The sequence below is a fragment of the Astyanax mexicanus genome, chromosome 4 (genome assembly GCF_023375975.1).
Source record: "Astyanax mexicanus isolate ESR-SI-001 chromosome 4, AstMex3_surface, whole genome shotgun sequence".
Taxonomy (NCBI): Eukaryota; Metazoa; Chordata; class Actinopteri; order Characiformes; family Acestrorhamphidae; genus Astyanax; species Astyanax mexicanus.
Window position 1 is genome coordinate 2,946,083 of NC_064411.1, and position 72,089 is coordinate 3,018,171.

The following is a 72,089-nucleotide window of genomic DNA, read 5'->3' on the forward strand; positions in this document are numbered from 1 at the left end:
GTCTTCTGTTTTATCCTAATTTTATTTTGCTTCTGCTATGTCTTAATAAATTCTATAATCCGGAACTCTTTCTGATTTCTTACGATTACTGTGATGTCGTCATCAGCAAAGTCTGTAAGTTTAAAAGATTCTTTACCTAAGATATCAATTTTGGTATAATTTTTAATTTTATTTAGAAGAGGACTAACTGCTAACACACACATAAGACTGCACTTAAAGGGCAGCCTTGTTTGACTCCTCTATGTGTCTTAAATTCTGTTAAAATACCCTTTAACATTAATTTGAGCTACTGATTTTTCATATAATAACTTGATCTTATAAATTAAATTTGGTGGAAAACCGTAGTGCTGCAAATCATTCCATAAATATTCCCTGAACACATAGTCAAAAGCCTTTTCCTGGTCTAAAGTATTTATATAAAATTCCTTATCATTATTTAAATTTATTCAAGGAGGAGCACTTTTGGACGGGTAGCAGAACTCGGCAGAACACCGGTCTGAAACTTCAGGCTCATGAATATTCAAACATTCCATTCAGCCCTGTGATATGATTGACTGACAAAAGCGAAAAACTAACAGTAGCTACGCCCACTCAGCGCCTATTCGCTGTGAGAGAGTGATGGGGCGGGGGTCAGAGGGAGAAAGGTGTGACGCAGTGAATGAGAGAGTGAAAGCAAGTTCAGTCTGCTCCATTAGAAGAGGATAGAAGTCCGGATTCACTCGGTAAGTTCAGAACTGAAGAGAATGTAGAACAGAACCGTGTAGCTTAAAGTCAGAACCGGTTCTAAAGGTTCCTCAGATCCAGAACCGGTTCTTTAAGCTCAGCTCAGTGTCCGATTCCACTGGAAGAACCAGGATCAGCATGGAGATCTGAACCGGGCCTGGATCAGACCTGGACCTGGTCTAGATCAGACCGGCTGGAGAACAATCAGCTGTAACAGATCAATAATGCTGTAAACTGAAGAGAAATGCGCAGATATAGATTGATATTTATTGATCACAGTGTAGTTTATGCTGTTTAAAGCGCATTACTGCTTAATGTGGACTTTGATCTGTTGGGGAGATAAAAACCCGGAACTGCTATAAAGGCGTGTTTATATGCAGTAGCGCTGTTCAACCAGCAGGGGGAGCAACGGAGCTCAAGATCACGTGGTGTGTTAGTGTTTTTAATCCTGCTGTTTTATATTATACTTAAATCATCTCTCTATTCTGATTCAGTAACATAATAATTTATTATTAAAAATAGTAGAACAGTGTGTATATTTATAATGTTGCGTAATGCAGTAATATTACTACTAATAATTAAATTATAATCGTTATAATAACAGTAAATGTCTATTAAATCTGTAGAATAATGTGTAATGAGGGTAAATCACACTGTTATGTATCGTTCTCTGTTTGGTTTGTTTTGTTAGTTTATCAGGTTTTGTTTAATGCAGTTCTGATGATAATGTCATTATTGTAAGAATAAAGGTTTTATTGTAACGGCTGATCTGTTCTCAGGGGTCGGTGTCGGCAGTGTTCAGCTGTGTGTGAATGAAGAAGAGTAAATGATGGATCTTCAGAACTCCAGCAGTGGAGGAGGACCTCCTGTCCTAAAGTGAGTAAATTAAGTGATGGGTTTAATATGTAAAGTAGTTTTGTATTGTAATGGTTTCAGCTCTAATCCTGGAGCTGTGATCTGCATATTTTACAGTTTTAAAATATTGAGAACAGAGTTTCTCCTGGACCAGAGTCAGAACCCTGTGCTGCATTTAAACACAGAGAAACGATTAACAAACCAGCCAGTTATTCTTATAGTAGAATGTGTTTCTAATCTGTATTTAAAGTACATATCTGCCTTTAATATCTATTAGTTAATATTAATAATATGTTTCTTCTGGCACAGGAACAGTATTAGGTGGTTGCTGTAGTGATATTATGCTGTTGCTAGGTGGTTGCTATGGTATGGGGTGATTGCACATTTATGTTAAAAATATGGTTCAAATTTTTGAACATAATTGTGATGATTTGCTCAAAATCCGGATCGGATTAGTCTGTAGTGAAAGTGAACTCTGAACCAGATCCATTGTGAGGATCCGTCTCGGATTTTACCTCACGCTGTCTGGGTTTACATTAGCATTAGAAATGAGGAAATCCTGATGTGCTGCATTTATATAGATCAGATGGAAGTGATTGGGTTTGTTATTAAAGCTGTGGAATGAAGCTTCTCACAGAAAGACTTGTTCTATTCTGTTCTGATCTGTATCTCTGTTAGAGTTCAGTATAAAAAATATACCTTTTAGTTTATAATACAGTATAATTGTGTAATTGTGTAGCTCTTACCAATACATGTTATTAACTAGATACCGATCTCTAAAATACATATAGTAAATATGATCTAATCAGGTGATGACATTGTGACATCATAACAAACACACAAATATATTCAACAGTATTGTTAAAGAAATTAAGATATGTATATTTATTAGACGAGCGTTTTTCAGTTTGGGGCAGCTGACAGAAAGCTTCGGGACGCTTCTGGGACGGTTATGAAGAAGTTAGTCTGGAACCTGTGAATAAGTTTTAGTAAAGGAACACATTACTCCACACTTTACTCTCATCATGGATCATCATGAAGATCTGTTTACAGGGAGAAGAGAGCAGCATCTCCAGCCCCCAGTGGAGTGTCTATGAAGAGTGATTGGTCCATGAAGGAACCTCTAAACTTCAGCAGTGGAGGAGGAAGCTCTGGGTCTCGGTACATCACTGCACTAAACTACTGTTCTGTTCTGAGAGTGAAGCTCTTCAGTTCCTGATCTTTATTAAAGATGTGCTGTGTGTTGGAGTTTCACTGTGTAAATGCTGGAGTTTCACTGTGTTTAATGTTAACAGAACTGAAACCCAGAGAGGAGCTTCTCCAGAACCCAGCTGTGTTTCTATGAAGAGTGACCGGTCTATCAATCATCCTCCTGATTTCAGCAGTGAAGATATGACCTCTGACCCACAGTGAGTGAAACATCACTTACATCATTTACTGATTTTTACTATAATTTACCTTTTTAAAGCATATAACACACACACACACACACACACACAAGTTTTTCTGTATGTAATGATCAGTGTACACAGCTGGGTGTGATGGGGAGGCGGGGTTTAGATTAGACTGACTGACCTGAACAATGAGAGTAAATTACAATATCATCATATATCTATATTAGGGGTGTGTGATGCTGATAAAATGAATATCTAAAAATTTTTCATAATTTTGTCAGATTAAAAAAACAGTATTTTACATTATTCAAAAACATGTTTAGAAAAGTATAGATTATGGTAATAAACTGCAATTCTTAAATGATCGTAAGATTTGCTTACTAAAAGTATTAATGAAAACAAACAATATATTTAATATTTAAACATTAAACTCACACCTTCAAATATTGAACAGTGCACCATGTGACCTACCAGATATCCTTGAATAAAAGCATCAGTGTTAGATTGGCAAAACTAAATTATATTTATACAAGTTATATCAATCAAATAAAAACATTAATTGTATTAATCACAACAATATTCTGTGAAGGGACAACAATCATTGTGCAGTGTGTTGTGTCTGGCAGACCTAGATTATTATTGCTGTATTTCTAATGTCAGTATAAATGAGAATAATTTAATGTGCTGAGTAACTGATTTTAACTGAGAGCTTTAATGGAGGAAATAAACTCTAGAGTAGCTCCATATTCCACCTTTAACAGCCTGGAAAGAGGAAACATGTCTTCAGCTGTGAGTGTGTGTGTGTGTGTGAGAGCGTATTCAGAATTAATTATAATACACATTAAAACATATTATGTTTATTAAAATTCTGGAAAACCTTTTAGCTGTTTTCTTTCTAATTACATTTACATTGCTGCTGAGCTGCTGAGCTACAGCTACTGATTGCTCACCTGAATGTTTGAGTATAAATACCCCTCATTTTCAGCTATTAGTTGCTGAGTATTGAATCTAGGTTCCCTAGCTCTTCTACAACACATATCTCTTTGTTATTCTGCCTTATCGTTTATTGACCCGTTTCCGTTTTACTCTTTACCCTTATTGCCTTGCTCAGTTTATTGTTTGTTGCTTTCTGTTGCTTGTTATTAGACCACCCTTCTGCTTATTCCACTTCTGTCTATTTCTCTGTGTACCGACCCTGCTTTCTCCTCTCTACTGGTATGTTGTTTGTTTATGCTGGCTTTATGTTACTGACCCTGCCTGCTTTAGACTATCCTTATCTGCTTGTCCCTTTTGTTAATAAACTGTTTAAACTGTTTGACTCATATCAGCGTGTGTCTCTCTTGGTTCTGGTATTCCTGATACATTTATTTACATTTTATTTTAATTACAGATTAATCTTTTCTTTGTATCTGTTATTTGCTGCTATTCTTTATTGTATTAATGATCTCACCATATTTTATTGAAACACGTTTTTTAAATCATCTGATTTAATAATGTGGATTACAGTGTGGCTTTTCTGTTCATCCACAGTGAGAAGAAAAAAAACTTTTCCAGAAAAAAACTGGACCACATATTCAAGGTTAGTACTGAACCATATATATGATGTGAATCTCCCTGATTTATTTTACATATAAATGTAACTTTACTTTAAAGTTTTGATACTAATCATAATTTATTCACCTTCAGTTTAATACAGTATTATAACTGTATTATATATTAAATAATGTTGTTATTAATGCAATAAGATGCTGCTCAGCAACATGATGTTTAAATCATTTTACAGACCAGAGCATCTATAACTCATTTTCTCATCAGATCAGTGTCATCATCTCTCTCTGTACTGTATCAGCTTTAGTGATTCTCTGATGTTTGTTCTTAATCAGAAGCTGCAGGAGACATTTTTCTCTCTAGTAAAGAACGAGCTGAACACATTCAAGAATCTCCTGAGTCCAGATTACCCAGCATGCTCTGAGGGAGAGGTGGAGGATGATCAGAAGGAGGGGGTGCTGAAGGTCACACTGCACATCCTGAGGAACATGAAGCAGACAGACCTCGCCAACACACTAGAGAGCAGTAAGAGTTCTGGGTCATGAGAATGGGGAACAACTAGTGCTAATTTATTTCCTCAGAGGAGTTCTGCTTTTCAAACTAGAATAATAGACAATAGTTAACTGGATTTTGTAATTACAATATATTGTGTCACAGCATCAAATGTATCCTTAAACCTTAAAATTATCTACTGTATCAAAGTTGTTCTACACAGGGGTCTTTCATGAAGATCACAGCTAATTACATTTTCCTTATTTTCTTCCTCTGTTATCAGAATTGGCCCCAGCATGCCAACGAAAGCTCAAATCCAAGCTGAGAGATAAATATCAGAGAATTAATGAAGGAATCTCAGGCCATGTAAAGTCAGCACTTCTGAATGAGATCTACACAGAGCTCTACATCACAGAGGGAGATGGAGGAGATGTCAATCAGGAACATGAGGTGAAACAGATTGAAGCTGCATCCAGGAAAAAAACAACACAGGAAAAACCAATCAAATGCAACGACATCTTTAAACCATTACCAGAACAGAAACGACCCATCAGAACTGTACTGACTAAAGGAGTTGCTGGAATAGGAAAAACAGTCTCTGTGCAGAAGTTCATTCTGGACTGGTCTGAAGGAGAAGTAAATCAGGACATTCTCTTCATATTTCCACTTCCTTTTAGAGAGCTGAATCTGATGAAGGAGAAGAAGCTCAGTCTTGTGAATCTTCTTCAGAGCTTTTTTCCAGAAACTCAAGATTTAAAACCAAGACATTATAAGGGCTACAAGATCATGTTCATTTTTGATGGTCTGGATGAGTGTCGACTGCCTCTGAATTTCCAGAACAATGAGAACTTGGTGAATATAGAAGAGCAAACCTCAGTGGATGTTCTGGTGACGAACCTCATCAAGGGGAATCTGCTTCCCTCTGCTCTCCTCTGGATCACCTCTCGACCAGCAGCGGCCAATCAGATCCCTCCTGAGTGTGTTGATCAGGTAACAGAAGTGCGGGGTTTCAGTGACCCTCAGAAACAGGAGTACTTCAATAAGAGGATCAGAGATCAGGACCTGGCCAATAAAGTCTTCACACACATCAGGTCTTCAAGAAGCCTCTACATCATGTGCCACATACCGGTCTTCTGCTGGATTACAGCCACTGTTCTAGAGAGAATGCTGAGTGAAGCTGAGAGTGGAGAAATTCCCAAAACCCTGACGCAGATGTTCACACACTTCCTGATCTTTCAGATCAAACTCAAGAACCAGAAGTACAGTGGGAAAAGTGACACTGATCCTCAGCAGACTAGAACAAGTATCCTGGCTCTGGGGAAACTGGCGTTCCAGCAGCTGGAGAAAGGAAACCTGATCTTCTATGAGGAAGATCTAAGAGAGAGTGGCATCGATTTTAGAGAAGTGTCAGTGTACTCAGGAGTGTGTACCCAGATCTTCAGGGAGGAACATGAGCTGCACCTGGGGAAGGTCTTCAGTTTTGTACATCTGAGCGTTCAGGAGTTTCTTGCTGCTTTATATGCATTTCTCTGCTTCATTGACAGAAGCATTCTGAATCAGCAAACCACTAAAAACCAAAACACTGAACTATCTGAACTCTTCAGCAGGTCATCGATGACTGAATTCCTCAGCAGTGCCATAGACAGAGCCTTACAGAGTGAGAGTGGACACCTGGACCTGTTCCTTCGTTTCCTCCTGGGTCTCTCACTGAAGTCTAATCAGAATCTGTTACGAGTCGTACTCACACAAACAGAGAGGATCTCTCACAGCAATAAGCAAACCATCAAATACATCAAGAAGAAGATTGAGGAGAACTCATCTCCAGAGAAATCCATCAATCTGTTCCACTGTCTGAATGAGCTGAATGATCATTCTCTGGTGCAGGAAGTTCAGAAATACCTGAGTGGAGGTGGAGAGCGTCGTCTTCAACAGGCCAGGCTCTCTCCTGCTCAGTGGTCAGCTCTGGCGTTTGTGTTGGTGAACTCAGAAAAAGAGCTGGAGGAGTTTAACCTCAGTAAATATGATCCATCAGAGGAGTGTCTTCTGAGGCTGCTGCCAGTAGTTAAAATATCCAGAAGAGCTGTGTGAGTATTTTTATTCAGGCCTTCACACAGTTTTTAATCAACTGCTGATGTGTAGAATCAGTTTCCATTGTCACATATAGGCATGCATTATCCTTTGTGTGTAATAATAATTAAACCATCATTTTAATGTAAACAGTACATGAAGTTCCTGTCGTAGACTGATTAAATACAATCTTAAAAAAAGGTTTTGGGCAAGTTATATGTTTTTGTAAAAAAAATGCACATCTAGATAGATAGATAGATAGATAGATAGATTGATTGATTGATTGATTGATTGATACATACATACATACATACATACATACATACATACATATATACTTTATTTATCCCGAAGGAAATTTAGGGTAGATGCAAGTTTAGATCCACTCTAAATTAGCACTTGGTGATTTGACTGAAAAATCATATCTCAATATGCTTTGGAGAAATGATGTTTAGCAATACAACATAACAATTTTATATAGAACATGCATTTTAAGTGTTTGTATTTATTTCTAACATATATATGTGGGAAAAGGTGTAATGTTTCTCCAGAGTTTAACTGGGAAAATAGAATAAATTCACATACTCCAAAAAGCCTGGCTCGTTCTCTGTTTTGTTAAACATTTTCTTTTCTTTTTTTAACTCATTATAATCTGTCCCAGAGCTTTTGGTGAACTGTATGCCCATGCTGATCACAAATAAAGTGGAGATTTCTGCATGTTAACTATTTCAGTATAAAGAAACACTAGCTCTTTAGATAGACAATACATTTCACAGTTTAATTCTGTTTTCTATTCTTTGTCAATCCATTCAAATATTCTTCTTTGGGTTGATTGTCAAATCATTTGTTTATTCTTGTTTTTCAGACTAGCTTCATGTAATCTTGAAGTAAAGACGTGTGAAAATCTGGAATCAGTTTTAAACCTGGAAAACTCCTCCCTGAAAGAGCTGGACCTCAGTAACAACAACCTGCAGGATTCAGGAGTGGAGCTGTTCTCTGCTGGACTGAAGAGTTCACACTGTAAACTTCAGATTCTCAGGTCAGTGTTTCAGGTTATCACAGACCAAAATAACAAACAAGACAACAAATAAAAACACAATTAAGTAAAGCAACTAAATTACACAGAGGGATGTGCAAGGTTAGTCTGAGCAGGATGTTCTTTCCAGGGTGGCAAAGGGGAGGAGCCTAAAACATCTCTCCCTGCTCAGACTCCCTGCCCCATGCCTTTTAATTTCTCATGGTACTGCATCTACAGACTAATTACAAAAAAAGTAATTGTACTCTTTTATGCTCATTTCCTTTTTTCTTTTTTCTCGTATGTATAATAGGAAATGTAAAATGTCCGCATCAAAAAAGACATACAACATAGTTCATATATGAGCTAAAAGCACCACATATATGTTGTTACTTACAGAAAAAAAAATGAATAAAAGAAAGAAGCTAGTCCAGCATTCTCTGTGGTGAAGCACAGCACACACTCAGGTTTACTACACTCTCAGCATAGCTATACATGTAAAAGGGTTGTGCACCTAGTGTAACAAGCTCTTAAAGGGACAGTGTACATATTACTGAATACTGGCGGTTACATATTTCCACCAGGCCATTTAAATCTTAATAAGGTCTTTTCCCTATTGTAAGCATGTGTGCAATAACAAACACTACCTGAGTCCAATCCTATTCACCATGCATTCTTTATTCCAGCGCCCCATATTAGCTTTATCTCCCCTCAAACATACATAAGTATATAATAGTATTTTAAATGACACCATTAATAATTGCATTTTACATTTCTTACATTCATTCTTTTATTTACATTTAAATTTCCACAATAAAACCTATGTAATTGCAGTTAATCACAAATATTTTCATGATTAACCTGATTAGATTTCTTAATCAATTAAAAAATATTAAAAGTGGCATGTACAAAAGTAACAGCATAATACATGTTAAATTTAGAAAATCACTAAAATGTGCTATTTAAACATTAAAGTAATTGTAAAATAATTTGTGCTTGTGTTTATTTTTACATTTTCAGATTAGCTTTGTGTAATATAGGAGTAAAGACGTGTGAAAATCTGGAATCAGTTTTAAACCTGGAAAACTCCTCCCTGAAAGAGCTGGACCTCAGTAACAACGACCTGCAGGATTCAGGAGTGGAGCTGCTCTCTGCTGGACTGAAGAGTTCACAATGTAAACTGCAGATTCTCAGGTCAGTGTTTCTGTGATTTTTCATTTGAAATTAATAGGGCTATCAGTGTTAAATCATTAACATGTTAGCTGTTAGGTTGGAATCAGTAACGCGTTACTATTTTTTAACCCAAGTTTTATTTCGGCACCAAGTTTGACCCCAACTTCTGCCGTAATCTGCCCCGCCTCCCCGCAACATGCAGATTTCTTTTCTGGTTAAACGACTGAAACGCTTTAATGCGGTCTCCAGCTGTAACAATCCGGTTCAGACTTCCAGCTCAGACCTGGATAGAGAGCTTTGTCTCTCTCTCTCTCCGTTTGTGCCAAAAGTTTTACACAAAAACATAAAATCTGCCAAAACTCAGAAGCAAAAAACTAAAGCAAAAGCAAAGGAGAGATTGCAGAGGCAAAAGTCTTAAACAGAAAAATCCCAAAAAATCTACAGAAAATTCACAAAAACACAAAAATAAAAGCAAAGACTGGCAAAATCCAAACTGAAATAATTTTCAAATAACTGTAAAGGATAATAAAGTAACCAAGTATATTTAAACATATATATTTGCTATATAGTTTTTCTCTTTTTAATTTGTAACATACAATTTTTGATTTTGATTCCAAACATTTTTTTGCCCGCCACCACCCCCCCTCTTCGGAGGACCATTAAGACTTTATTCGTATTAATACAAAGGTCACTGAGCAGAGGGAGGACATAATGATGTGTATATATACAAATTAAACCAAATAGAAAACAATATATAGGAGAAGAGAGGATAGAGAGAGAGAAAAAAACGCAAAAGAAGAAGTTGTGCCCTTGAAAGAAAAAGAAAAAAAGTTATTATATTATATATAAAATATATAAAAATTATTATAGTATGGCTTCCTATATTTTTCCATTTATCCATCCCTAACATAATAACACACAGAACAACAAAAAAAATAAAATAAAAATAGCTAAATGCCTTAAGTGTTGAATGTGTTATGTGACTGTGTGCATGTGTAGGAACATTCATGTAGTGTTGATCTGTAGGTGATGTGGTAATAGATACAGGGGTGATAGCGCTCCGGCGTCGCACCGGAAATCCGGCGTAGCGTGGCTCTGGGGAGAAAAAATAAAAAAATAAAAAATTCCGCACGACAATAAGTGAGCTTCGCGATACAGTTAAAAAGATCCGCATGTTACAAGATTGGGGTTCAGGTGCCTTTAAGAAATGTATGTGCGCACTATATTTTATTTAGATCAGTTTGGCGGAGGCAGCGGCAGTGTGTGATTAGGAGCAAATTAGGGTTAGGTGGCTGCTGCTTCGTCTCTCTCCGCCTCGTGTTAGGCTAGTTAACATCCACGGCTCTACCCCCTGTTCTCTGAATGCTAGCTACGTTTATGTTTGAGTGCTTAGAACTGCTAATAAATGAAAGAAGTGCTTGGGAACTCACCCTGGACTCCTGTGACTCGCTTTGAAAGAAAACCAAGTGAAGTAAAAGTGGGTATCACCCTAGAGCAGTTATCTCTAGCCCAAAGAACTACAAGTTCCACTGGTTCCCGTCCACGGCCGGGAGAAACAACTGCCAGGAGAAAAAAGGTGACACGCGCGACAGTAGGTGAGTTCCGCGGTACAGTCAAAAAGCTCTGCGCGACAGTAGGTGAACTCCACAGTACAGTTAAAAAGCTCTGCGCGACAGTAGGTGAACTCCGCGGTACAGTTAAAAAGCTCCGAGCGACAGTAGTTGAACTCCGCGGTACAGTTAAAAAGTTCCTCGGTACAGTTAAAAACCTTGTGGCTCAGGAGGTCGCAGGTTCGAACCCCCACTCTTGCAGCTTTGCCATCAAGCTGTCGATGCTCAGAAGGCGCAAAATTGGCTCTGCTCCCTCTGGGTGGGTAGATGGTGCTCTCTCCCCACATCACTCCAAGGGTGATGTCTGTAGCACAGGGCATCTGTGAGCTGATGTACCGGAGCCGAGCCGCTGCGCTTTCCTTCAAGCGCACTGTGATGCTGCTTGGCAATGCTGCATCAGCAGCAGCTCGAAAAGAAGCGGTGGCTGACTTCACATGTATCGGAGGAAGCATGTGCTAGTCTTCACCCTCCTGGTGTGTTGGGGCATCACTAGTGATAGGGGGAGTCCTAATGAGTGGGTTGGGTAATTGGCCGTGTAAATTGGGGAGAAAATGGGAAAAAAAAACCTTGTGGCTGTGTTACATTGATGAGTGTTTTCCAGTTTTAAGAAATGAATTCAGGATTAGTTAACCATGCTAGAAATTCGCCATTCATTATTGTGGCACTGTCACTATGTTGCAAAAAGATTTAATACAGTAAGGAACCTAAGTTTATTGTTTTAAACAAATTTTCTATTTGTTTAAATTGTCCTTTCACTAATAGTTACTGTGCACATTTTAATATTTTATTTTATAGTTACGGCTGGTACACAGAGGCGTCTCCGTTTTCCGACGCCGGTCAGCAGGCAGCAGGCTTTCTATTCGCGATGTCTTCAGGATTTGCAAAAATAAAAATAAATTATTCTCAGAGCTTCATTCAAGCTTACACAGCAGTAGAGTTTAGATTATCAGCCCGAGTCTAACCCGATTCCCGACCTGTACTCACACATGCGCTCCTCCACTTCGCATTACGCACTTGTCTTATTACAGAGCTGTAAGGGCTGGTGCCCGGCCTCAGTGTCCTCCAGGGCATCGGAGGGCGCGCCAGGCCAGCGCCGAGGGCTAATTGGCTAATTATCAACACCTGCTTTCAACAGCTTTTAAGCAACGCCAACTAGCCACTCGGCGCTGGATCTTTGAAGCTCGTGAGAGCGAATCTATGCCGGTTTTCCGAGCGAGCCCCGGCTCTTTATATTTATCTCTTTCCCTTTCGAGTTTGGTGGAGCTGTGTAGAGCAGTGAGCTCCACGGCCGCCATCTACCTCTCTAGTCTGGTGGAGCAGAGCAGTGTGCTCTCCTCCGCCGTCACTCTCTCTTTGTGTCTCTGTGTGTGTGTGGGTGTAGCAGAGGCGAGGCACGCGGTATGCTCACCCTCTCTCTTTCCCTCGCTGTTTCTCCCTTCTCTGGTGAAACAGCATTTAATCCACAATCACCTTAGTTCAGTTTTGCTTTCTTTGAAAGTCCTTTTATTTTAGTTAATCCTTCACCTCGCGCCATAAGAGGTAGCCGCTTCCAGGCGATCCTTAGGTACGTATTCTCCCCCTCTCTCTCACTCTCGCTAAGCTTGACTTTTGTTTTCCAACCGTTTTCCTCCTCCGCCCGTTTTCGTTGCTCCGCCCCTTTCGGCGGAGGTCCTTAAGAGTGATTAAAGCGGCCGCGTCCCAATCCGCTAGCTGGTTCAGCTGTTAGAGCATTGGGCCGCGACCGCGACAGCGTGAGTTCGATCCCCGCGTGGAGCGGGGTTTAATAATAATAATAATTATATATATATATATATATATATATATAATATTATTATATAATATTATTATATATCCTATTAATATATATATTAACGATTATATATTAATTATTATTATTATTATTATTATTTTTATTATCCTTTTTTTTCTTGGGTTTACCTGCTTCGCGATCTACTGCTCTGCACTTGGATTCTACAACCTTCTGGGCTGGAGAGCTACCGCTCCCCAACCCCCTTACAAGAGCTTTGTGTAGCTAAATAGCCAACAAAATGGAGTAATGAAAAGTAAAAGTAAAAGAAAGTAATTTATATTCCTAAACCATGTTAAATGATATTAGATTAGAGGAAGGTCATTCAGATATCATTTTTGTGGATCATTTCGCATTGTTGGTGTTGTAATCTTTTGGAAATCTGTTCTTAATACAGTTTATTTTTTTAAATAATAGGTCTTCTTCAACATCATTCTGAACAGATTTTGCTCATTTAAACAGCCCCCCCCCCCCAAAAAAAAAATAAAATAAAATAAAAAACTCAGCTTTAACGCTCTACTTAATAAATTAAAAAAAGTCGGGTTTTAATTGGGTCGTCGGGTCGGGCTCGTGCATATTCATTCCTCATGTTTACAAAAAAAACACTGCATTTTAAAATTATTTTTATGGTGTTCCAGTTCTTGTATTCTTTCTCTTAGTGCTTCCTTCTCATTTGCATTTCTAACTGCATACGCTGGTATTCGTTTTTACAGCTAGAATCGCACATGGCCAGTTTCCATACCAAGATGGAAATGATCTGTGTTATCGTGAATAATACTATACACATAAGGCAAAAATGAAAACATTATCTAAAATATGACAATAAGGTCATACACAGACTATAAAAATGTTTGAATAATGTGTCAACATTATACCCCCCCCCCCCCTTGGAACAGGAAAAAAAAGTTCAGGCTCAGGATTTTTTTTCACTATCACCCCTGTAGATATATAATGGATGTGTGTAGGTTATCTGTTAAAGACTGATGGAGTCACTGATGTAGGAGGTTGTTTAATGCTGACCAGGTTTTTATGTGTTCATGAGTTCTGTTTTTGAGAGATGCACATATTTTTTCCATTGTTTTTTTGGCGATGGTAAGCACCACCAAAAGTGCTCTGCTTTCCTCCTGGTTTAGGTTTGTGGTTCATGTGTCACCAAGCAGGCAGAGTGATGGGGATGGAGAGATTGGCTGTTTAAATAGTGGAGTTAGCCGAGTTATAACAAGCTGCCAGAAGTGTTTGATTGGTGGGCAGTAGAGCATGAATGTAATTGTCTGGAGTGTTTAGTGAGCAGTGTATGCAGATTTCTGAATCTACCAGTCCCATTTTATGTAACTTTTGCTTAGTGTAGTGAACCCTGTGAATTACTTTATATTGTATAAGGTGAAGGTTAGTGTTGTTAGTCATGGTGAATGTGTTTTCCATAATGTTTCTCCAGAAATCAGCATTGGGGGTAATTAAGATATCTTCTTCCCATTTTTTTATTGGGATAGCGACTGTTTGGTCTAATTTGAATAAAAGCATATATATTTTTGATAGAATTTTGTCTGAAGAAGAGATATTAAAGAATTCTGAAATTGGTGGGCTGAGTTCTAGTATTGCATAATCTTTTATTTTTGAGTTTAACATAGATCCAAGTTGGAGATATTCCAAAAACTGGTTCCTCTCAATGCTATATTTCTGGGTTAGATGTGAGAAAGTAGCTGAGTTATTGTTGTGTAGAACGTGGTGTAAATGTGTAATACCTTTTTCTTTCCATTTTTGTAGTTTTGGTTTTTTTTGGTTGTGGGGAAGTCGGGGTTGCGCTATATGGGTGAGTAATTAGTGGGTGCACGTCTAGTGTTTGTGTTCTTGTGAATTTTCCACCAAGCTGTCAGAGTTGATGATATCATTGGATTTTTGAAACAAGGGTGGCGATTGATTGTTGTGCTAATAAATGGTAAATCTGAGATTTGTATTTCATTAATTGATGTTTGTTCTACTTCTCTCCATATTTCATCAGTTTGATTTGGTTTTATCCATTTAATAATGTACTTTAATTGGTTTGCAGAGAGGTATTGTTGGAAATTTGGAGCTTCTAGCCTCCCTGAGTTCTTTGTTTTTGTAATGTGGTTAATTTGATTCTGGGTGGTTTATTTTTCCAGTAGAATTTAGAGATGATTGCGTCTAAGGTTTTAAACCAGGTAGGTGGAGGTTGGATGGGAATCATTGAGAAGAGGTAGTTTAATTTAGGTAATATTGTCATTTTGATTGTGGATATTGGTAGGATAGTGGTAGGTTCATCCAGCGTTGGATATCATTGTTGATGGTTGTGAGTAGTGGTCTAAAATTAAGTGTGTGCAGATCAGACAGCTGGGTGGAAACTTTAATGCCCAGGTATGTAATGTGTTCAGTGCACATAGGGATAGGGAGTGACTGAACTGCTGTGTCTGATAAGTTCATGTTAAATGGTAGAACGGTGGATTTAGACCAGTTAATGGAATAATCTGAGATTTTAGAGAATGTTTTAATTATTTGTGTAGTCTGAGGAATTGAGGAGAGTGGGTTTTGTAGAAATAGTAGAATATCATCTGCATAAAGACTGATTTTGTGTTCGGTAGTGTGGGTATGGATACCTTTGATATTTGGGCATTGTCGTATAGCTGCTGCTAATGGTTCTATGAAAATAGAGAATAGCAGAGGAGAGAGTGGGCATCCTTGCCTAGTTCCTCTGTGCAGTGTGAAATTCTGTGATATTAATCCGTTAGTATTGACTGTGGCTTTGGGTGAAGTGTAGAGAGTTTTAATCCATTCTATAAATGATTCTCCAAAACCTAGTTAATGTAGTGTAGTGAAAAGGAATTTCCAATTAACCTTATCGAAAGCCTTCTCTGCATCTAAAGTGACTATTGCAGTTTTTGACTGTTGTGTGATGTATCAGATTGAATAGTCTGCGCATGTTGGTAACTGATTGTCTGCCGTTGATGAAGCCGGTCTAATCAGGATGTATGAGGGGTGGGATAACCGTTTCCAGTCTGGTAGCTAATGTCTTACTTATTAGCTTTGTGTCTGTGTTAATTAGTGACAGTGGACGGTAGCTGGATGGTAAGGTAGGATCTTTGTAGGTTTAAGATGGAGTGATATTTTAGCTGTTACTCTACTGAACATTGAGCCAAATATTGACCAGAAGTGCTTGTAGAATTCTGCGGGAAAGCCATCTGATCCTGGTGCTTTGTTATTAGGCATCTTACGGAGGGCTTTATGGAGTTCTTCTGATGTTATTGGCTTTTCTAATATGCTTTTTTGTTCTTCAGTTAGTTTGGGTAGGTGTATATTATTGAGGAAAGTGTGAATATCTATTTGGTCTGGATCGTGTTCTGGTGAGTATAGATTTTTATAGAATTTCCCAAATACTTGATTAATTTTATTTCATGTTTGGCTGATTAGTCCGTTCTCATATTTGATTGATGGGATTGTTGTTTTTTTCTTTATGTTTTACTTGGTTAGCTAAGAATTTACCAGATTTGTTGTTGTGATTAAATTGTTTATATCTTAGTCGTTGTATTAAAACTTGAGTCCTCTTTTCTTATAAGTTCATTATACTGTGATTCGCATTCTTTTTTTTTATCATTTCATTTGACAATTCCCTGATGTTGTAGATTAAACATATTTTCCGTATCTTTCTTCTTCTTACAGGAAGAGTAGGAGATGATTTTGCCTCTTAGTACTGCTTTCCCAGTTTCCCATAGTATTGTTGGTGTGGTTTCTGGAGAATCATTTATTTCTAGGAAAGATGTCCATTCTTTTTAATGTAGCTGTCAAATTCTGGGTCTGTAAGTAACGAGGTATGTATTGTGTGCCATAGTTAATCTGTCTATACATGGGTCAATGATTGAATTAAAGTCACCTCCAATTATAATTGTGGAATCTGATATATTGTTTATATGGTTGAAAAACCCATGAAAGAAGGATGGGTTATAAATGTTGGGGCCATACAAACTTGCTATTGTTAAGGGTGTGTTGCTGATGTTGATGTTAATTATGATGTATCTACCTGTGTCTGATATAGTGGTGTTATGTGTGAAGGGGATTTTTTGGTTTATTAGTATTGATACTCCTCTTTGTTTGGAGTTATAGTAGGCTGAGAATATATGGGTGAATTGTGGTGATCTGAGCTTATGATGATTTGTTTCTGATAGATGTGTTTCTTGTAGTAAACAAATGTCTGCTTTTAGTGAAGTGAGATGGTTTAGTACCTTGGCTTGCTTAATCTGTGTCCCGATACCACGAATGTTCTAGTTTATGAATTTAAGTGCAGACATGTTGTGATGTACGGATTAATAATGATTATCAGTGATATGATATGAGTGTGCAGATGTTTGAGGATATTTTCTGGTGTGTGTGGGATGGAGTATAAACAAAAATGCATTTTTCGGATCTGGGATATATAGTAGTAATAAAATAGAGGTTGGTGCAAAGAGATTCAGAAAGGAGTGATTAAATGCAAACAAAGTAGAAGAGACATAACATAAGATAAAAAGTGTTAGATTTGGTGTGACATACATGTTATGACATTGAGACGTTGCATGCATCAAGTTATTGCTAAGTGGTTCCTTGTGATTTTTATGGGATTTTGTGAACGGATTAATGTGCGTGCATTAGTATATTTGCGGGTGCGTGTGTATTTGCGCATAATGGATGGATGGATGAGGTGGCATGAGGAGTTTTAATAAACAAGTAAATATTAACAAAATAAAAAATATAGAATCATAAACAACGTCCTTTGGTCTATCTTGCTTGTTTAAAAATTAACATTATAAATATCATTTTTGTAATTTTTTACATTTTAGAGTAAAATTCTCATTTCCACAACATGTCCGTATCAGAATTTCAGTACATTGTTTGAAAATTTTAATATTTAAACATTTAAAAAAAATACTTAAATGCATTTCATACTATAAAGACTTTTAGTAAATAAACATAAACGATTTTACATTGATAAGTAAAAACAATAAAATTAATAAAGAAAAGGAATGTGTCCAACACTAATTTTCTCATCCTCCGCAACAATTTTCAATCATTGTTTAAATCCACAAATAACTTAAATTTTCAAGGCATTTTCAACATTAGGGAAGACATTGGCCATGACACTCAGGATGGCTACTATGTAAGCAGTTCTTCTCATATGTTTCTGGATAAAAGTTAAAAGATTGCTCATCAACTTGTTCAACTTTTTCATTGTCATTACCGATATATCGATATAGGTTTTGAGCCTACAGTTTGAAGTTACAGTCTGTATTTTTGATTATAATATAGTATATTAAGGTCTAAATGGACACTGTATGTGAAAATTTATCTAGCCCTCATGGTGCCTTTACAGTTAGCATAAAAGTTTAAAGTCACTCATCCTCCAACCGAATTCTCACTTACCGCTACATTTCAATACCTGTTGCAGTGATGAGATGCACTGTTTTGGTAATGAGAATTTGATTAGGAAGCATAATACAGATACCTTTTTACTTCCTGATTGTCATAACATGAGCGTTACCCTGAACATTTTCTCCAGTAGACCATTCTAACTTAGCTATTGCAAACCACCAGTAGAGGTCACTAATGTTCCGTCTGATCTGGCCTGAAACTAAATCTAATTCCGTACACAGAATTAGATGTTAGACCACATAACCAGAGAGCTTTTTTCCATCTTTGATATATTTTATTGTAATATGCAGTGTGTATTTGTTTACAGGCAGGTAGCTATTCAGAAAAGAAAGGCAGCAGCAAAAGCAAGGCTGTCAAAGTTTAGGGAGAACATTTACAGCAAGAATTACAACATTTAGAAAAACACACACACATACTCAACGACACAGACAGTTGTTCCAGTTGGAGTTACTTTCACATGATATTATTTGGGTACAGTCCATTCTAAGGAATTGAATAAAAACTGAAATGGATATCATAATTTCATATTTGCCATTTCCAGTGGGAAAATAAAGACAACACGTGATCTGACCAAAAAGTACCATGACAAAAAGAAAAAGCAATGGAGGAAAAAAGGTCAGCCAGATATTACAGCACTGACATATGCCGGACATATGGGCAAAACAAAAAAAAACTACGTAAATGACTAAAAATAAAAAGTTTGGTCTTAGTAGGCATACAATGCTGGATGGTGCATAAAGATAGACAAGATTTCAGAGTTTCTGAGAGGTCTTTCTTTGACATTTGTTAAATGGTTTTCAATAGTTAAATGAGCTGTTTTATTAATGAAGTTGCTGTAGTCTACATGAAAGATTCTTTTGATATGCAAATATTTGCATTGTAAATTGTCTTAAATAATATGAAATGTTCTTGAAAATAAACATTCTTTTCATAATGTAGCATTGTGTGTAAGTGTAAGCTAATAAGTCTTCCTAAACCCTTGCTTAACTGAACTGCTTAACTTTGATTAAAAAATGTGCATTTTTATCATATATTAGATGTCATATCAAATTGCGGTAATGATACATTTTTGTGGACTTCATCTATAAAATGCTAATAAAATATGCAATAAAATGGAACAAATGCTCTGAAAATAATATTCATAGTAAGTTTAGATCTTAAATCCTCAAAAGGAAATTTGTTGTTAAATTCATTTTGAAAATTTTCATACTGGATGTCCTCTGAATCCGGATTTTGTGAGAATGACCCGAGTAAGTGGAAGTGGAAGAAAGAGAAAGAACGAGAGAGAAAGGAAGGTTTAGGGGAAATATATATATATACATTATGGATCAATTTTATGAGGTTATTTGAGTATTGACCTATATATTAGACATAGTGCAACGAGATGAGAGAGAGACAGAGAGTGCACAAACGTAAGTGCCCGGAGAGAGAGAGAGAGAGAGAGAGAGAGAGAGACCGCTTTTTAGTTACAGTTAAAGAAATTTAGAACAGCCAGGGAGTTATGTTTTTGTCACGATATAGCTGTCCATCAACATAAAGTTTGTCGATGGAGACGACTGCTTTTTCCCTTCTTTTATGAGTTCTTTCCTCAGCAAACAGTTTTCTGCGTCTGTCAAGGATTTCACAGGGGAATGGGTTGTTAATTCCCAGGTCTGTTCCTCTAAGTTCCCTTCCTTTGCTCATGATGAGATCTTTATGTTTATAATGCTCGACCTTAACCTAACATTTTGATTGCGGATTTAATTTTTTTGTGTAAAACGTTTGGCACAAAATTCACTCCATAAAATATCCACTATAAAAACATGCGTCTTATGAAAAACAAGTGTGATTAATCACAAAATTTTGGCATGTTTAATTGGATTCGATTGACACCACTAGAAATTCATGTATAAATGTGTAAATATTCAGTTGTTTACCATGATGATAACATATCACACAAGAAAAAGTGTTTAGCAAAAGTCAGAGTATAACAAACAAACAAATACGAGTCTTCTGCAGTCGTCTTAAGAATGTCCAACTTGAATGAACATTTGAGATATATCACACAAGTTGTGATGCACAAGCAAAAACAATTTTAGCAAAAGTTAATATGAACTCAATTCTTTGGTCCACATCAATGCTAATGCTGTATTCACAGAGATGCTTACTGTTGAGGTTTGGGTTTCATGAATTTGTTAATCTGTGTCAAAGCGATAAAGTTTAGTTTTCTTTTTTTTTCGATTTTGAAGTGTTATTTAAAAAAAGAGACTTACTAATATCAAAGTGCCTTATCTTCCTCAGTCTGCAATGTTGTGTTTCTTTCTTTCTTTTATTCTGTCACTCACACATTCTCTTGCTCTGTCTGCAGATTATCTGGTTGTATGATCACGGAGAAAGGCTGTTGTTCTCTGGCTTCAGCTCTAATTGCAAACCCCTCCCACCTGAAAGAGCTGGATCTGACCTACAACCACCCAGGAGAGTCAGGAGTGAAGCTGCTTTCTGCCAGACTGGAGGATCCACACTGCAAACTGGAGAAACTCGGGTAGGTCTGAACTGATAATTATATTATCAACTTATTGTAAGATAAATATTGTTGTACATGTTGTACATTTTTGTCACTCTCGATATTGCCTGTTGTGCTCTTTCCTGTGTGTGCGCTGTGCCTCACAGGAAAGCAAAGTGTTGAGAAAGTTACGGGTTAATTCTGTGAAACACATTGCATTGTGGGACCTGTAGTAAATCTAGTTGTAGTCACCAGGTAAACACGGTGGAGCAGCATGTAACCTTCATTCTGTCATTCTGTCTTATTTTTGTTTACACAGCCACTGTTAATTGTTTTATGCCCAAGCTATCTGCACTGAATGCCAAGTACTTCACTGTAATTCTGTTTTGGCTCATCTTTCTGTTGGTAAAAAGAACCAAGGTTTAGGTTTTACTCCAGAACAGGTGGAAAAGTTTAGCTGGTTCTGGTCATGGAGCCAGTGATGGAGAGCTGCCCTGAGCATCGAGTCAGGAGAAAAGTTAAAAGATAAAAACTGATCCCCACTAACTTTATACACACTGAGAGTCAAGCACCCCAGCAACCAGCCCATGTCTTTATGGTAAAAATAATCAGTTACTGCAAAACCAGAATCCTTTCTGAACACATAGGGCCCTAACCTACACCCTGTGCAAGGTGGTCTTGATGCTTATTGCTATCTTACTCCCACCAACAGTATATTTTCATGCTCTTCACCTGTCTTGTTTAAACAGCAATGGTGATTTTGAATATATCTACGCGGATGAAAAACATTGGACAAGTCCAGGCAGCTGTGCCATTTAAATAGCAATATGCCAAACTCAGACCGCACCTGGCTCTTATAGGGAATGGCAAGTGACAGGGTGATTGGTTTATTTCACGATACATGGTGCACGGCTGACAGCTCAGCTACGGATCACTAAAATAGAGCCCTTAATTTCTAAAGAGATCCCATTAATGTGATTGAGTTGGTTTGTTGGCTTTATTTAAAAATGTTGCCTTTGTTACATTTAACATTTTTGAAGTTTTCTAATGACCAGTGGCATAAAATAATTTTTAAATCATGATAAAATACTTTTTGCACAACAATTCCTTGAAAATGTATGGTCCAATAAAAACAGTTGTTGTGACAGGACTACACTCAGGTATGAATATGAATGCAAAAAACATACTTTAGTAAAGTTTAACCCTTTTCTGCAAGCCCACAAGAAACTGCCATTTTATCTTATTTAGAGAAGTTAATCTTCCGTTTTTAATCTGATTTTATGCAGTGTGCATTGCAGTTCCGTACTTTACCACATAAGATCACTAATTTCCGCTCTCTCAAATGTTCGCTCGTTTTCACACAAAGTATTTCTTTATAAATCAGTTTCTTAAAAACCTCACACTGTGCTGATCTGTGTGTGTGTGTTTGTGTGTGTGTGTCTGTGTGTGTGTGTGTGTGTGTGTGTGTGTGTGTGTGTGTGTGTGTGTGTGTGTGTGTGTGTGTGTGTGTGTGTGTGTGTGTGTGTGTGTGTTTAGAGTGGAACATGGAGGGAAGATCCGAATCAAACCTGGATTAAAAAAATGTAAGCTCTCTTTCTCTCTCACGCACACACACACAACAAACAAACAACACACACACTCGCATACACACACACACACACACACTACATACAATCAGTACACACACACAAAGTACAAACACTACACACACACGCACACTCTAAATTAACACCACACACACTAAATATAACACTACACACACACTAAATATAACACTACACACACTCTAAATATAACACTACACACTAAATATAACACTACACACACTAAATATAACACTACACACACTAAATATAACACTACACACACACTAAATATAACACTACACACACTAAATATAACACTACACACACTAAATATAACATTACACACACACTAAATATAACACTACACACACTAAATATAACACTACACACACACTAAATATAACACTACACACACACTAAATATAACACTACACACACTAAATATAACACTACACACACACTAAATATAACATTACACACACACTAAATATAACACTACACACACTAAATATAACACTACACACACACTAAATATAACACTACACACACTAAATATAACACTACACACACTAAATATAACACTACACACACACTAAATATAACACTACACACACTAAATATAACATTACACACACACTAAATATAACACTACACACACTAAATATAACACTACACACTAAATATAACACTAAACACACTAAATATAACACTACACACACACTAAATATAACACTACACACACTAAATATAACACTACACACACACTAAATATAACACTACACACACACTAAATATAACATTACACACACACTAAATATAACACTACACACACTAAATATAACACTACACACACACTAAATATAACACTAAACACACTAAATATAACATTACACACACACTAAATATAACACTACACACACTAAATATAACACTACACACACACTAAATATAACACTACACACACACTAAATATAACACTACACACACTAAATATAACATTACACACACACTAAATATAACACTACACACACTAAATATAACACTACACACTAAATATAACACTAAACACACTAAATATAACATTACACACACACTAAATATAACACTACACACACACTACATATAACACCACACACACACTAAATATAACACTACACACACTAAATATATCACTACACACACTAAATACACTGTGTGTGTGTTGTTGTGTTCAGGGTTCTGTGATTTCACTCTGGATCTGAACACAGCGCAGCGTCGTCTCTCTCTGAGTGAGGAGAACAGGAGGGTGGAGAGGAGAGAGGAGCTGCAGTCGTATCCTGATCATCCAGAGAGATTTGATGGGTGGCCGCAGGTTCTGAGTAGAGAGAGAGTTACTGGTGTTACTGGACGCTGTTACTGGGAGGCTGAGTGGAGCGGAGGAGGAGGAGGAGCTGAAGTAGCTCTGAGTTATAAAACCATCAGCAGGAAAGGAGGAGGATCAGACAGTGTGTTTGGAGGGAATTTAAACTCCTGGAGTCTGATCTGCACTAATAACAGTTACTCTGTTCGTCACAATAATAACAGAACTGATCTCTCCACTCCTCCCTCCGGCTGTAGGAGAGTAGGAGTGTATGTGGACTGTCCCTCCGGCACTCTGTCCTTCTACAGAGTCTCCTCTGATACACACTCACCCTCACACTCACCCTCACACACACCCTCACACACACCCTCACACACTCTCACACACTTACGCACATTCTACACCACCTTCACTCAGCCCCTCTATGCAGGTTTTACTGTTTATACTGGCTCATCAGTGCGTCTGTGTAAGATAGAATAACCCTGTGTGTAACAGAGATTCGATGTGTGTATGTGTATCACTGTGTGTGTGTGTGTGTGTGTGTAGGAGGGAGAATGTGGGTATAAATATAAGTATGTAAATATTTTATATAGATGATTTTGTAATTTTTTTCCAAAACATTTATTTTAATTACTGTTCTCTTTATTCACTACTGTTATCACTTATTCTGTACGTATTGTTAATTATTGTTTTATTTTATTGTAAAATTGGTTCATATTAATAAAGCTAAATGAAGAAAGGTGAAGAGGAGTCTGATGATTTTTTGTGTGTTTTGCTAAATGAAATTTAGATTTTAAAAAAGTGTCTACTGGAATTAATGTCACAGTTGGTGCTCTAACAGCGGCACTGACCTTTCCATAGTAATTAGTAAGTGTTATTTGTTGGGGTAGTTTAAAGTAGGGCTGGACCTGAATATTCGGGTATTGGGATATTCACTCATTGAGTAGGTATTCTGTTTTTAATTTTGGTATTGGGATATTCGTTTTTTTTTCCTTTCCAGAGCTCCACCTCACTCTAACATCACACTTCCGTTCATGTTAATGGGGGTATAAGAGAGGCAAAATGCAGAGAAGCTCAGCTGTTTGAAAGCATTTCAAATTGAGTGTAGACAAGACAAAGGCAGTGTGCCAAATATGTGATATTTAACTAGCATATCATGGCGGCACATCAAGCTCGAGTAACTATCTAAATGCAGTAAGTATTATTTCTTGATGGTGTAAAAAAACAAGATTATTCCTGCTAGCAAACTTATCTTAATAGTGTCTGCCATGTATTGCCATGATGAAGCTGCTTCTGTCTGACATTAAAAGTAATGTTATACATGCTAAAAACTTGCAGGCACTTCAAAACTGATTTATATAATAAAATGTAAGGGGTAATGTGGCAACAGTAGGGGCTAAATCAGTTACAAAAAGCCTAGCCTACAAGAATGATGTCTGAATGAATGTCCTCTAATCTAATAGAATTTAACATGGTTTAAAAATATAAAATAATTTCTAAACAAACAAACTATTTTATATTGAGCTTATAGCCCAAGTGCAAAAACACAAAATCAGTAATAGGGCTATGCACTGAACAATCATTAAACCCAAATAGACCAAGAACAGTAACATCATTTACAATGACTTTCCTCTACTCTAATGTAATTAACAGTGTTTAACAATATAAAATACTTTCTGAACAAACTTTTTTGTTGTTTTTAGGCAAATAGAAATTCACTGGGCCGGCTTGTGCAGTAGCGGCGCTCCTGGTCTGTGTATGCAGCGGAGAAGCCGTGGTGTGGGGCAGCAGAAATTCTGGGGTAAAAACTAAAAAAAATTCCGGGGTGAAAACGTCTCATTGGTCAGAGCGTGCAGTGCAGTCCGAGCACGCAGCACAACATAAGGAGATATAATGCACTCCATATATTCAGGACTGAAGTGGAATAAATGATACTGTACAGATATAATCTGTATCTAGTAGATATTTAATGAGAAATAAGAACAGTGTGAGTTTAAAAAAAAAAACAGACGCCTATCACAGAACATTTTCTTGAGCCCGACCCGGCTGAGGGAAGGGGTGGGAAATGTTTTTTTTTTTTCGGGGCCGGGGGTCCGTGGAAAATTTTGTGTTGGATTAAGGGGGCCGTGAGTGAATTTTTGTTTGTACTTTAATCCGTTTTTAATCCGTCTCTTAGTCTCTTACACTCTTTTAAAATTTAAAATATTTGCCGGAGAGCACGACATTATGATATTATTTTAGTTTTAATTAAGTATTGTGTATTGCATTTCTCTATTTGATGTAATACTCTAAGATAATTACTTACATAGCATATTGATGTTGCAGCATCTCAAACTCTAATATGTATAAAATTAGATGCTGTTCTCTTTAAAGGATTTAAATCAGTGTCGGCTGTTACCTGGACATCCTACTGCAGTGTGGGTGGAGAGGCTTTCTCTGAAGTTTAAATTAAGTTTTTTTCCCCATTTTCTTCCCAATTTACACAACCAATTACCCAACCCACTCATTAAGACTCCTCCCCCTATCACTAGTGATGCTCCAACACCAGGAGGGTGAAGAAGACGAGCACACGCCTCCTCCTGAAGCAGCATTGCGGAGTAGCATCACAGCGCTAACGCTCGGAGGAAAGCGCAGCGACTCGGTTCATCAGGACACTTGGAGAAGCTGCTTGTTCACTCTCTACTCCACTTAATCATTTGTTAAAAAAAGTTTGAAAATAGACATAAAATGTCTATAAAAAGTTTTGGGGGACATTAAATGTTTTTATTTATATTCACAAAAATACTGATTTTAAAATGAAGCTCAGAAGAGCGTGATTAAAATTTGTATTCAGTAAATTGTTTTATTCACTATATTTTTTTAATCTATAGTTGCAGATTTAATTCAATATTTTTATATTTTTTATTACAATTCATATTTTTAGTAATATTTCCTATCAAATATGAAACCTTTTTATATAATGCTTGAATAGATATCCTCAAGATTTAGGCAGAAAATTGACAAAAAAAAAAGCTGGCTAATCAAGCTAACCTAACTACCCTTTTAGAGTAAATCCCATCCTGTTTAGATTATGTAGGACATATTATATTTTTGTCTGTAGGATTGACTGGCTTTCTAAAAGCTTGAGTCTAGTGGCTACATAATTTGCTAACAGAACAACTCTTCCCTTGTGAAAAAGTTTACATGAATTATGCTAAAATAGGTCTGTACTTAAGCTGTGTTATTTTGGAACCACTAATTTGTACTTCATTACTACGTGTTTATAATTAAAAATATATAAATGTGCACTAAATTTATACTGAGTATACTACTTATGTTATTTCCGCCACTACTTAATACAATTTAAGTATGTTTTTTGTACAGCTGAACATTAAAACCATATTAAAAGTGTGATTTAAGTGTGGATTTGATATCACATTCATTTTGAGGAGAGAACATAAACTGAACAATGAAAAGCAAGATATCTTATTACAAACATCAGCTGTTAAAGTTCTTTTACCTAAAATAAAATAAACACAACTAAAATAAATTTCAAAGTAGAATTTTAACACACAAAATGAGCAACACAAAATTTGACTGAAGTAGTTTTATTATATGCCCCCGGACACACTTATTAAAAGTGAAAATGTTTTACAAAGTAATACTAAGTATATATTTTATTAAGTACACCACTAGTACAAAATTAGAACAGCCAAATGAAGTATATATTTCATCAACGTATACTGAAATACAGATTAAATAGCTAAAATGTAGTATGTAGTATAAGCAGAAAAAGTATACTTTAATTATTCTGCATATAAAAGGGTTAGAAATGGTTTTGAGGTAGCTTAGCAAGCTAGACAGTACCACTGAATGAAGCCTATCAAGTTCAAGCTACATATTAACTACCTTGTTTTATAGAACTGTAACATGGTAATGGCTATAAAATGTTTTTCTGACCATTTTTTGAGTCTGGTTCAGCTGCATAATGTGAAGATCTGATTTAGCTTAGTTTCTAGGGATGTGGTACTTTTGTACTTTCCTGTGTGTCTGACTAGCTTTTAACATTTCTACTTGATTGGCATGAAAGAATGAATTTGAACTAATATGAAAAATCTACATTGTTTAAGTACTTTAAGTGTAATATTTTAGTGTTGGTTTAGTTATTGCAGGTTTTCTGTTATGTGTCTTTAAATTATAATTAAACTGTCAGGCTGAGTTGATATTAGCTAATATTTCTTTCTTTGCAGCTGCATGAAGAGTGTTTGAAAGAAATGAATCAAATATAAAAAGTGTAATATGCTGTGATGCCACATTCAGTAAATGTTGTGTAATTAATTATACACAGTTTGTTTTACTGCACTTTCCACACTTTATTTTCCTTTTACTTTGTATTAAAGGTGACATTAATCACACTCATGTTTATTTTACTTATTAAATTATGTAATTCATTAATTACAATTATTACATTGAGTAATTCAGGGTTTAACAGTAAATCAGGTGCGCTGCTGATGGAATAAAACTTTTGCACAGTACTGTATAAAATAAAAATGCAAATGTGGAATGTGAAAAAATATGCTCTGAAACTCACTTACAGTCCTCTCTCATCAACAACTTCCTGCAGCACAGAAGAGGAACAACCTTTTCTGTTCACTAAATCTTTGTAGTCATCTGAGGGGGCAGAACAGGAACGTGTTCCGTCCATCACTCCCATAATCTGAGGTAGACGGGAAGTTGCCTCAAATCTGTTTACCAGCTCCAGGGCTTCGTGTTCATTTGGGACTTTTATTAATTGTTTGATAGGAGACTGTACCATACCTTTACAAAAATAGATATACACATTTCTTACTGTGCTTTTATGAATGCCAAACTGGTTGGCGGTAACGCGATACTTGGCACACGAGCCTAGTTTATATATAACGAAACAGCAACATGTATAACTGCTGGAACAGAGGCTTTAATGGTATGTACTGCAGGGGTGAGAAAGCTTTCCATTATATAAAAATAAAACTTTGTTAAATTAAATAATAATCTTTTCCTTTTTTACACACTTTCCCTCAACTTCATACTCTGTAAGGTCAGTTGTATTTATTTCTGTTTAGATTCTTTTCAGAAATGTATGAGTAATGTAACCATAATATAATAAATAGTTTGTATAAGTCATCAAAGCTAAATCATCAAACTAAGCTACGTTTCACCCAATAGGACAGTTATACAAAGTCAGTTAATCTATTTTGATATTTTTTGGTGGCATAAAACAAAAACATAACATGGTTTATATATTTTTTTAAAATAAAAGTGTGAAATTTTCCCTTACCCACTAGTTTGATACTACAATAAGCATAGTGACAATAAAAAGACAACAAGCAAAATGAGTCATTTTAAGAGAGAAAAGTTTATTAAATTCAAAAGAAAAATAGTTTATAAAAGGAGCTAACGCTGCCTCCAGCCGGTCTGACCGGAGTTCATCTCCCCTGTTATAAGAGCCTCTTCCCAGGCCGGTAATCATGTTCATCCCTGGCAGGGTATCTGCACGTTTTTAAAGCTCAAATTTAATGACTTTTAAGACCTTTTTAATACCTCTGAAAAGAAGAAATAATACTACTGCTGTGGCAAAAAAAAAAGACACACCAGGCGACAGTATACAAAAAAAGTTTAACTGAATTAAAATAAGAAATTCAGTCCACCTTACAGAACATTACTGACTTTCTATTAGCAGAAATAATTTCAAATAACTATCAAATAAACATAAAAGTGCTCTGTTAAGAGAACTCGACAAAACAGCCTTTACTACCTTTTTACCTACAAAAAAAACAAAAATATGTAAGTTTGAAGTTTCAGCTTGTTCCGTACCGTTCAGCACCATACTTCTGCCAGAGATAATCTATAAAACATACAGTTGTTTGACTGTGTTTTTATATGTCTCTCATGTGTCGCAGCTCGGCAGTCTTCTTATTAATTTCACTAGTTAGTATTAATAACTGCTCTCTCTTTTCTGTTTTGCTCGTCTCCTTAGTGTGGGTGACTTTATCAGTTTGTTGGAGTTTCAATACTTATTAGCTTTCTTATTAGTTTTTATATATATAAAACATTTAGTAGCAAAATATAGGCTATGACCTACGACCTGGGCTCTAGCTATCCTTTAAGAGAATAAAAGATCCTTGTGTTTAATCAATAGTAATTTGTGTTCTCCTGTGTTTGTTGTCCTCAGTTCTCTTGTTTTGTTTACCTCCCCATGTGCTCCTTGAGGCTTTGTTGTGTTATCCATTCGGGGCACAGTAATCGTGTCATATGATGATGACCCTGGGTTGGGAAGCTTCTTTGTTTTGATCAGTTCCACATACTTTACATTAGAGGGCCAAACCTCAACTGCTCTTTTAATGGCTTGGTTCTCTCTGTTTGCTGGTGAACAGCTGAAGAAAGAGTGTAGGGCTTTAAGCACTTTCTCAATCTGCCACATCAGGAAACCACTCCTGAAAGAGTTCTCGGAGCGTATGGAGGACAGAGCTTCCTACAATTTCAAATTGAGCTACTGAGCCACAGCAAATTGCTCACCATATTCTTTTTGTTGTATGAGCTCAACAAACCTCCAATTTACATTCGGTCCATCCATTGACAAGGAGACCATTTTCTTTTGTACACTCATGCCATAAAGAAAAATAAAAACAGAATATAAAAAAGCATAACATGCATAACACCTTATGCAAAGTTATGATAGGTTATGTTATCCTTTACGTATTCTCATGTTATTTTAGATGTGTTGCTGTTTTAATGTATTTCCTGTATGAAAATAGCTTGGCAATAAATATTTTTATTTTAGGCTAGCAACAATGGGTCCATGCCAAACATAAGAGACCAATAAAAGTATTTTAAATATATCAGGTATCAACAACGTGTCTAATTTTGATGATTTGTTATAAGTTAAATAGCATATGGCCTATGTTGAAACATTCCAACAAGTCATCTACTGTCGAATGGCCCATGAACTGCGAGCCAAAGAGACAGGACTGAATGTGGGGACTTACACTTTGATCCAGTTTTTTATTTTCAGTGGTTCTGTTTAGGCTCTCGTCAGACATAATGACAAATGAATCTTCATTCTCTTGTGAGATGAGCTGCTTCTTCTTTTGTGCACCATCAGATGGCCAACTCAGTGTCATGCAGCCACACCCTTGTCTCTGGGTCCAAGTCAAATAGGCCAGATACTGAGTGTGGGCTAAATAGTGGGCTGCCCGTAAATATATGTTCAGCAGTCTATATAGGTTCACCACACTCGCACGCTGCACTATCCGTCAAGCCCCACTTCTTTTAAGGAAGACTTGAAGCGGCCGACCCCAGTGCACAGACGGTTCAGCAAGGTCCATAGGTGGCGTGGCAGGTCTTCTCCTTTTACACCACCTCCTGGATCCCTGATGAATTCTGGGATGTGGGAAGGCCCAGCTGTTTCTCAGCTGCTTTTTTGATTTAAAAAATCCAAATAATTTGTACATTTAGTAAGCTTATATCCATTTCATACAGATCATTAGTAACTGTTAATCAGTTTTCTCCAGATACAAAGTAAATATAAATGTAATTGTCTTCAGATACAGTAGTATCTTCTAGTCACCGGGGAAAGCGCCGCCACTCCCCACTGACAAACCCGACAGAGAATTTCAGCATCCTCCACGTAAGCCAGGAGGTGGCAGGAGGGTTGCCTTGGATTTTATGTCCTTGGAAGATTGATTACAACAATAAGAGGCAGGAGAACATAATGGAGGACAGCATGAAAAGGAGGAAAAGAAAAAAAGAGAGAGAGAAAAAGAAAGAGAGAGAAAGAGAGATTACAATGTAACTCAACAGAAATCTTTATATCGAGGGGGGGTTAAAGCTAGTCACTTTGCTAGTCTCAGCTACCTAGCTAACGCTCTGTTTACATGGTCTAGCTACTGAAAATGTGAGATTTTGCTTTTTTAAATATTATCTCAGGAGTTTCTACGCTGTGCCCTCTCACTGACATGAAATATTGTTCTCTTTTGCAATCAGGTATGTTATATTCTGTGTATTATAAGTTTTGGAATGTAGCGTTTCACTTAAAATGTCACCTCTTTGTGTAGTAAATGATATGTAAAAAGGCTGAAGCTCTAACCGCATGGTCGGTTGTATAAAAATATTGTACACCATGAGCTATTATGAACTTTTTATTGTGATATAGCCACTGGGTAATTTGTTTTATCTACATTTTGAGAAAATAGTTTTATTTTTATATATTTATATATTTGTGCCAATTAATATGTATTGAACCTGAACAGTATTGCTGAATATTAGAAAATAATATAATGTGAAATGTGTTTTGATTCCTGTTTTATACTTTTATAAATATTGTATATTTTTATATAACCTAATTTTATATATTATTCATGCAGTTACTGTTAACCAGTCTGCGCTGATAGCTGAAGGGGAAGGAGTTTCTACGCTGTGTCCTCTCACAGACAGAAATATTGTTCTCTTTTGCAACTTAACCCTTCAATAAATAATGACAGTGAGCTCAAGCTGTTTAATGCAGTTATGGAAAACAGAATCATCATGAAAAACTAATGAAAACGTTATAAAATGTGTATAAAGTCAAACATTCCATTCGGCCCTGTGATATGATTGGCTGACAATAGCCAAAAACGAACAGTAGTTCCGCCCACCCAGCGTCTATTCGCTGTGAGAGAGCAGGGGGGCGGGGCTTAGAGGGAGAGAGATGTGACGCAGCGAAGGAGAGAGTGAAAGTAAGTTCAGTCTCCGCCATTAGAAGAGGACAGAAGTCCGGATTCACTCGGTAAGTTCAGAACTGAAGAGAATGTAGAACAGAACCGTGTAGCTTAAAGTCAGAACCGGTTCTAAAGGTTCCTCAGATCCAGAACCGGTTCTTTAAGCTCAGCTCAGTGTCCGATTCCACTGGAAGAACCAGGATCAGCATGGAGATCTGAACCGGGCCTGGATCAGACCTGGACCTGGTCTAGATCAGACCGGCTGGAGAACAATCAGCTGTAACAGATCAATAATGCTGTAAACCACATGTGTCAAACACAAGGCCCGCGGGCCAAATGTGGCCCGCCACGTCTTTTTATGTGGCCCGCGAGAGCTTGTAAGATCTTAGTGTCTATAATAAATAGGTCAGAAGCGTCCTTTGACCAAAAAATACATTTCCCACAATGCTTGTCGATTGTATTACCCGCAAAGTTACGGCTTACTGCCACTACACGGCAGTGTAGTCATTGATGTGGAAACCCTGGCGGAGGGAAGGCGTAACTTCGCGGGTGGAATTGAGACATACAAACGTTTATCCCATAATGTCCAGAAAAAGAGAAGTTGATGCAGACGGACGGCTGTGCTTCAAGGCGAAAGACCGGTATGCCTTTTGTGTTACGAAGAGTGTTACTGACCAAAATAAACGCTTTTTAGGAGAGATATAAGTTCTGTGTAAATATTTATAAGACAATAGCTGACAAAATCTGTTTTAATGACGTTAATAAACATCACTGTGACAGCGCTAGTCACAGTTTCACCGCAGCAAAGTACGAGGACGTTAATCACATATCTAACCTGCCTTTACTGATTTCTGCCCTCAATATCCCTTTCAATAACCTCCAATAGCCTTTAATAGTCTTCAGTAGCCTTCAACAGTCTAACCTTGCAGCCGTGGTGTGTCCACTAAACTCCGTAGTTATAAACATCATGAGGTTAGCAGCGCGCTAACTGACCTGTTTATAATGTAATCCGAGCAGTGACTCATGCTCTAAACGGCTGCTGTTAGCTGATTGGGCTGAAAGATGAACTGTAGAGAGCTGTATTATTCGGTTACAAAAATCTTTATTTCATACACAGAAGAACTTAAAAATTGTAAAAACGCTCCAGACTGGCTGAGCTGAGCCCTGTAGCCCGTGGCTGGGCTGTAGCTCTGACTCAGTAAAGACTGCGGACTTGTGGTGCTGCAGCTCCCACTAGTGGTTGGATGAGGAACTGTTAAATCTGAGGAAATGCTATGTTCTTAACAGCTCACAATTTTTGATTTTATATTTATTAAGCCTTATTTCAGTTAATAATTTCAAAGTTAATATAATTTGATGTAATTTCTATTCACTTGAATAGTTTGGTTCTTGATTGATGGAGTTTTTGGATTTCATGACATGACAAATTAAAAGGATTTATGTTAATAGAGCAACAAGCAAACATTTTTTCCATGCAACTGTATTATTTGATTGAATAAATAATATATTGAGAGTTATTTAACATTAAGGAGTAATTACATTCATTTACATATATTACATTTGGTTACATTTTATTACATTTATAAGTTACATCTGGCCCTCGGAGGACAGCCAATATGCCAATGTGGCCCTCGGCCAAAATGAGTTTGACACCCCTGCTGTAAACTGAGGAGAAATGCGCAGATATAGATTGATATTTATTGATCACAGTGTAGTTTATGCTGTTTAAAGCGCATTACTGCTTAATGTGGGCTTTGATCTGTTGGGGAGATAAAAAAAACGGAACTGCTATAAAGGCGTGTTTATATGCAGTAGCGCTGTTCAACCAGCAGGGGGAGCAACGGAGCTCAAGATCACGTGGTGTGTTAGTGTTTTTAATCCTGCTGTTTTATATTATACTTAAATAATCTCTCTATTCTGATTCAGTAACATAATAATAATAATATTATTAATAATAGAACAGTGTGTATATTTATAATGTTGTGTAATGCAGTAATATTACTAATAATAATTAAATTATAATAATTATAATAACAGTAAATGTTTCTGTAATCTGTAGAATAATGTGTAATGAGGGTAAATCACACTGTTATGTATCGTTCTCTGTTTGGTTTGTTTTCTTAGTTTATCAGGTTTTGTTTAATGCAGTTCTGATGATAATGTCATTATTGTAAGAATAAAGGTTTTATTGTAACGGCTGATCTGTTCTCAGGGGTCGGTGTCGGCAGTGTTCAGCTGTGTGTGAATGAAGAAGAGTAAATGATGGATCTTCAGAACTCCAGCAGTGGAGGAGGACCTCCTGTCCTAAAGTGAGTAAATTAAGTGATGGGTTTAATATGTAAAGTAGTTTTGTATTGTAATGGTTTCAGCTCTAATCCTGGAGCTGTGATCTGCATATTTTACAGTTTTAAAATATTGAGAACAGAGTTTCTCCTGGACCAGAGTCAGAACCCTGTGCTGTATTTAAACACAGAGAAACACTAAACAAACCAGACAGTTATTCTTATAGTAGAAAGTGTTTCTAATCTGTATTTAAAGTACATATCTGCCATTAATATCTAATTGTTAATATTAATAATATGTTTCCTTCTGGCACAGGAACAGTATTAGGTGGTTGCTGTAGTGATATTATGCTGTTGCTAGGTGGTTGCTATGGTATGGGGTGGTTGCACATTTATGTTAAAAAATATGGTCCATATATTTTAACATAAATGTGACGATTTGCTCAAAATCTCGATCAGATTAGTCTGTAGTGAAAGTGGATTTTACCACACGCTGTCTGAGTTTACATTAGTATTAGAAATGTGGAAATCCTGATGTGCTGCATTTATATAGATCAGATGGAAGTGATTGGGTTTGATATTAAAGTTGTGGAATGAAGAAAGACTTGTTCTATTCTAGGCCTGGACAATAATTTGATATCTGTATTTATCGCGATAAGAAATGTTTCAATAATGGGGACATCATTTTTGTGGTATATCGATATGTATTATTTACACGGACAGGCATTTTTTACTGGTGTAAGCTCGCCCCAGAGTTGAACACAGTCTCCGTAGCTGAGCTATGTCTGTGCGTGATGACGTAATTACACAGGCACGTAGCCAGATAGGCTAGGCTAGGCTAGGTTAGATTTGGCTAGGCTAGGCTAGGCACCCCAGCAAACATGCCCACACTGGGCCAATGAGGGCCATCGGCCCCATATGGGCAGCCCAAATCGGACCATTGGGTATTTGCACGTCGGTGCAGTATCGCCCCCATATGGGCAGCCCACTTAGGGCCAACGGAGATTTGCTCATCGGGACGGCACCAGCACCATGGCGTCGGCCCATTTCAGGCAGCCCACATTGGGCCAATGGAGATTTGCTCACCAGTATAGCGTCGGCCCCACGGCGTGGACCCTTTTCAGGCAGCCCACATTTGGCCAGCGAAGATTTACTCCTCTATGCAAAATCAACACCAAAGCATTGGCCCATTGGGCCAACAGAGATTTGCAGAGCTCTAACACACACACACACACACTGACCCATGCCCTCAGTGGAAAACCAATTGTGGCCCCAAATTTTTAGAACTGTGCAATATTGAACGGAGAACACTTTTCAAGAAAGAAAATTTAAAGCTGTGCTATTGGCACTTTGACATTTTTTGCAACTGCCTGTAAAACAATTAAATAAATAACACAATTTAAAGTGTATAGTAAATTAATTAATTTATTACAAAGTATCATGTATAAAATATAAACAACACACAACAGTATTTAAGTAAATTAAATCCCAAATTTATATTTTAGCATGTAGATAAACATGTACTCCATAAATATCTCCATTTGCAAAAACAGTATTTATAATAAACAGTATGATATAAATATCAAACATAATACAAAATAACAAAGAATTATACAACTTAAATTAATATATATATATATATATATATATATATATATATATATATATATATATATAAACATCAATAAAAACAGCAAATCATATTCTTGAATAAATACTTAAATGCACTAGACTGATGTAGTAGATGAATAATAAACTGATACTATTATTGCTACTGGAACAAAGCCTCTGGGGTGGGTTTCCCGAAAACGATCAACCTTAGCGAATAACGAACGAACTAACGAATGACGTGAGTAAAGAACGAGCCAGTTCTGCGAGTGTTTCCCAAAGAGCTTCGCAACGTGAAAATTAACAAAGGAGGTTAAAGAACGTCTTTGTTGACTCCTCCCCCGAAACAGCGCGCTCAATCGATCCACACATATCGATTATTATGCAGTATTTATTCAGTATTACACCCTAAAAATGTAAAAAAGTGTTGTAATCATCAATATTATACATATTTTGAAATTTAAATTACAAAAGGATGTACTTTGGCGTTAATAAAATACTCCTAAAGATACATATGACTAAATAAATAAGTCATATGTTTATATATAAATGTTTAATAAACATTAAACTTTTTTTACTTTTTTAAAACTATTATTGTTAATATACATATATATTATATTAATAGATATTGTACTAATATTATTAATAGTAATATTGATAATAATATAAATTTATTATTATTATAATTATTAATAATATAAAAATAATATAATAATACATATACGTATGTTCCGGTGTGTAAATATATATATACACACACACACACACACACACACACACACACAGACACACACAGTAAAGCTCCAGCTCATCCTAAATCAACATCTCAGTTGGGTTTAGGTCAGGGGATTGTAAAGGCCATGCACCTCTTTGTTAACTTTTGTTAATTCCATATGCATCAATTAATTGTTTTCATAGTTTTAATATTAATCGACAATGTAAAAAAAAAAAACATTAAATGAGACGTGTCAACTTTTGACTGGTATTTATATATTTGCGAGCTGACACACCCCAGATTTTGCCCAGATGAACGGCCACAATGTTGGTTAGAAGCACCTAAATAAAGAATAATATTAAATATTACCTGCACATTCACCGATACCCTTTACAATACGTGTAGGTGTGAGTAAAGACACTGCAGGCGTCCCCTGCACCGGACCTACAATTGTATTGTGCTGTAATTCCCGGGCTGGTGGGAAGTGTATATAAGTGTGTGTATGCCACATAACAGCCTGATTACAGAATCCACGGACTTGGTGACTTTGCAGCTTTGCTTAGACCGTGAGCATCATCTGCAGGAATCTGGATTTTTAATAATTTATGGGTTTGATTGGTCAAGTCCAGTATGCCCAGTCAGACTACAAGCCACAGACAAAGTTGGCATTATATAATATAATATAATATAATATAACTCATTCACTCACTGGCTGGAGTCTATACCAGTCGGCATCGGGCGGAAGGCAGTATACACCCTGGACAGGCCGCCAATCCATCGCAGGGCAGACAGACACACAGGCACATCCACTCACACACTCACACCTAAGGGGCAATTTTTATCCGACATCCAATTAGCCTGAACTTTGGACTGTGGGAGGAAACCGGAGCACCCGCAGACACGGGAAATAATAATATAATATAATATAATAATATTAATTATTATAATAATAATTATATATATAATATAATTGATTATAATTAATAGTAACATAATATAATTGCTTCAACCAGGGAAATTATCATTTTTCTCCCTCAAAATTGGCGGTCCCTGGTGTTTAAGGTGCTGAACTGCAAGTAGAGATCCCCTAAAGAAGCTCTTAAGAATAACGACTGGGTGAGGGCTATGGAGTGAATTTTGTGCCAAAAGTTTTACGCAAAAAAATAAAATCCGCAATCAAAATGTTAAGAATCAAAAGCAAAAAGTGTATGTTGCAAATTCAAAACAGAAAAAAAATATATCAAATATATATTTTTAAATATACTTGGTTACTTTATTATTCTTCAGGGAACCCGTCAGTCCAGAACCAGATGACCAATGGAGATTCAAGGGGAAGGCCTTCTTCTAAGCCCCGCCCACCCGTGAAAACTGTGCCAAAACTCAGAAGCAAAAATCTGAAGCAGAAGCAAAAGAGAGATTCCAGAAGCAAAAGTCTTTAACAGAAAAATCCCCCAAAAAATCCACAGAAAATTCACAAAAACACATAAATAAAAGCAAAGACTGGCAAAATCCAAACAGAAATAATTTTCAAATAACTGCAAAGAATATTAAAGTAACCAAGTATATTTAAAAATATATTTTTTTTTCTGTTTTGAATTTGCAGCATACACTTTGCTTTTGATTCTTAACATTTTGATTGCAAATTTAATTTTTTTGTGTAAAACTTTTGGCACAAAATTCACTCCATAGAGGGCACTCGTTAATCTGCGAGCGAGTTTACGTAGTACTTTAGTTACGCACGGGTTTGGGAAACACTCTTTAATTAACAATCAATCTTAAGTACGAGTTAACGAAGTTCTTAGCGTAACAAAGCTTTCAGGAAACCCACCCCTGATCTCTATTATTAATTTTATTCCTCTTGCTTGTAGACTTGGAACCAAAATGTCATCCCAATCAAACCAGTAAAAAAAAATTCTAATTGAATATAACATTAGTTTTTGCATTAAGGTTTTTATCTCACAGCAATAATAATGAAGGAGAAAATAGATGTACTTTACATAAATAGAACAGATATAGTTAATCATAATATCAAAAATGAATATTGTTTATGCATTAATATAGCATAGATCATAAATTAACTATTTTTTTGAAGAGACTGCATGAGACGATGCTTCCGTCCACCTGAACGGTCCCGTGCATTCCAAAGCCAAACCTTTGCAACCTGCTCGATCTCTGCATCCTTTGGTGGTGGCATGATTGATCTTCTCACGGCCTCTTAAAATGATAATATAGAGATATGAGAATGCAGTCAGGTAAATACTACATCTGTTAGTGTCTTTTCATGTACAATGCTTAATTTTAGAGAAATTTGCAGACTGTATTTGATTACAGTGATTCTTATATAGTGATAGTTATTTGAATTTGAATTTCTTCAGGCTATTCATGGTGAAACATAAATAGCCTTTACAGTCACTGTGTGTGACTGGTAGTTACATTCTATAAACATGTGAGGTGGCCGATATCAGGATATCAGGTTCACAAAAATACCAAAACTTTTTAAAATGATATCTTTCCCTAAGCTTAACTGGCTAGCTTTGCATTAGCTTAACTGGATATCTTTCCCTTAGCTTAACTGGCTATCTTTGCCTTAGCTTAACTGGCTATATTTCCGTTAGCTTAGCTGGATATCTTTCCCTTAGCTTAACTGGCTATATTTCCGTTAGCTTAGCTGGATATCTTTCCCTTAGCTTAACTGGCTATATTTCCGTTAGCTTAGCTGGCTAGCTTTCCCTTAGCTTAACTGGCTATATTTCCGTTAGCTTAGCTGGCTAGCTTTCCCTTAGCTTAACTGGCTATCTTTCCCTTAGCTTAACTGGCTATTTTTCCCTTAGCTTAACTGGCTATCTTTCCCTTAGCTTAACTGGCTATCTTTCCCTTAGCTTTACTGGCTATCTTTCCCTTAGCTTTACTGGCTATCTTTCCCTTAGCTTAAAGCTCACCTTCCGCGAAAATCCGATTTGTCTTGTTTTTTGTGGAATACAGTAGGTCTCTCCGAGTTGAATGTGTACACCTGCACATTAAACTGTTTTGCAGCCCCCATGTCATTCATTCATACTAGAGACCACAACTAGACATTTTAAAATGAAAGACAAAAACGATGGAAGGTGAGCTTTAACTGGATATCTTTCCATTTTCCATTTCCCTTAATATTTCCCTTAGCAAGCCATTGTTCCCTTAGCTGGTTATTGTTGACATACTTGGATATAAAGTTAACTTACTTAACAGCAGTCTTTCTCCAAGAGCCGAGATAAGCTGCCAACTTGGGAGCCCCTCTTGTTATTTAAATGTGAGGTAAATTCTCATTCTAACTTAGGACAATGCTAACTTTTTTTAGCACAATGCTAACTTCAACATAGCTACCCTTATAATGCTACAGTAACCTGAGAGTGGTAACTGCATTAGCACCACATTAGCGTATCTTAGCAAAAAATAGAAAAGCGTATAGTAGAACAGAAATTATAACTTACCTTTCAGTCACTTTGACAGACCAAAGTCACTCACTGACTTTGCCTTTAAGCTTGATCGTTGCTCTGTGGTAAAGGCACGTGCAGGGAGGGGGGAGGGGAGGAGGGTGGATTCGTTGGTTACATGATCCTCACAATTAAATATCACATGCAAAAATAAAAAAATATGTAACTTTTATAACCTTGCTGGCTTACACAAAGTGTATAGTCAAGCACAAAAACATTTATAATTTAATATTTTTATTTATTTATTATCAGCACTACCAATAATAAAGGTGAGATTATGAATCAGCACCATGGAGCAAATTCGTAGCTATCCAAAATATTAAATAAAAATATTTTTATAAATAAAAATGTATAGCTATACAGTATATGTCTTGAAAAATATGAGATGTTACTATGTGTGTGTGTCCCTCCAAATGTCTCTGCACAACTCTGCTGTGGTACCTTGATTTTTCTCCACTTTTGGTTTAGAAAATCTTTCAGAGCTGATACTACATTTCACACAGTGTTGCTCCTATCCACTAAGCTAGCTAATCTACCTAGCTCTCACAGACAAAAACAATAAAACATATTCAGATACCCTTCATATGAACTTGTTATGACACAAACTTTCAGATTGTAAAATATTGAATGGTAAATTTGGGCTGACCCAGAGTAACCTAGCATAGGATTTGTGTGGGCATGCTCACATATGTGTGCGTGCTGCCCACATATAACCCACAATGCCTACAGTGTGTAAATGGTGCAGGCTGAATTAGGGCTGACCCACAGTGGCCCTGCATGAGATTTGTGTGCACATGCCAAAGTGCAGGTTGCCGACATATAACCCATACCGGGTATGAAATGGTGCAGGCTGAATTTGGGCTGACCCACACTGGCTCTGCATGGGAATTGTGTGGGCATGCTAAACTGTGCTTTGCCCACATATATCCCACACTGGCCCTTCAGGGTGTGAAATGGTGCAGGCTGAATGTGGGCTGACCCACAGTGGGCCTGCCTGGGATTTGTGTGGGCGCATCAAAGTGTTGGCTGTCCAAATAATTCCCACACTGGGCCTACAGGGGCATTAATGCACTGGACCAGTTTAGGCTAGCCCACAGCGGCCTTTTATAGGATTTGAGTGGGCCAGCCAAAGAACAGGCTGCCCACAGAAAACCCATGTTGGGCCTGTTTGTAATTTTAATGGGCTAGCCCCTGCCCACAGTGCCCGCACTTAGCCCACGAAGGGCCGATGTGTAGCTTTTTGCTGGGTAATAATGCACTCCATATATGCAGGATTAAAGTAAAATAAATTATACTGGACATAGACATATATAAAATGTCTCTAGAAGATATATAATAGGAAATGAAAACAGTGTGAATTTTTAAGTACTACCCTGAATGTGATAATTAGGGGTGGGTGATATGGCTCCATATTTCAGGGTAATATAGTTCATGATATTCAAAAATATTGGCAACATTATTTCTTACGATATTTATGGCATAATGCCTTATTAAAACAGATTAATGTCATTTCTGGAGCTGTGATTGTATGCAGATAAATGATCCCATAAATGGTCCTACACCTGAATAAAAAAAGTAATATTATCTAATTTCTAGAACATAAAAACAGGAAGGGGTAGGTCGAGACTCTTCATCAAGCATATACATTTAATACAGGCTTTTTCTGCTTCTGGTCACTGAAATTATTGTATTGAAAAACTAAATATTTGATTATAAAAGGTGAGGGGTAGAGATATACTGCAAGTCAGAAAATTACAAAGATATTTATAAGATAAAATGAGATGCACTTTGTTAGAGCAGTATAACATATTTACAGCTAGTGCTGGACGATATGGCCAAAATTTATATCACGATACATTCCTTAATTTCGGTCGATACAATATAATTTCAATATCGATATAAATATTTGGAAGGCCTCAGAAAGACTGTTAGGAATCCCTGCAATGGAAATCTGTACCTATTACTGTCTTTAAAGCCTCCTCTCATAAAAAACTGTATAATACTTTAGAAATTAAAAAATGGTCAGAATGAATTAATGCTCACCTTTATTTGCATGTAGCAATATAAAAACATGACATCCCTGTCAAACACAAACCAATAACCTATTTACATTTTACCAATATAAATAACTTTACATTACAACAGAGGCAGAGCTTCTTATCCTTTTGTAAACATATTTAACAGGTCAAAACAAAAGTGCCTCATCCAGGATAAAGAATGCAGAAAGCCTTCATTTATATAAAAGGAACACGATATCACCGTCAAATAAACAAACCTATATCAACTATAAATAACTTAGATACAACATAAACTACATAAGTGCTTCAGCCAGAATAAGGAAGATATTGTGTGTAGTGAAACTGCTTGAGGTGGTGGAACAGATTAGATGCATTACCGTTGCTAGTCAACTCCACTTTCCGGCACAATTGGGAGCAAGCTGAAGTTTATCAGACCTTTGAAAGCCGAACCACTGAATTAGACCTGCCTCCCTCAACTATCTCTCCTGTTTAATCACTTGTGGAAGCATCAGGTGTGCTCATTCTGCATCTAAAATCTAAAATTCTGCATCAGGGCCGAGCCTAATCGAGGAACTCGGTTCGGCCGCACTGCGCTCCGCTCGGCTTCATAGCGGGAGGTTCTAGGTGTGGACCGGAGCGCAGCCGAGCTTCAAGTTTTAGTAGTATGGATTATAGTGTAAAGTGTGATACTACTAAAGTAGTAGTATAACACTGTATTCAGTGCTGGACAGCAGCAGTGTTTCTGCTACATACATTTTGCAGCTGCAGCCTGCTGACAGTCAAGATACAACTACATATTAAAATGTCTGTGAATTTATAATGGGATAAAAGTACTGAAGCCTTTATTGTAGTATGAAGGTGTCCCAGTATTTTTCTCCATATAGTGTAACTAATGTAGGTAATTCTTTTTGGTTAATTGACCTGCTTTTATTTTAATACACAATTTTTTTTTCTTTGTTTTTCCAGAATAAACAACCAGGATATTTAATAAAGAGCAGTGTTAAACTGCTGAAAGAGGTGAAGCACAAGCCATCCAGAAGAATCTCCTGAAAACGCAGAAATTGTTTGCTACATTTCACAGAAAGATGGAGCCAAGTCCCAACTAGGGTTGCAGCGGTAACCGGTTTCACGGTATACCGTGGTATTAAAATGCACGGTTATCATACCGTGTGTGTTTGCTTATTACCGGTAAAACGCAAGCCAGCGGAGAAACTCACCCGCGCATGCGCAACTCTGCTCCTACTCAGCACACAGCGGTGAGAACGGCAGAAAGTGCATCAGACTAGAGCTTCATTAACAATTATTAATGTTAATGAAAACGAACCAAATAACGAAAACTGAAAGTGAAACTTAACTAACTTATTTATAAGCGCTGTTTTCACTCCCGCAGTTCTACAGCGGGAGGTGTTGTGCTGATTCTGTCCGCGAAGCGGGAGTCGGATTGAGCAGGGAGTCGGATTCGGCACAACAGCGGCAGCGCGGCTGCACCTCGCGGTCCGCGGTGTTAGTTGTAAGCGCTCGCGCTAGCCGCAAAATACGACAGAAAACACTGAGAAACTGCAGAATTATGTATTGGACTAAAATGAGCACGAGGAGATAAAAGAGAACCTTTACCTGTGAGTAGCTCACATCAGAACACGCAAATCTCTCTCTCTCTCTGTGTCTCTCTCTCTGTGTCTCTCTCTCTGTGTCTCTCTCTCTCGCACGTGAACTTCTCCGCACTGTGTTTAGCTGTTCTTAAAAATCATTTTAATTAAATAATAGTTCTATGCTTCTATGTTAGTGTTAATTAACATAATTCTGATCATATTTCGCTCATTCAAACAGCCTGAAAACAGACTTGTAATCTTGTAATCAACAAGCTTGTAATCAATGTGGCCGTAAAGTCACAGCTAAAGGAGGAAATACATCAAACCTGTTCTCCCATCTCCGAGAACACCACCCCGCTGTGCAGCGCTAAGTATGTGTTTAGTTTATAATTTTAATCTGAACCTAAATAAAACCTCTTTGTAGTCGTGCATAACCCATGCGGTAAGCGCCCGCAAAAGCGCTGAGTTATCCGAAATTTGGGCACGCAGGTACAGGCGTGAAGTGCGTGCTACGATGGATTCACGTGTCCGTGTAAAGGTCCTGGCCGGACTGGATGTGAAAGACGCCGTTCATTTACATGCGTTTATTTTCAAATTCTGACGTGCCTGTTTTTCATATGTTGAAGGTTTTAAGGTGTGAAAGCCTTAAAATAGAAATCTCTATTGTGAGGATCATGTCAGAAATAAATCCCCTCTTTCTGCAGTATCTGGTTATATACCAACTTTTTTATATATATATACACTCTTAATGCCCTTAAGAGTAGTGGAAAAACATGGTTTCCTTCACCTGATGATGTAGTTTCTACAATAAATAGTTAATTGAACAAAAAACCTTTGTTGTAATTTCTTTAAGGGTCAGTTTAATAATATATGTAACAAACTGTGATACCGTGATAACCGTGATACCGCGGTATTTTCCGAGACGGTTATCATACCGTGAAAATCTCATACCGTTGCAACCCTAGTCCCAACATGGAGGAACATCAGCACTCTGTCAAGAGTTTTACTAAACAGAGTGATCTCAAAAAACACCAGCGCATTCACACAGGAGAGAGACCTTATTACTGCTCCGATTGTGGGAAGAGTTTTACTGAACAGAGTAGTCTCAAAATACACCAGCGCATTCACACCGGAGAGAAACCGTATCACTGTTCAGACTGTGGGAAGATGTTTACTCAACAGAGTACTCTCAAAAAACACCAGCGCATTCACACAGGAGAGAAACCGTATCACTGCTCAGACTGTGGGAAGAGTTTTAATCAACAGAGTCATCTAAAAACACACCAGCGCATTCACACAGGAGAGAAACCGTATTACTGCTCCGATTGTGGGAAGAGTTTTACTGAACAGAGTAGTCTCAAAATACACCAGCGCATTCACACAGGAGAGAAACCGTATTACTGCTCAGACTGTGGGAAGATTTTTACTCAACAGAGTACTCTCAAAAAACACCAGAGCATTCACACAGGAGAGAAACCGTATCACTGCTCAGACTGTGGGAAGATTTTTACTCAACAGAGTACTCTCAAAAAACACCAGCGCATTCACACAGGAGAGAAACCGTATCACTGCTCAGACTGTGGGAAGAGTTTTACTGAACAGAGTAGTCTCAAAATACACCAGCGCATTCACACAGGAGAGAAACCGTATCACTGCTCAGACTGTGGGAAGAGTTTTAATCAACAGAGTAATCTCAAAAAACACCAGCGCATTCACACAGGAGAGAAACCGTATTACTGCTCAGACTGTGGGAAGAGTTTTACTAAACAGAGTCATCTCAAAATACACCAGCGCATTCACACAGGAGAGAAACCGTATCACTGCTCAGACTGTGGGAAGAGTTTTACTACCCAGAGTGATCTCAAACAACATCAGCGCATTCACACAGGAGAGAAACCGTATCACTGCTCAGACTGTGGGAAGAGTTTTACTAAACAGAGTCATCTCAAAATACACCAGCGCATTCACACAGGAGAGAAACCGTATCACTGCTCAGACTGTGGGAAGAGTTTTACTACCCAGAGTGATCTCAAACAACATCAGCGCATTCACACAGGAGAGAAACCGTATCACTGCTCAGACTGTGGGAAGAGTTTTAATCAACAGGGTCATCTCAAAAATCACCAGCGCATTCACACAGGAGAGAAACCGTAATACTGTTCAGACTGTGATAAGTGTTTTACTCAACAGAGTAATCTCAAACTGCATCAGCGCATTCACACAGGAGAGAAACCGTATCACTGCTCAGACTGTGGGAAGAGTTTTACTTTACAGAGTGAACTTATATTACATCAGTGCATTCACAAGAGATAGAAAAGTATCCCATATCTGTTCCTCTGCCATAAAAAATGCAAACCTTAAATCTTTCAGACAGCCAAAAACACCTCATCATGCACAAAATCTTCACTCTGTTACAAGAACTTCATTTAAAAATGGCTTTTTACAGGTTCAGAAAAATGAATCTTATCCAGAGATGATGTTTACTGAATTTCATGCTGTGTTTTTATGTATGTTTGTATACCTACATTAGTTAATGCCTGCAGAGCTCTTCAACACTTAGTGTTGAAGTTTTTACACACAGAATCATAAATGGTACCACTAACAGCATAAACTAGGAACATACATTTTTACAATTTTTTCAGTGATATGCTGAATAAATAGTAAAGCGATGATGCTAGCTCAGAGTAAAATCGTATATTAAATCTCAGCATTAGCTTTAGAACTAATAATAAACAAAAGTGAGGATTTTATCATTCTGGGACATTTTTAGGCTTAAAAATTGAATATGCTTTGCCATAAGTAGGAAATGATCATTTGGTCAACTTATGTCATTTACAGCCTTAACACATTCTCAATTGTTTACATATAAAAACTTTCTTTATTTTTTCCTCCACTCCACGTTTGTAGTTTGTAGTTGGAGCGAGGGCACTGCCAGTGTTTGCTCCAGATGTTAGATTAGCATTACTTAGTCTTTTAAAATTTAGATGTCGTAGTTTAAAGGAGTAGAGTATTCTTAGGAGTAGAGAATATTCTTAGCTTGCAACAGAAGGCCAACAAAACCCTTTTCAGAGTTTAAAAAAAAAAAACGGTCTAGCTGTAGTTTCCATACTGAAAGCAACACTCAGCAGGCTATGCTGCAGTAAGACTGCAGGATCCTTGATTCCCTCTACTGCACATGTGTCAAACACAAGGCCCGCGGGCCAAATGTGGCCACATCCAAGCGAGAGCTTGTAAGATCTTAGTGTCTATAATAAATAGGTCAGAAGCGTTCTTTGACCAAAAACTACTTTTCCCACAATGCTTGTCGATTGTATTACCCGCGAAGTTACGGCTTACTGCCACTACACGGCAGTGTAGTCATTGATGTGGAAACCCTGCCGGAGGGAAGGCGTAACTTCGCGGGTGGAATTGAGACATACAAACGTTTATCCCATAATGTCCAGAAAAAGAAAAGTTGATGCAGACGGAGGGCTGTGCTTCAAGGCGAAAGACCGGTATGCCTTTTGTGTTACGAAGAGTGTTACTGACCAAAATAAACGCTTTTTAGAAGAGATATAAGTTCTGTGTAAATATTTATAAGACAATAGCTGACAAAATCTGTTTTAATGACGTTAATAAACATCACTGTGACAGCGCTAGTCACAGTTTCACCTCAGCAAAGGACGAGGACGTGAATCACTTATCTAACCAGCCTTTACTGATTTCTGCCCCCAATAACCCTTTCAATAACCTCTAATAGACTTTAATTAGTCTTCAGTAGCCTTCAACAGTCTAACCTTGCAGCCGTGGTGTGTTCTAAACTCCGTAGTTATAAACATCCTGAGGTTAGCAGCGCGCTAACTGACCTGTTTATAATGTAATCCGAGCAGTGACTCCGTGACGACTGCTCTAAACTGCTGCTGTTAGCTGCTTGGGCTGAAAGATGAACTGTAGAGAGCTGTATTATTCGGTTAGTGGGGTTAAAATCTTTATTTTCTACACAGAAGAATTTTAAAAACTGTAAAAACGCTCCAGACTGCCTCAGCTGAGCCCTGTAGCCCGTGGCTGGGCTGTAGCTCTGACTGAGTAAAGACTGCGGGCTTGTGCTGCTGCTGCTGCAGCTCCGACTAGTGGTTGTATGAGGAACTGCTAAATCTGAGGAAATGCTAAATCTATCACATGTTCTTAACAGCTCACATTTTTTTTATTTTATATTTATTAAGCCTTATTTCAGTATCAAACGTTTTGATCAAAGTTAATATAACTTGTATTTGATGTCATTCCTATTCACTTGAATAATTTGGTTCTTGATTGATGGAGTTTTTGGATTTCATAACATGACAAATTAAAAGGATTTATGTTAATAGAGCAACAAGCAAACATTTTTTCCATGCAACTGTAACATTTGATTGAATAAATAGTATATTGAGAGTTATTTAACACTAAGGAGTAATTACATTCATTTTATATTACATTTGGTTACATTTTATTACATTTATAAGTTACATCTGGCCCTCAGAGGACAGCCAATATGCCAATGTGGCCCTTGGCCAAAATGAGTTTGACACCCCTGCTCTACTGGTTTTCTCATTGGTCTATGGTTCAGTCAGTCTGATTAAAAATCTGCAAGTTAATCTACAGGGATATTTGGTTGTGTTGTGTTGCTAAAGTTATATACTCTGTTATCTTTTCCTTATTTGGTATCGTTTTGCTAAAGGGTTTTTTTTATATCTCTAAAGGTACTAAAAATATCTAATCCATTTACTTTATTGATTGTTTTATCCAGTACCAGCTATTATCGTTGTTTTACATCACCTTATGTATTTACTCATATTCATATCTATGTGATTCAATAAAAGGCTTTTATATTGCAAGATCTGCAATCTTATCTATTCTTTCAACTTAAGCATTTAGCCAAAAGCTTTTGTACACAGCCAAACATACATTCAAGCAACCACTATATACAGTGCCTTGCAAAAGTATTCGGCCCCCCCTTGAACTTTTCAAACTTTTGCCACATTTTGGGCTTCAAACATAAATATATGATTTTTTTGTTTGTTTTTTGTGAAGAATTAACAAGTGTGTAAGAATACGGAGGAGTTTTGTCTTACTATGTTCATTGTTCATTGATTAAAGGGTTAATCTGTGTGTAACTAAATCAGCATTTCACTTAATCAGTATGTTATTCAAGCATTTAGCACGATTCATGATGATTCACATTGTGACTTAGAATGTATGTATATTGTGTCCTTGTGCTCAAAGCAAGGCCGTTTTTCTTGCAACTTAGCATGATTGATTTTTTTCCAGCGGAACCATGAGTTTCTGTACATGTAATCTATAGTCTGATAAGGTTGGGGTGACCGAGTTCTCGGCTGACGTATAGGATGAATAACTGCTTATCAGTATCAGGATCCGGGGGGTGTGAGGAGCCTCCTCACACACCATTAGACTGAGGCCAGGCGAATGCCTGTATTTATTAGACTCTGTCTAGGAAGAAGAGTAGAGTTGGGCGGGAGAGCTTCTCCCGAGAGGGACTACAGAGCCACAGGTCCTGTTCACACAGCCGAGAACTCTGGAAACCCCAACTTTTCTCACCTTTGGGGTTTTCCTCTTATTTTCACCTTTTTATTTCAATTCAATTTTCAATAATCTTTTTACTCAATTTTTGATGTATCCAAAAAAACTGTTTTGCTCAGAAGATTCTTTGAATAAAATCTGACGGAACTACAATTTTGGACTGGACCTCCTTTTCTTCTTTATGACGTATCATGCCAGATACATCATAATTCGAACAGTAGATCAATAATCTTTCAATCATGAAGTGGAACGAAATTTATTGGATACACATTATGTTGAGATACTCAGTATTTTGAGAACATTGGTATTTAACTTGTGTGAAACTGACACCAATAAATCCATAACTCCTGCTATTTACTTATATAGAAGTGTTTTTTTCTCAGTAGCTCAGTCGCTGTGAAGTGTGGATAATAGTTTTGCAATATATTGATTATCGCTGAATCGCAGTTTTGAGATATCACCGTTATCATTAATTTACCACTTTGCTCAAAGGTGCTGAAAAAAACTTGAAAATGGGCCTTGAAAGTGCTTGAAAAGTGCTTGAATTTTACATGGTAAAAGGTGTTTGAACCCTGTGTTTAAAAACCCCAGCAGCACTGCTGCACCTGATCTACATGTACCAACACAACACACACAAACACGTCACCACATTAGTGTCAATGCAGTTTTAAGAAATATTTATCACGAAAATAAAGCTCTCTGGCGCTGGGAATTAAATATACAGGGTAAAATTTAGGCTAATCGGATATGCAGGTGAAAAAATAAACTGTGAAAAAATATGTGTGTGAATATGTGTATGTTTATACCTACAAATCTCAAATGTAAATTGACATAATATGGACCATTAAATGACGGTAACAACCTGACTGTTTGACACTTAGCTAATCTGCATACCAGTAGGAGAGAGCAGAGATAGACTGGCTGTGTATGAAACGGTAGGCAGCTACCACAATCCCTCATGCCTGAGCTGTTCATATGTTAACACCCACTAAATGATTAACCCTTTACAAGTATTATTATGAACTTTAGGAAAAAGAATATAAACAGAATTGCCCTTTTTTCTATTGTGAGTTAAATGAAGTCACTGCTGCCTATTCTAATAAGCTAACCGTATGACTAGCTTGACGAGCTCTGGGGACATTTTTACATGGGATGTGTCTGAAAGATCTGTGGAAAAAAAGACATTACTTAAAATAATAAAAAGTATTATTACAAACGTTACAAAAGGACTTTCTGAGCTGAAAACAAAAAAAAAGAAAATATGTTTTATAAAATTTATTGAGATATCATATATATCCTATACCCAGTTTATAGACACATTTGGGACATACCAGGGTTGGACAATGAAACTGAAACACCTGTCTACAGTCACTCAGTTTTGGATCTTAGTTTTACATGAAAATAAATCTATGCCAGTTTTTACCCTGAGCTCTGGCTTGCTCCAATTTTTTTCCTCCTTTTTTCCTCTCTGTGTCACAAACTCTTCTAGTTCCTCCCTTTACCCAAGTTTGATTTTAGGAAGTCTTTATAGCCACAGGGTCAAAATGAGACGCATAAACACTACAGAGCAGGGGTCTCACCATGGGCGCAGATGATTATAGTGACCTCATCCGAAATCTACCATCTACAAGCATAAACGTTGGGGTTTTAATTTAATTAACTGTACGTTTGTGGAATTCTGTGTTCCACAATGCCCTCGTTTTTAAACTAGGAAGCGTTCAGTTCAGAGGTTACATTGTTCGGAGCTCCATGTTCCAGTTCCAATGTAAATTTAACGCACCTTCTCAAGTCCGGGGTTCTAAGGAGCTGGTAACTGCCTGTAGACTACAGACACAGGCAGTTACCAGCTCCTTACGGTACGTGTCCACTGGCACTTTTTTTCAACGCAATCCGCTGCGCTGGATCTCCTTGCTCGTTTTTGAATTAAAATGAAGCAACAGAAGTAGACAGTCATAAGTTTAATAATTTTTTTTTTTTACCAACCTCACTGTAACCTATAGCTCTATAATTCCATATTCTGCCGCTTTCAGCTTCTCCTTCTGTGGTTGAAAGGCGCCTGTTCTGTGTGTGTGTGTGTGTAAGAGGCTTGTGTGTGTGTGTGAAGACGCAGTCTGCTCTTCCCTCATTCCCAGCCTGCTTTTCCCTGATTGGCTGGACTGGACACAGTGCGGCGGCCGGATTTATTTGAATAAAGTTGAGCCGGAGGGCGGAGCTGCGTTAAACGCAACGCAACCCGGCATGCACCGAGGCATGCAGCGGCTCTCTCCATTGATTTTATGTATGATGTTATTATGATGTTATTTTAGTAAGCAGTCGCTGTTAACTGAAATTATAAGATGTAAAATGTTAACATTGTCTTCCTGGTCTTGCCTAGGCTGTAGCAATGAAGAAACAAAAAACAATGACAGCGTTTTTTCAAAAACCAAACAATGTGATATGGAATAGTAGGATGTCAGTGATTTGGCATCATGGTGTAAGAATGCGCGCAGATGGCACTGGGGACATATTGACATACCAGACCAATAACAGTTTCAGTATGGCTAGTGTTGATCAGAAAAGTGATTATTCTAAAGTTTATTGCAGCATATATATATATATATAATTTTACAGCTTGGTCCCCCCCAGTTCAAAATGTCCATCTGCGCCCCTGGGTCTCACACTCGCGGGCCAATTGCGAGACGTGTTGTTACAAACAGCAGAGATGTAGTAATGATTCAGGACGCTGTGACACATTACAAATACGTGCTTTCATGCTGAAATACTTTATATTATGCTCTTTAACAAAGACAGACATGTGGTATGGCATATTAATGAGTGCATAAATTAATTATATATATAAATTAATTATATAATTTCTATTATTATTAGAAAAATAACAAACGAAAATTAACCCAAAATGTTGACAAAAATATAATCTAACGAATTTCAAAACATAAAAACAAAAAACGTTAAAATGGTATTAATACAACAGTTTAACACCTGGATCAAACAGTTATAAGGATTTATATTTATGCTTAGTACACAGACTAAGCTTAATAGAGCAGACACAGGCATTCTGCTGTCCAGAATTTTAACAGATGCTTATTCTTACTCAATAGCTGGAGTTTTTGAAATGAAAAATTAAAAGAGAAAAGAACTTTGAACTGGACATAACTTTATTTATGTCATTTATGTCACATTTCACTTTGCTATTATGTAACTGAAAGTCACTTTTAATTTTTTTTTCATATCTAAAAAATAAAGCATCACCCTGTCATCTGGTGCTGCATGTCAAGTATATAAACCTTAAAAAACATTTGAAATACACAGCAATATAAAGCTATATGTTAGCGTTCATTTCTTATCACCAGGGCAAATTTATTTAAAAAATGTATATATTAATTAATTGACTAAAATCTCTCCTGCGCTTTAAAATGCTGCAGTCACGCAGAACGAGCTTGAAAGCTTGCATGGCACTGCCATTAAAAAAAACTTTTAATAAATAAAGTCCTATAAAGTGTAGCAAAATGTATGGTATTAAATTCGAATATTTACTCATATTCAATCAAGAGAAATCAGGCAAAATGCGCCGCTCTCTCTCTCTCTCGCATCGCCGAGCTAAATTCAGCGCGAGGCTTCAAATAATATAACAACTCAGTTTAGTTAAATTAATTAAGATGAGTGAGGACCTGTAAAGTTAATCAAATATTGTCAAATATAAAGGATAGGTTGAGGTTTTAGTGAGCTGTTTCAATTATTTGAAACCGAAACTAACTGAAACTGATATTATTCTGCGCACTATTAGAAAGCCTTTGATTTTGTTTTAAATGAATTTTTATTTTATATTAATTATTTTTTAATTCATTTTAAATATTTTTATTATTTTTATTGATCAAATATTTTTTTTCATAAGATATATATTTTTTTATTTTTGATGTATTAATTTTTATGATCTTTTTAAAGTTTTTTATTTTTCCTTTTTTATCTTTATATTTTTTCCGTCTATAGTAAATGTTAGTTTTTATTTCTATTTTTTCTAATTTTATTTATAATATTTTTAATCCCTTTTAAACTGTAAATGCTCAGCGGCACAGTAAATGAGGGTCCTACTCCAGTGTAAATAACCGATTGCTTGATTAATATTCAATGTTGCAATCCAGTTTTTACATAAACAATAAACAGAATAAATAATAAAATAACATTGCTGATGTATCTTCAACAGCACATCGCATCCTATTCACTTCAATGGAGAGAGACACTGCATACCGGCTGGGTTGGGTTGCGTTGCGTTGAACGCAACCCCGCATTCTTTATTCAAATGAATCAAGCCGCCGCGCTGCTTTCAGCCAATCAGGGACTTCACACACACACACATTCGAGCCTTACACACACAAACGGCAAAATATGGATTTATATAGAGCACAGTAAAGTTCATTTAATCATTAAAAGTTTAAAATTTACTACACCTGTAGCCTTATTTGGATTCAAGATACGCCCACACGGCGAGACGAGAGATTTGGTGTTCTGTCGACTTGTGCTACCCTGACAAACCGTGCTACCCTTTTGTGTATATTTAAAGGTAAAAGCACAAAAGTAGCACAATATTAGAGCATGTTTCCAGCAGAAGTTCATGTACTATGTTTGGATAGTCTAAACCACCGTATCAGGGTAAAGTTATGGTAGTAAGAGTTTATTATAATCTTTTTTTTTTTAATTTAAGATCATATTTTATTATTATTATTATTATTATTATTATTATTATTATTAATTGCCATTACACTTTGACAATGTAATGACAGTCCAGGTTATTAAATGAACAAAAAATATTAGAAAAACAGAATTATTATAGTACACTTGAAATAATAATACAAATGTAGGTTAGCACTTTAGAAAGCGCGTATCGATGGGTAGCATCACTCGACAGAACACCTGGCATGGCAGAATGTGTTGAATAAAATACGTGTTCTTGTCGTGTGCGGCCCAGCCTCACCCAGTCTCTACCTACAGCGGCCCCCAGATAGAATAAGATTGAGACCACTGCTATAGAGCCAGAGAACCAGCTTAAGTTCCAGACCTGAAGATTCAGACCAGTAGTTCCAATGAACTTAATACACATAAACAGTCCACAAATACAGCTACAAACTACAAAAGCATACAATAGACCCAACAATAAATGCTTAATGTTCCTACAAGTACAGGCGTTTAACAAATATCACTCATTTGTATCTCTACAGGACGCCAGAGCAGCCAAAACATTAAGTACACACAAAAATCACCAGTCACACGGCATATTACTTAGTTTCACATTGAAGGGCAGCCTTTAAAAAGGCTTTTTAATATAATATGACACAATATCTGTCTTATTTCCATGATAGTTAGCTAAATATTTAATTAATCCAGCATGCGCTCTCCGTTTTACTACTAATCAATGCGCGTAGCCTGACCCCTTCATCCGAGCGCAGAGAAGGGGCTAGGCAGCCATGGCCCCGCCCCCGGAGTGAAAAGCATGAGTCTTATTGGTTAGATTGTCCTAAGACTTTTCTAATAGACTCATTACTACACCCTTCTCAAAATCAGGAGAAGGGTCCGCGGACACGTGAGCAGAAGACATTTTAAAGAGCTTTGATTGGTCAGTACCGCTGTCAATCATACAGTCCTATAGCAACGAAAAACACAGGCTAATGCTTTGAATTAGTTGCTGTTTTTTCGTTAATCTATAAAATAAATGCTTACACTTGCAATAATTATATACATCCTGATAAAAAAAATAAGTAATTATTTACATGCACATTTGGTCAGACCTTAGAAGGCATTAGAAGCCTTACTGCACACCACTGATATGTATATTGAATATGAATTATACATAATACTTAAGGCTGGACAATAATTTAAAATCACTGATTGTCTCCAATAATGTTTTTGTAATTTTTAAACGAATATATGTTTATTAAATATTGGCCTGGAGTTCTAAGACAGCAATGGTCCTCCAACTAAAAAATATTCTTAAGAGGCATTTAGTATTTACAGCATCTGTTACTGACTGACGTTCATTACAGAGAGCTGCGTCAGTTCAGTGCATTAATTTGAGAAGAAAAGACAGAACCCAATAGGCATATGTATAGCCATACACCTTATATAAAGGTATATACACCTTATATAAAGTTCTTAATACCAATACAGAAATGAAGAAATGTATTGTGTGTAAAGGATGATTTACACTTCTTACATAGGTATAGGCTTCATAAATGTATTTAAAGTAAAAAAAAAAGTATTTATTGATTTTAATAGTTCCTAGATTTTTTTTGTTACAGATGTACTGAGCCATGAGACTGCAAAAATGTATATAAAAAAATGCTAGAACTGCATCATTTTTAATTTCTGCCTTGAATGTCCTGAATCATTACTACATCTCTGCTGCTTGTAACAAATCAAACCACATTTACATATTTAGTGAGTGTGGAAACATGGGCCGGTTCTTAAAAGGTTCCCTGGAACCGGCTCCGGCACCAGCACTTTTTTGGTGGAAAAGAGGTATAAGAAGAGACGGCTCTTTCGGCTTGCAAGTAGCTCCTTATGTTTTTTGGTTGCTTAATTCAATTTATTACCAAATTATGTGTACAATGAATTAATAGAGTTGAAACATACATTATATAAAATATATATTATTTATATGGCTTTATTTTTATAAAAATAAATAATGAAATACAAAAACAAAGGCCCATCTCAAGTAAACAAACAGGTCCAATGTAAATGTGTATATTAATTTCAAATGTGCAACTCTATACAGTGAAATAAACAGCACTGAACACCATCAACAAAGTGTCACTCAACAAAATAAAAAATAATTGTGCAAATAAAAAAAACAAGCATCCAGGTGATGTTTTTTGAAAACTTTAGCAAAGATTGACATAAAAAGGAGCTCATGTTTGAGGGTTTGATTGGTTTCTGTTATGATCTGCCCTGTTGTGGAAGAGGGAGCTGATGTTGCTACATAACACAGTTTATGTGAGGTCACATGTGTAAGGTGTGGGTAGATCAAGCACTTCAATGTTGAATGCTCTTTTTGTCAATCAGAACGTGAATCATCTTTTTTTATGTTCCATTGTATCTTAATTCTGGCAAGACTTTTCTTCTTTCTTTTTAAAGAAAACTAAAATCTCTGTAAATATGAACCTTGGTGATATATATGTTTTTTTTTCATACACTGATCTTGATTTTAAGTATATTATTAATATTATTATTTTATTGAGTAAATACTACTATCATCATTGTAAATACTTGATTTGATATCTTCGTACTGGACTTTACTCCACTTTTGAAATCCTTTAGAGATTGCTAGGAATAAGAAATGCCTAAAAACTGTAAGAGTTTATGAGGAGCTTTCACTGTTGCCTCTTGTTAGTATTTCACTATTTCTATCATTAGTTTTCTTCCTTAATGTATATTTTTATGCTGTCTTCTACTGTGGTTTATATGTATCATCGTAAAACTTTAATTTATACATTTATATTTATATATATATATATATATTGGCTCACTCTCTGGAGTCAGCGCTTGTTGTTTATTTCAAAGAGCCGGCTAAGAGTCTGACCCATCACTACTAATAACTACAGTGCCGTAGTTTAACACTTTATTGTTGTGCTGTTGTACCAGAAAAGAATGTAGACTGTTAAAACTTACTCCTATCACCATGTTCTGTGTTACAGGAACCAGAGTCACTGAAGATCACAGTGGAGACGGAGATCGTGGGAATCTCCACAAAAGGTGATGAGACTGTTCTCCTCAGTGACACCATGGAGGAGTTCAGCGTTCCCGCCACTGTGTGGAGTGGTGATGTTAAAAGTAACTGTTGTGAGGGAAGGGGAGGTCATTTTAAACATTGAAAGCCCACTTTTTAGTGAACCATAATGTGGTAATTCGACAAGTTTTTGTGTTCAGATTGTAATATTTCTTAGCATGTTCTGTTAGGGTTTTTTGGGGGGGTGAGGTTGTATGTGTTTGTGCTTTTGATTTTTGATTGAGTGTGTTGTGTTTAAACTAATTCAAAATAAAATGTGTTTAATTGTTTTTATAACTGTCTTTTGAATTTAAACACATTCATTTAAGCTTACTATCCTTTCCTGCTAAAACAAATATTCTATGGTTTTTATATTTTTTCTGCTGGTTTTGTGGTGTTTTGCAGTGTTTTTCTAAAGGTTTTTATCAGCCCTTTTAAACCCTATGAAAGTATTTTTTTATAATTGGCATTTTTCAGAAAGACATGTGCTTGTGGTTTATGATCATAACTGTTTCTGCTTTTAAGAGTTTACACTGCTGGGCTGAAGATATACTAAACCATAAAGAGGCATATCTGTGCTGCACCACCATTTATTCAATGGTATTTGGATATTAGCATTTAACCAAAAGTTTTAGAACACAGCTCAATCAGCCAAAAGTATTGGCATTCCACCATTTAGCCACCGGCAGTAGCTTTTATACTGTTTGTAACAAAACAAACGATAGTGTGATATAAACTTCGTCCAACACTGTATTGGATGATTTACACTTATGTATGTACAGGCTCACAAATCTATTTCTTTATTTGAATAGTTCCTATAAATGTTTTGTTACAGATGCACACAGCAATGAGACGATATAAATAATAGTTTATGCTAGACGTTCATTATCTTTAATGTCTGATTTGTAAACCACATTATCACATGCACTGTATAAAACTATTCGCCATTCCCTGGTTCTTAAAAGTTTTTATTAAGGACGCAGACGGCGCGGTCGCTGCGGGAATTTTTTTATTTTTTCTCCCCTGCCTTCATCTTCAGGTGGGTCAGAATCAATGACTTCCCAGAGCAGATTTATTCTTTGTCTGATTTCTACCTCAGAAGAGTGTCAGACTGTTTATAAACAAATACTCAGCACAGAATTTCAGATTACCACACAGCATTTTCTATCCAATAAGTAATCACTTAGGAATGTGTCTGATTGACATCCCAAAAACCGCACCGTCCACCGACTGTTGGTCCTCTGCCCGGGGCACCAGGAGTTTGGTGATGCATTTCACCTGGATGGGAGACTCCTTTTAGTAGAGAGTCGTCGACTGTGAAAACATTCTGTGCAAACAAAAGAGCACAACGGACTAAATATAAAATATTTGTTATGTTTCACCTAATTTATTGTATTACCCATGATTCACCTGTTCATATGCAAATATTTTATTTGTTGATTGGTTGGGAGAATAAACCATATTATTAAACTGTTTTGGGTTTTGTGGGGCTATTGTGCTGTTATTGTTCTGTATATGTAACGCTTGGTACTATTTAAATAATATGAAAATAGATAAAAATATATCTTTTTTAATTGCTTGGTAGAGATGCGTGGTGTTGTTTCCACCCAGACACTTTAAAATGGGGACACAAGTGCTGCTAAGTAAAAAAATATCTATTTTAATTATTTTCATATTATTTTTTATTATGTAATATTTAATCAGTGCTAAGCGTTACACAACAGAACAATAACAGCAAAATAGCCCCACTTAGTCCAAAAACAGTTTAATAATATATAGTTTGATAAAATATTAGAATATGAACCGTTTAATCATGGGTAATACAATAAATTAAGTGAAACATAATGAATTAAACAGTATAAACATTATTTTGTATGTTTGTGCTCTTTTCTTTACACAGAATGTTTTCACAGCCGACGACGCCCTACAAAAAGGAGTCTCCCATCCGAGTGAAATGTATCACCAAACTCCCGGTTTCCCAGGCAGAGGGCTGGCAAGTGGTGGATGTCGCGGTTGTTGCTATCAAGGGCATAGGAGTGGGTTTGATATGGGGGGGGGGGGGGATAATATGAATTAAAGCCCACCCTATAGTGTCTTAGAACAACATTTATGGAATTACTTTTAATCACAAATGAACCATTTTTTGTCTGTACTTCTGTTTGAGGGACAACAACACCCCAACAGCCACAATGGACAGTCGAGAGACTGCACGGAGAACCCTTCCAAGCACCACCAGTGAACTACCAAAGTCCACCAGAAGTCTCAGAATCTCCTTATCATCTCCTAACCTATGTGGCTCAAGACAAAGCAACAACCCCAACACATTTTTATAATACTTAAGAATACATAAGAATATGTAAGTCTTGATATCACAATCTTACCTATATTGTTTACATCTTATATATTACCTTTATCTGTTCTTTGTCCAATCCACTTTATGCAAAATTATAATCAGTAAAAATGTTTATTTGACTAAATTGGAATTAAAATATTTTTTACTGATGAAGCAATGGAGCAAATTTGGTAGAATTCTAAAGCCCAAAACCTTGGCTAAATTGTGGAATACAAATACTTTGGCTGAGAAGTAGTCCAAAAACTTTTGGTTAAATGGTAAAATTCAAAAACTTTTGGGTAAATGCTGAAAACCAAAAACTTTTGGTTAAATGCTTACGTGCAGTATCTCTCTCTATCTCTCGCTCTCTCTCTCTCAGCTGAGCCATGGGAGAGAGTTGTGGGTGGAGACTACAAAAGGACCTGAACCAAGATGGCCGACAGAGAGAGAGAACCATGGGGTATGCTTTAAGGCCAATGCGCTCTTGTAGCCTAATTTTATTGTATTACTTCTCTGATGTGGTTAACTTAATCCCTCTTTTTGGCTGAAAGACAACTCTGTACCACCTGGGTATGCAAACAGGTAAAATAGGTGCACCTGTACATTTTTACATCATGTAGGAGTTGTTTGTATCGGTCCCTAGGTAAGAGGGCGGGTGCTACCCCTTGTATTTAGGTTATAAGTTAGGGAGTATCTTTTCTTTATATTCTTTTTGTACTTAATTTGGCTTTAGGTAGTTTAATATGGTTATGTTTTGTTGTGTTCTTTTCTGTAGCACCGTCCATAGTTTACATTTCCCAGAGTGGTACTTTCTTTGTTGTTTTATACAGCATATGTAAATAATGTAAATACTGCCATGGTTTGTTGTATGTGCAAATGAGTGGTGGGAAGCTAAAATTAAATCAGATTTTTGTACCGCTATTTACTGCCTGTTCTCCTCTTTCTTACTTAAACTCTGCTGGCTCTTTGACTTAGGATAGCCATGTGTTATGTTCTCCATAGTTTTCTTCCTAGACACATGTGGAGGATTTTAACACTTAAATCTAAAAATGTTTGGTTAAATGCTAAAACTTTAGATGAAATGCTAAAATCTAAAAACCTTTGGTTAAATGCTTAAATCCAAAAATATTTGGTTAAATGCTTAAGTCCAAAAACGTTCGGTTAAATGCTGAAATCTAAAAACTTTTGATTAAATGCTGAAATCTAAAAACTTTTGATTAAATGCTGAAATCTAAAAACTTTTGATTACTAAGCTGCTAAGCTGTTGCTATCGGTTGATAGGCAGTTGCTATCATTTCTATTGTGGTTGCTAGGCAGTTGCTAACATATTCCACATGGTTGCTAGGCAGTTGCTAACAAACTCCATATGATTGCTCAGTGGTTGCTAGGCAGTTGCTAACGTTTTTCAGGTGGTTGCTAAACTGTTGCTATTTGATTGCTAGGCAGTTGCTATCATTTCTAAAGTGGTTGCCATGCAGTTGCTAATGTTTTCCAGGTGGTTGCTAAGGTGTTGCTAACTGGTTGCTAAGCCCTGGCTGGGGTGCCGGGGTGTCCAAACTTTTGATCAGTATCTGCTCCATACAGCAGCTCCTCCAAACACACACAGTACTGGAAGAGCAGGGGAGAGAAAGGCCCCCCCATTCATTCCTATGGGGAAACTTCGTACGACAATTGTAAGAAAACGTCAAATCGTCGAAATTTCCGTAAAGAACGTCCGATTTTTGTCTTCATATCTCAAAAATTGTGACCTATGTGGATGTTCAAAGTTGTCCCCTATTCATTTCCTATGGGGAAAAAAAGTGCACGTTTACGAAGTTTTTACGAAAAACGTACGATATATAGCTTAAAAAGCACAAGCAACCTAATCGGGTATAGGTCCTACGATACTGCTAAATTTAGTATTTCTACGTCACAAGCTGTAGGAGGAGATAGTGATTAAATTTTGAGCGCAGAATAAGATAATAATAAGAAGAAGATTACGAAGAACAGTAAGTTGACTTTTCCAAGCAAACTTAATAACAAAGTACACAGAGAAACAGATACAGGAATACAGAGTGTCCTTTATGATCAGCGGAGCTAAAAAGATGCTCGGTGAGTGTATGGTCATAGGTGTATGGTGTATGGAGCTGGTCATAATATTCTGACTTGACTGTGTATAAAATGGTTAAGGGTAAATTAAATACATTCTTCCACAAAACAAAATTGGTACCACATTAAAATAAGACTTTATAAAGGGTTATAAATGGTTTACAATTAGTGTATTAATGCTTACTAGTTAGGTTGTAAATGCTTTAAAATCATTAATAATCAGTTATAACACATATATAGAAAGGGCAACAATATAAATGGCTGTGGGTTCATTATTTCATAACAGGTCATTGTTGCCCTTTCTATGTATGTGTTATAACTAACTATTAATGATTTTTAAGACATTTACATCCTAATTAGTAACCATTAATAAACTAATTGTAAACCATTTATAAACCCTTTATAAAGGTAGTCTTATTTTAAAGTGGTACCACAAAATTAGTCCCCCGTATGGTTATAGTGTATTTTCACAGCATTATTTAACACTATGTTTTTCATAGCTAATTTCAACCCGGATGCAAGCCACTAGAGATGGGCCTGTTCCTGTTGGTGAACTGATCTTAGAAGAAGAGGGAAAGCACCACGAGGTGGCGCTGTGGAGAGAGGCAGCGCTGGCAGAACTTGCCCTCTTGCAGCTTACAGAAATTACACATCTGAATATTGTGAGGTAAATTATTACTGCAGCTGTTTAAAGGAGGTGGTGTTAATGTTGTTATGGTTGTGTGTTGAGTTGTTTCAAGGGCAAAGCAAACTCACATTGTTATACAAGATGTACACTAATTACTTTAGATTACATTAAAGTGTCATTTCTTCCGTGCTGTCCCAGGAAATATTGACAAATGAGAATTACTGTAATTTTTCGGTATTCAACTGTCTAATGGTGAAAACTGGAAAAAATATTTTTACTTGCAGAAACCTGAGAAAAAAACAGAAGAGGGATTGCGGTGGTTGGAGTCTCTGTGGGAAGCAACACCTCTCTCCTTTTGACAGAAGATATGGAGAAGCTCATCGTTCCACACAATGTACTGATCAGCTAATTAAGCGCCTTCCAATTTCATCGTAAACATTTCCTATGAGGGAGGCGTTATTTGTTCTATTGGCAGCCCAGCTTTTACAGAGGCATAAGGCCTTAAAAATGTCTTTTCACATACTAATCCAGTTCTAATCTGACCCATAATCTGTTTGTTTTTCCATCCCCTGTTTTCTCCTTTTCAGTTTAGGGGAGAAGTTATATACATGGACTTAATTTGTAGCCAATAACGAGTATAAACTTTTGTTGAATAGCCCACCTCCGATCTCCCCCAACATTCCGAAATACAGTGCGATAGTTTATATACACAGATAGTTTATATACACAATACCTTCAGCTAGTCAAGCCACAATAAGTCAACTGACAAGAAATGCTTAAAAATGCATAAATATTATAGAGATATTTTCAGCAACAACTGGAAAGTTATGCATTTCCCCAACATTAATTTTCAGACCTTTCCTGGCTTAACTACGACAAGGAACTGTGTGTATAAGAGTGTTTTAATAAACTAATCTGTAGGCACTGTGTGTATAAACAGTGTTTTTAATAAACTATCTGTAGGAACTGTGTGTATAAACAGTGTTTTTAATAAACTATCTGTAGGCACTGTGTGTATAAACAGTGTTTTTAATAAACTCTGTTAAGTCTTATTTAGAAAATGTTGACCATACATTTATTATATATAAAATTTTAAAATGTGAAGTTTTAAAAACAGTTAGGTTTAGTTATTCTTGTGATTCGACTCCTACTGATTCATTGAACAGAAAAAAGTGAAGCTTGTGCAACTGGAAAGTTATTCAGCTCTTTCTGAGGTAAGATGTGGTGGATATGGTGGTGATAAATTACGATATTATAAAGTCACTTTTCATATTGTATGGGAATAAGTAATGTTTTATGTGATGTATGATAATATGGAATATGTTTATTTGTATATCATGTATTTATGGTGATACGTTTTTTATTATTATACGTTTATTCGTTGATAATCTCAGAGGCTCACTTTGTGGCTGCTAGCTAGCTTTCTAGTTATAATTACCAAACATGAACGCTAGCCAACACCTAAACGCGGTTCTCTTTCAGAAAAAATACCTTAAATGTCTTTAATTGATACTCGGATGTACAAATTAAGATAATTCAAGTTTTCAAAGAGGTAAAACCTGCTTTCAGTGTCTAGCCATAATAAGAGAAAGTGAGCAGCTAGCCATAGCTCACTTTATCTCAGTCCTAGGCTGTATTCGAAATGGCATACTACTATACTGCATACTGCACTAGTATGTACTGCATACTACACAGTGGCCAGTATGTAGTATTCAGTACTGCAACAATTTTGATTGTAGTACCCTACACGGTCCCGTGAAACACCAGTCAGTGCTCTGAAGTGCTCAGTGAGTTGTAAACAGAAAGAACATGAAAAATGTCCTACCTTTTCATTATCAAGACTAATGAGATCTGCATACTGTCCAGAACTGCAATTGCTGCTTTAATTTTAGAGTTTAATGTAAGTACAGTTAACCCAATTCTAACAACCATTTAGCAGCAGCCCCCACAACCAAAGTAAGTTCCAGTTATATTTAAATATGTTTTCCTATTTATTTTAGTAGATTACTATTTTCATCTATGTAAGTACCAACAAGAAGAAAACATTTAAACAAACTCTCATTCATATTTACACAATCTCAACAATAAAAGAAATGAGACACGTTGCATCACCGCAGAGATAATTATTAAAGCTTATAAACTGCAGTTTTAATCCATTTAAATGAGCTCTGGGTGTAACTCCAGCATCAGTAGCAGTAATGCTAGTAAATCTACTGAATACAAAACATTAGTTTTAGAAAATGGAAATATAGAGGTACGTTTTCTTTCCTATTTTAGTGAAATACTTTGTTCTACTTTGTAAAATTAAAGGAAAACTCCAGAGAAGTAGTTATACAGTGTTTTAAATGAGAGTTTTAGCTGTTTAGCTCCATTCAGCTCCATGCATTGAGGACTCCCTCGCGGGCTCCCTCTAGCGGTGATGGGGTATAATGTGATATAGCGGGGGAGGGGGCGGGGCTCTACATAACCCGGATGACGCTGAGCTTCCGGGGACTGTAGCTGGAGCGCCGGAGGAAGAGCAGGATCAGCTGAACTACAGAAGGTATGAGAATCTCTCTCTCTCTCTCTCTCTCTCTCTCTCTCTCTCTCTCTTTTTTCAACACGCTGTTCTACATTCACTCCTACACCCACACCACCTTCAGCACCTTCAGCATGTGCAGCATTTACACCACCAGCACTGGATCTTCTAGCTCTGCTCAGCAGTCTGCAGTAGGGGGTCGCTGAGCTGGGGATGGGGGGGGGCTTTACAGATCATACACAGGATAACGGAACCTCACACTCCTGCCCCCCCTCCCCCACATCACTAACACACACCTGAGATAAATCAGTTCTGTGGAAATTCCTTTTTAAGTTTGTGTGATCAGTCTCTACACATTTCTTAGTTACACTACAGTTGCTGGTAAGTCATGTGACTCTCCCGTCAAAATAAAAGTCCACTTGTAAAATATTAAATGTAAGAATGAAAGATTTAGTGATTATAGTGATAATAATAATAATAAGAAGAAGAAGAATCACACTTTGAGCAACTTGACAAAAATACACAATTAAACATTTGTGTAAGAGGTTAAAAAGACTACAAAAATAATTGAAAAAGAACTACATAAAATAATATGAATTCTTACAAATTGTTATAATTGTGTTAACCTTTAGTAAACAAAAGAGACTCTTATGTTTTACACTCCTGTTGGAGGTTGGTTGATGTGTTGTAACAGTAAAAAGGTCATTATTTTGCTGTGATTTTATTTTGAACTACAATTCCCTGCACCAACAAGACAACTGCATCGGATCAACATTTCCAAAAAACACATCTTGAACTCAGGAGCGCATATCACTGTTAGCCTGAAGCCAGTGTGGTGGAAAATAATGAACTGTTATCAGGAGTTGTTAAAAAAAAAAAAATCAGGTTTGTGAAGCATTGATTTGGATTAATGTATTTGGTTAATGTGTGGAAACTTTTATAAATTGGTTTAAAGGAAAAAGCTTTGGACATCATCTGTCGTGATGAAGAACAAATCAAGCATCGGCCGTGTGATTTGAACCAATGTGTGACGTTTTTTCGGCACACGCCTCAAAGCTTCAGATTAAAGGGTAACATCACTCACTTAGAATGACTTAGAATCTCTTTAGTTAATTGACCTGCTTTTATTTTAATATTCAATGGCATTTTTCTTTGTGTTTTCCAGAAATTAAAATATTTTCCTGAAATTCATCACCAACAACCAGGATATTTAACTAAGAGCAAAGTTAAACTACTGAAAGAGGTGAAGCAGAAGCCGTCCTGAAGAATCTCCAGAACACGCAAAAATTGTTTGCTACATTTAAAAGACAAATGAAGCCAAGTCCCGACATGGAGAAACATCAGCACTCTGTCAAGAGTTTTACTAAACAGAGTAATCTCAAAAAACACCAGCGCATTCATACAGGAGAGAAACCGTATCACTGCTCAGACTGTGGGGGGAGTTTTAATCGACAGAGTCATCTCAAACTGCACCAGCGCATTCACACAGGAGAGAAACCGTATCACTGCTCAGACTGTGGGAAGAGTTTTAATCAACAGAGTCATCTCAAACTGCACCAGCACATTCACACAGGAGAGAAACCATATCACTGCTCAGACTGTGGGAAGAGTTTTACTACCCAGAGTGATCTCAAACAACATCAGCGCATTCACACAGGAGAGAAACTGTATCACTGCTCAGACTGTAGGAAGATTTTTACTAAACAGAGTAATCTCAAAAAACACCAGCGCATTCACACAGGAGAGAAACCGTATTACTGCTCAGACTGTGGGAAGAGCTTTAATCAACTGGAGACTGTCAAACGGCATCAGCGCATTCACACAGGAGAGAAACCGCATCACTGCTCGGACTGTGGGAAGAGTTTTACTACACAGAGTCATCTCAAAATACACCAGCGCATTCACACAGGAGAGAAACCGTATCACTGCTCGGACTGTGGGAAGAGTTTTACTGAACAGAGTACTCTCAAAATACACCAGCGCATTCACACAGGAGAGAAACCGTATCACTGCTCAGACTGTGGGAGGAGTTTTAATCAACAGAGTCATCTTAAAAGTCACCAGCGCATTCACACAGGAGAGAAACCGTATCACTGCTCAGACTGTGGGAAGAGTTTTACTACACAGAGTAATCTCAAAAAACACCAGCGCATTCACACAGGAGAGAAAAATGTCCCAAATTTGTCCCATGGCAATTAAAAGCGCAAATCATAAATTCCACCAGAAACAAATATGAACTGTATTTAACAATGGATTTTACAGGTTCAGCAAAACTATTCTTATCCAGGGATTTCTAGGGCTGTCCCTAACGATTATTTTTTAAACGATTATTCTAACGATTATTTTTTTCGATTAGTCGACTAATCTATTTATTGAGAAACATATTTAAATAATTATTATTTTACGTTTTAAAGCAAACGATAAATTACTATATTTATATATAATAACAACAACAACAACAACACAAGCCTACTAAACCAAACCCCACACTTATAATCACTTACATGTACAACACGTTTAGATCTATAACGCTAAAAATGGATAAGCTCCCATACACCACAACCGTGTGTTGCACTGTTTTCTGTGACCGCTAGATTTTGTGACCACGGGCAAGTAGTTCTCAGCAGACCGGTGCACTGGCCGATTCGAAACGTGTTCGTTTCTAATGTTTACCCCGACTGGCCAAAACGGTTCAGTTTAGGGCTGAGGGTAAGGTGTAGGTATAGAAAGCTTCCGTTTTGCCAATGAACGCTCATAACCGTGAGCACTGGTCACAAAATTCCGACGGTGACAGAAAACGGTGTAACACCGCAGCACTGACGGCGCTAGCTAAAATAACTTAAGGCAGCTAGCTTAGCTAAACACCTGAACTTATGAATAATGCTACTGTTTCTGGAAACTGCGAAATGCCATGCACAAATATAAACCAAAACTGTATAATTTCTGCCTGTGGCAGGTTTAAAACCTTTGGTAGACAGCCTTAAGTCTTTTTAAGGACACCCGCGGAGACCCTGATGTAAACGGTAACTTACTGTGTGACCCTGTTGACATAGTGCTCCTGGATGTTTGCGCTTCAAGTGCTCCTTTTGCACATATGGCAGAGGACCACATTGTTGCCCTTTTGCGTGAAATGCTCCCAAACTTTAGATGCCCGCTGGCGTTTTTTTTGTAGCTGGAGATTGCTCTCCGGAGTCCATGCTCTCTAGAGCTTAGATTCTCTGCCCGAACCAGACATGACCCGGGCTCCAGAAAATAGTCCGAGATGTAGGCGTCTGTTTTTTAATTATATTTTTATAAAAAAAAAAAAAAAAACGAAAATAATGAAAAGTGAAACTAAACTAATTTATTTATAAGCGCTGTTTTCACTACCGCAGTTCTACAGCGGGGGTGTTGTGCCGATTCTGTCCGCGAAGCGGGAGTCGGATTCAGCAGGGAGTCGGATTCGGCACAAGCGTGGCGGCACCCCGCGGTCCGCGGTGTCAGTTGTAAGCGCTCGCGCTAGCCGCAAAATACGACAGAAAACACTGAAGGAGCTGTAGAATTATGTATGGGACTAGAATATGAACATGAGGAGATAAAAGAAAACCTTCACCTGTGAGTAGCTCTCACCAGAACACGCAAATCTCTCTCTCTCTGTTTGTGGGTGTGTGTCTCTCTCTCTCTCTCTCTTGCACGTGAACTCCTCCGCGTTTGACTTGCATAACTGTGTTTAGCTGTTCTTAAAAATCATTTTAATTAAATAATAGTTCTATGCTTCTATGTTACCGTGTTAATTCACATAATTCTGATCATATTTCGCTCATTCAAACAGCCCGAAAACAGACAGTTTATGGTTCAGGTCGGGTCGGGCTAGAGCAGAACGTGCACGGGCTCGGGCTGGGTCGGTTTGGAATTTTTGGGCCCGATCTAACCTCTAATGCTCTCCACAGGCGCCGCCATGTTTACGACGCGCCGACGCACGTTGTGCAAATCGATGTATTTTCGTAATCGATGACGTCGATTATGTCGACGCGTCGCCCCAGCCCTATAGAATTCCATGTTATGTTTGTATGTCTTGTAAGTTTGAATATTCCAGGACATTCTTTGTGAGACAGAGCTCAGTTTTTAGGTTAGTTACTGTAGCGCAGTAAGGTTACAGGCTCATTCACTCCCTCTGCTGGTGTTCTTGTTTGTCTATGGTTCAGTCTAATTAAAAATCTGTTACTATAGAGGGATATAGAGGGATATTTGGTTGTTGTATTACTCAAGTTTTATACTCTCTTATCTTTTCCTTATTGAATATTAAATGTTGCTTATGGTTTTTTTAATCTCCAAAGTTACTAAGAATATCCAAATAATGTAGTTTCTTAATTGTTTTTATCCAGTACAAACTATTATCTTTGTATTACTTCACCTCTATATTTACCCATGTGTGTTTTAATAAACAGCTTTTATATTGCAGATCTCCAGTCTCATTGTGTTTTCTCAACACATGTTTGACATGAAACCTATAGGCCTGAGATTGTCATATCCAGTTATATTAAGACTACGGTTTGTGTTTTTTTTTCTCCTAAATCCAAGGGCGTAGGAGCGGACTTGATATTGGGGGGACACATTTGCCAATATGAACCCAAGCCCACTCTAAAAGTAAATTATTATTATAAGGTGATTTAACAACCTAAACATGTTACTCCACGTTACATTTACTGTTGTTAGAAAAAATTATGCATGCAATGTCTGAATAATATACATACGACAAAAATAATCAGTTGTCACCTAATATTTAAAATAATATAACAGATTTGTTTATTATTATTATTATTATTATTATTATTATGTCATGTCAATTCTGTTGTATATTTACATTTTCTCCTGCGCTTTTTTTTTTTTTTACTGAGAGCTCTTCTTAAGATGGTGTCCTATTATGTAAAAGAATGTAACTTTAAGTTTCATAGAGGCTTTTATAAACATCAGGACATGTGGTCTTACTGTGAACTACAAATGAACAGAAGTCACTTTACAGCAGTGTTTCTCAACCCTGTTCTTACATATTCTACTGCATATTAACACTGTTCTGCATATTTTAGAGCTTCCTCTGCTTTAAAGGCATTTAATAAAGTAAGTGGTGGTATGATGTGTCTAATACACTGCTGGATATACATAATGATTAATTTAGGCTCCATAGGGGGCTAAATTTGCACACTGTCTTGTTATTTATTATTCTTTGTCTGTATTGTGTTGTATTGTCTGTCTGCACTTTTGTACTGTTGCACTATTGTTCTGTCTACACTGTGTTTATGTGCACCATGGTCCCTGGAGGAACGTTGTTTCGTTTCACTGTGTACTCTGTATATAGCTGAAATGACAATAAAAACCACTTTGACTTTAAAGGATTTTAACAGGTAAACTCAGTAAATTACTGTTTATTAGCTGATCAGCTGGATCAGGTGGAAAAATTTTGGGGCAGTGATCGGGGTTAAGAAACTGCTTTAAACTACAAACACAAAGTACTGTACTAAATTCTGGCTATCCACTACATCTGGCTTCTAGTTAACTAGTTAGCTAAATGAATATTCGTTCGTTACAGCTCACAGTAAGTCCTGTAATCCTAAATTAATTGAAAATGAAACAGTGATTAGCTGATCAGGTACAGGGCAAGTTGAACATTACATATATAGTTTTTTTTCTTTAACCCTGACTCCCAATCTAGCTCATTCCAAAGTTAAGCTAACTCACTTACACAGCTGCAGTTTATTAATCACAGTGTGTTTAATCTGTGGGCTGATTCAGAGACGTGTATTTTTAACCAGCTAGCAGAAACATATCATCACGGTTGACGTGGTTAACCTCCGTATATCCAGATCTGTTTTAAAATCAGCTGAAGCTGCTGCGTCCCGATCCCGCTGCTAAATCTCACAGCGAGGGGGAGGGGCTTCCAAACAGCAAACTGCCTCTCCTTCGCGCGGCGCAAAACCAGCAAGCTGATTGGCTGTTTCTACTGAGAGGCGGGACTTAATACCTGAACCGGCTTCGTGATTGGTCCGGTCTGTCTCCTCATTAATAGTACAGCTGATCTGAGCGAAAAGATGTCATTTTTGGGGGGGACAAATCCACCTGTTTCTAATATTGGGTGGGACATGTCCCACCCATCCCCCCCGGTTCCTACGCCTATGCGTAAATCTCTTGTAATGTAACTATGCATAACCAGTCATATTAAGACTATGCTTGAAGTGCAAACAGAGACAGAACATGTTTTAAGCACAGTACAGTCTTGTTGGTCACTCTGTTACCGTTTATTGTTTCCACTGGAGCCAAAATGCAGCCAGACAAACAACTTAATAGTAGCAGAAGCATCTTCTATGCCAGGAGTATTTAATTAGAATTCAGAATGATCCAGTTATACAAAATTCCTCGCCTGTCTCTCTGTCGCACTCGGCGTGACTTTAGTTTTCGTCCGTTCTCGTTTTTCCGCCCATTCTCGCCCAGGCTCACTATCTCCTTATAAAGGCGTTTTTTCACGGCCATGTCCCAATTCAACAGCCGGAGCAGCGGGACCGCGACCCTGACAACACGGGTTCGATCCCGCGTGAGGAGCGGTGTGTTTATTTATTTATTTTTTCCACGTCTGCACAGATCTGATTGACTGAAGAGAGTGGTTGGTGATATTACCTCACACGTGATTGGTTTGTGATTTACTGCGCCGCAAAGCGTGTATATAATTAAATCCTTCTCAATAGGTTTGGGTCCGGACCTGGACCACGGTCCGCCCGTGACCTCTGTTCTATGCAAATTCCCCGAATTTTCCTCTTCTGCTCACTGCTCAACCACCAAACTCGCTGCTACTGTGTTGCCAGTTGCCAGTGTTGTATCTTAAAAAGTCCACACTAAACTGTGAGAGGTTTAAGCTTGACGAGAAATATCGTCACGTCTTAATCTCGTGAGATCTCGTGCCACGATACAGGATTTGCTATTTTACTGACCAAATGTATAAACAAAGCATTTCCTGTTTTACTGTCTATTGTTATTGTTAGCTAGCCTAGCTAAATGTACAAATGTAGCATTTGCTGTTTTAATGACTATTATTATTGTTTGCTAGCTAGCTAAATGTTCAAATATGCAGTTTGCTGATTTACTGAACATTATTATTGGTAGCTAGCCTAGCTAAATGTATAAATGTAGCATTTGCCGTTTTACTGACTTTTATTATTGGTAGCTAGCCTAACTAAATGTCCAAACAACAGTGTTTGCTGTTTTACTGACCATTATTATTGGTAGTTAGCCTAGCTAAATTTACAAACAAAGCAGTTTAACAGTGTTTTACGGCCGGTAT

General features: G+C 37.0%; 4 protein-coding genes across 7 annotated transcripts in view; all 4 read left to right on the forward strand.

Moving 5' to 3' along the window:
• The first annotated feature begins 644 nt into the window (after window positions 1-644).
• On the forward strand, window positions 645-24,139 carry LOC125801103 (NLR family CARD domain-containing protein 3-like). Of its 4 annotated transcripts, none has more exons than XM_049477069.1 (12): window positions 645-722; window positions 1,503-1,599; window positions 2,620-2,739; window positions 2,874-2,987; window positions 4,503-4,551; window positions 4,856-5,045; window positions 5,296-7,096; window positions 7,945-8,118; window positions 9,115-9,288; window positions 20,447-20,620; window positions 22,118-22,164; window positions 23,382-24,139. In XM_049477069.1, the coding sequence occupies exons 2-12, from the start codon at window positions 1,550-1,552 to the stop codon at window positions 23,984-23,986; spliced, it is 3,498 nt and encodes a 1,165-aa protein (XP_049333026.1). In that variant the 5' UTR covers window positions 645-722; window positions 1,503-1,549; the 3' UTR covers window positions 23,987-24,139. The 4 variants fall into 4 exon arrangements, with proteins under 4 accessions (XP_049333026.1, XP_049333028.1, XP_049333025.1 ...); XM_049477071.1 differs by having other exon boundaries at window positions 2,632-2,739; XM_049477068.1 differs by lacking the exon at window positions 645-722 and adding an exon at window positions 737-1,151.
• An 8,084-nt stretch (window positions 24,140-32,223) lies between these two features.
• The window catches only part of LOC125801477 (zinc finger protein 239-like), a 558,408-nt gene continuing 518,542 nt past the window's right edge, over window positions 32,224-72,089 (forward strand). Inside the window, exons 1-2 of the mRNA XM_049478254.1 lie at window positions 32,224-32,288; window positions 34,433-34,529. The gene's annotated coding sequence lies outside the window, so the exon portion shown is untranslated. The remainder of the gene's footprint in view (window positions 32,289-34,432; window positions 34,530-72,089) is intronic.
• Window positions 44,866-49,611, forward strand: LOC125801246 (zinc finger protein 135-like). The gene has a single exon (XM_049477667.1). The coding sequence runs from the start codon at window positions 44,875-44,877 to the stop codon at window positions 46,054-46,056; it is 1,182 nt and encodes a 393-aa protein (XP_049333624.1). The 5' UTR covers window positions 44,866-44,874; the 3' UTR covers window positions 46,057-49,611.
• Window positions 64,740-67,093, forward strand: LOC125801421 (zinc finger protein 239-like). The gene is made up of 2 exons (XM_049478137.1): window positions 64,740-64,804; window positions 65,946-67,093. The coding sequence occupies exon 2, from the start codon at window positions 66,092-66,094 to the stop codon at window positions 66,977-66,979; it is 888 nt and encodes a 295-aa protein (XP_049334094.1). The 5' UTR covers window positions 64,740-64,804; window positions 65,946-66,091; the 3' UTR covers window positions 66,980-67,093.

Excerpts from the sequence above, each read along its gene's own strand:
- LOC125801103 (XM_049477069.1), top strand. The coding sequence starts at position 1,550 with ATGATGGATCTTCAGAACTCCAGCAGTGGAGGAGGACCTCCTGTCCTA. Across the intron at positions 2,740-2,873 it reads GGAGGAAGCTCTGGGTCTCG|AACTGAAACCCAGAGAGGAG; the intron begins GTACATCACTGC and ends TAATGTTAACAG. Across the intron at positions 4,552-4,855 it reads AACTGGACCACATATTCAAG|AAGCTGCAGGAGACATTTTT; the intron begins GTTAGTACTGAA and ends GTTCTTAATCAG.
- LOC125801246 (XM_049477667.1), top strand. The coding sequence starts at position 44,875 with ATGGAGGAACATCAGCACTCTGTCAAGAGTTTTACTAAACAGAGTGAT.
- LOC125801421 (XM_049478137.1), top strand. The coding sequence starts at position 66,092 with ATGAAGCCAAGTCCCGACATGGAGAAACATCAGCACTCTGTCAAGAGT.